The sequence below is a fragment of the Balearica regulorum genome, chromosome 1 (genome assembly GCF_011004875.1).
Source record: "Balearica regulorum gibbericeps isolate bBalReg1 chromosome 1, bBalReg1.pri, whole genome shotgun sequence".
Taxonomy (NCBI): domain Eukaryota; kingdom Metazoa; phylum Chordata; class Aves; order Gruiformes; family Gruidae; genus Balearica; species Balearica regulorum.
In genome coordinates this window covers 192,161,979-192,232,824 of record NC_046184.1, presented here as the reverse complement: position 1 = coordinate 192,232,824, position 70,846 = coordinate 192,161,979, and the positions used below count along the sequence as shown (strand labels likewise).

At 40.3% G+C, this 70,846-nt stretch overlaps 1 protein-coding gene across 1 annotated transcript; it reads right to left on the bottom strand.

The window, feature by feature from the left end:
* Window positions 1–35,112: 35,112 nt before the first annotated feature.
* CCDC169 (coiled-coil domain containing 169) lies at window positions 35,113–69,883 on the bottom strand. The gene is made up of 9 exons (XM_075741996.1): window positions 69,530–69,883; window positions 63,812–63,894; window positions 63,268–63,378; window positions 63,135–63,175; window positions 47,385–47,483; window positions 47,102–47,155; window positions 42,691–42,767; window positions 36,783–39,219; window positions 35,113–35,689 (listed from the first exon to the last, which is right to left on the bottom strand). The coding sequence occupies exons 1-8, from the start codon at window positions 69,604–69,606 to the stop codon at window positions 39,117–39,119; spliced, it is 645 nt and encodes a 214-aa protein (XP_075598111.1). The 5' UTR covers window positions 69,607–69,883; the 3' UTR covers window positions 35,113–35,689; window positions 36,783–39,116.
* Window positions 69,884–70,846: the final 963 nt, after the last annotated feature.

The window sequence follows — 70,846 nt, the reverse complement described above, 5'->3', positions numbered from 1 at the left end:
TTCAGATCTAACAGTATTCCAACAGTGCTTTTCTGAACATGGCTAATTTTTAAGCACCTTTGTCAAAAGTGAACAGTAGAATTGGATACAGTTATGTCACCACCCAACCCTCCTTTATCTGAACGCTGTACCAATGCCTTGGAACATTGTTCAGGGAGCTTCTCTTTAGCTGGCTAATCACTGTGACCCCTAAATCCTTTTCAGAGTCACTGCTTTCCAGGACACAGTCTCCAGTCTTCTAAACGTGACCTACATTCTTTGTTCCTGCTGAATGACCTTGCGTTCAGCTGTCTCAAAAAGCACGTTCAAATGATCCTGGCTTACTAAAGGATGTCAGTTTCCCCACAGAAAAACTGTTTTTTCTTTGCATTATTTAATGCTTTATGCATTGTATGTCATCTGCAAATTTTACCATTAATGCTGTTAAATATTCCTTCAGATCACTCATAAATTTATGTAGTAGCAGAGGACAGCATTTTCTAAAATGTGGGGCTCAATCCCCCAAGGCAGCGATGTCAAGGGCGTGTTTAGAGCTCATTCCACTTCATGTCAGAGAAGCACTCAGCTCTCAGGATGCCAAACCAGGCCAAGGGAACTGGTGCTAGCACGGTTGCATGCGCCCGTTTCGGCAAAGAGCCTGTGCCCGCTCCCAGCTGGGATCTGAGCAACTGGGGTTGCACCAGCCAGCTGGGCGCTGCAGAGGCCTGGGGTGGGGCAGCCGAGTCCTGGCACTGGCCACCAGAAACACGATGGGGAAAAACTCGCTCATGAAACAGAACTCGAGGGGTAATGATTAGCTGTGTGTAGTTACTTTTGGAGATCTGTCATTTAGCCAGTTTTTAATTAATTATTCTGTGTTAGAGTGATTTTGTATACACTAATCACTTAATTAGATTGATGTACTGCTGTATGTCTCTTGCTTTACAGAAGCATATGTCGATGCAGTCACCTTTATCAATCATATTTGGCAACCTCACCCAGAAATCCACCTAATTTGATGTGCTCATTGGCACTAATTACACAATCATTTTCTGTATTGATTACATCATGTGTCAGGCCTTCAGTTATTTTACCTGCTACTGATTCCAGCATAGCTAGAATTATATGATCAAGGTCATACTTTTTTTTTGTGTTGTCCAAATCCTGGTGTAACCCTGGCTTTATCCAGGTTTTTAATACTTCTTCAATATTCTTTAATTTCTTAAACAGCAACATTAATTGCTCAGGCAGCGAAGTAATACATTCTTTTTAGAGGTAAGCTCCCCATGTATTAAAAATTATTTGCATATTATTTTAGGCAAAAACATATGGCATTCATGACTGAGATGGGACTGCATTATGGAGAAATATTCGTTGAGTACTTCTGTCTGATCTGCACTGTTGTTGGCAATTTCAACTGTTTGCTTCTAATAAGAGACCTTTGATTTTGCTAGGATTAATTTTGTTTGCAATATTATTTTTTTTTTAATTCATCTTTGTCCATAGTATTTCTCACTGTAAAATTTCTCACAGATGATTTTTCATATGTCTGTTTTTGGTATTTCACTTGTCCAGACTTACAATAACGAGTAAATAAAGAGGGTTTGCTATATTATCTGTCCTTCTGTACTTCTCTCCAGTGAGGGTATTTTTAACAAAAGACAATATCCTCTCTAACTGCACAACTGGATTTTTGAATCTGGTAAAATCATTCACAGTTAAAGACCCTTCTTTTGTCTTGTTTATTTGCTTGTACCTGACTTCAAGAAATTTATACTTTTAAAAACGGACTGTAGACCAAGATTTAACTGTTTTAGCATAAAGCAGATATAATTACATGCTGGTTATTGGATAAAACATTGTTAAAGTTACTTCTACATGTAAGTAGAAGTAACTGGAAAGAGGTTCCATTGCAAAATGAATACATTTTGTATTGGAAAATTATGGTATTTCACTTTTTGATACTCCATGGATATTTTAACTATGTCAACAAAAAATCTCCAGCATGGTTTGTCAAATTGTCTCTTAATTTTTTTTTGTTTCAGAAATTGTTGAGATATTTCAGATACTATTAATACAGATATTATTAAGAGCATGTTTAAAGAGCAGTTTGCAGATTTCCTTGCCCGTATTGGTTAACAAATTCAACCTAAAACCATGTCATTTGGGATTATGAATTACAAATGAACTATATAGGTGGCAGGCCAAATCCTACCTGTGAAACAGCTCTAACCATCTCCAAAATATTCTCCATCAACATGTAGTATCACAAGATACATATCTGAGTAAACTGTTACTATAATCTTTCTGCTTTCCAGGTTGCCAAGAAGCTGAATTAGAATAATTCTGAAGTGCAGGATCTGAATTTTTGCTGGTCCTTGGTTCAAACTAATTACAGTAAATTGATATTCTTTGCTGACTGCTAACCTTTGGCAGAAGCATTTTAAATAATTTAGAATATGTGTGTTCACAATAACCTCAGCTGAATCTCAGTAGTATTCACATTCTCTGAGCTGAGGATTTGGGGGCCGTCTTTTCATTTTGAGAGAAAGCTGGAATGTTTTATGAATATAAATGCACAAACTGTACACAGTTTTTTGAACAACATAAGAACAGCATATGTGGTAGTTTCACTTACCAGTGTTTTAAAAATAAGTTAGAGGGGCTAGGGTTGTGACACAATTTTTACAAAAATTATTTTTAAAAAGGACCTGCTTCCCAAAAGAATTCAGAGGGTGAAACTGTATTTTTTTTCACCTTCTAGATGCCATTTTTTGTGATGCACTGGCCATATGAGGTTGTCAAGCAGTGTCTGCTAGGTTCCACACCTCCTGTTACAACCAGAATCAGGTCCTTTGGACAGCATGTACTTTTTCTAAGTGAGGATTTGGATGCCATCCTCTCCTGCAGTTCCTTTGCAGGTTAGGGCTGTAAGGCACCGGCTGTTAGCACTTCTCTCCTCATGCAGGTTATGCACTCTGGAGGAATCCTAGCCTACTGCTTATGTGGTCTGAAAAGGTTCCTTTACTGATGGTCCTTCCACTCAATCACCCTATGGCTAAGCGCAACAGCAGGTAAAATTGATTCCATGACATTTAATTAAAGATTCATCTACATTATGGTTGAAAGTCCAATTCTTATTAATTTGGAGGAGATTCAACTTCATGGTAATCTTAAAGATTTCAGCCCGACTGTCTAATACTATTAGTGCACAGATAAATAGTAAGTATAATTTTAAGATGCTGAGCAGCAAATAATTTTATCTCCGGATTATTGGAAGTATAAGGTCTAGAGAAATACTCTTTAGTAATGTCTCGATGCTAATTCAGGTATGCTTAATCACCAGAAGGTTGTGCACTGCTGTAAAGTTCATCATCAGGTAAAAAATAAACAAAATGATCACAGATATCAGTCCTAAATACCTTATTGTTAAAGAAAAATGAAGGTGGGTATACAGGCAGTAATAGTTTTATGTCTCATAGAGTGGAGTGTTTTAATTAGCAATGATACTGTAAGAGTGCCTCTTGTGGTAACATGGCTTAAGGTAAAATCACATCAAAGTACAATATTCCCATAGTCATTACAGATTGTGTCTGGGATGCATAGACAACCAAAATAGTATACACAGAGGAAAAAGTATGTAAGTTGGAGAATCTCTTTGAGATAAACTAAACAGCTAGTAAACTGCTACACACACTACTAGCACAACTACAGGCTGGGTGGAGAATGGATTGAGAGGAGCCCTGAGAAGGACTGGGGGTGCTGGTTGATGAAAAGCTCAACATGAGCCTGCAATGTGCACTTACAGCCCAGAAAGCCAACCGTGTCCTGGGCTGCATCAAAAGAGGTGTGACGAGCAGGTCGAGGGAGGTGATTCTGCTCCTCTACTCTGCTCTTGTGAGACCCCACCTGGAGTACTGCATCCAGCTCTGGGGGCACCAGTACAAGAAAGACATGGAGCTGTTGGAGCGAGTCCAGAGGAGGGCCACGAAGCTGATCAGAGGGCTGGAGCACCTCTCCTATGAGGACAGGCTGAGAGAGTTGGGGTTGTTCAGCCTGGAGAAGAGAAGGCTCCGGGGAGACCTTGTAGCAGCCTTCCAGTACCTGAAGGGGGTCTACAAGAAAGCTGGAGAGGGACTGTTGACAAGGCCATGTAGTGATAGGACAAGGGGTAATGGGTTTAAACTGTAGGAGGGTAGATTAAGATTAGATATTAGGAAGAAATTCTTTACTGTGAGAGTGGTGAGACACTGGAACAGGTTGCCCAGAGAGGTTGTGGATGCCCCATGCCTAGAAGTGTTTAAGACCAGGTTGGATGGGGCTTTGTTCAACCTGGTCTAGTGGAAGGTGTCCCTGCCCATGGCAGGGGGGTTGGAACTAGATGATCTGTAAGGTCCCTTCCAACCCAAGTAATTCTATGATTTTATGATTCTATACATGGGGAAGGCAAATCATAACTGATAGTCTTCTCCCCTTCCCCCAAAGAAAGAACTTAAATGCCTAAAACTGTATTCAGACTTTAGAAGCTTAAATAGAAAACTGAAATCTACCCAACACAATACCTTTCTGGATAGTTCCAAGTACCTGCAGTTCCACTGCACCAAGCTAGAATTACCTCAAAGTTCATTAAACACTTGGCCTTGAAAACTTTTCCGCTAGCCTAAATTACAATGATCTGGAATGATTCAAAATTAAACATATTTAAGAGCTGCTATTTAGCATTACTCATTAGAAAAGATAAGGTAAAAGCTCTAGGCTGGGGTGGATGTTTTCTGTAACTGTAAAACTCTGTGGATTGTCAGCTCAGTCCTTCCATAAGAATAAAGCCATTGGTATCTATATAGTAACTATGTTTATGTGGGGAAACTAATGAGGCCTAGAAAAGAATAAGGTAGCTGGCAGTTTTGCATCACCAGATAGCTCTTTTTCTGCTTGACCATGTTGTTACATTTTGAAAGTTTAGATTCAGTCAACATGAAATATATTCAAATATAGCCTGAAACATGAATTTTGATAAAAAGAAGCTGTTACCGTTAATAGCCAGAAAGAACTCAAATACAAATCTTAAGATTACATTCAAACCATTGTTGATAGGAAGGAAAGTAATATTAAGCAAGTTAATCCACATGCTCTTAGATGCTAACAAAGTGAAAACTAATTTGCCGTGAAAGTGCAATTCAGAGTCTTCTGTTTTGAAGAACTAATTAATTTTGCTTTAGTATAGGAAAGTTTAGTGTAACAAATCCCTTGAAAATCTATGAAGGGCTATTTTACATAAACAGAATTACACCTGTTTATAGCGTTAAAATAAAGGACCTTAAATTGTGTATGGTTTAAGTTTGTGAAGCTTCAGTAAAGCAAATCCATGTGGAAAACCAGCATTTTTTAAGGTTAATGATTAATTGATGATATTACACTAGATAGTGACATTAAAATTTTTCTTTCTTCCCTTTTGGATGATGTAGGCCTAGGGGAGACTGCCTCTGAACAATTATTCTTGTTTTTTGTTTCCTCAGTTTAATTTTATAAGGATTATTAAATTTAGAATTATCTGAAGAACAGAAAACCCACTTGTCAGTTTAAAAAAATTGCTGGGTCATTTGATGCTCTGGAATGCCATTGTGGAAGGAATCAGACATTAACTAGACATGTGGAGCTACCATGGACCCAGAAGCTCACATAGAAGCTAGTTTTAACCATTTTTCAATATCTTGTTAATTACACAGTTATCAGAGAAGAGGAAGGTCTTTTCTGTGTTTTCATTTGTCAGGTTTCAAGTATTTCTAATTTCTTGATTAGACTTCCTTTGTCAGAGACCTCTCACAGTGATGTCAGTATTTTCATGGTAAATCAAGGCTCCCCTGTAAAGCGAGGTGCCAAACTTAAACACTCATTTCTCACTCCATAACACTGCTGCCTAGTGTGATGATAACATCTCACTTTTTCAAGTGGTAAGTTATTTTGAGGGTTGAAGAGTGACCGATGTCACGGTTGCAGGGAAAGCTTCGGCTAAGGTTTGTTTTTTTTTTTGGGTCACTCTGAGTCTGCCTTTATTTATCCTCTGCAAAATCATGCTGTTCTCCTATCCCTCAATCAGCCTCGGAGCTGAAGTACTTTATTTATCATCCATGACTTAGCCAAAAGGTTGGATGAGTTTGAGTACTTTGGGGATTCTGTATCCAGCAGACGTGTCAAGTGCCACACAGTGAAACAGACCCTGCCTCTCCTCTTCAGCTCTGTCTGTACTCCATACATTCATGCAGCACAGCACTTTGCTTTCCTGCTCTATCATGTTCCTCAGATGATATCCTAGCTCTGCAGTTCCTTTCCTCCCTCCCTCCCTCCTCTCAGTCACATGCTATAAGGTGCCAGACACATCCCACACCATACACCAATCTGTAGTGCTCTCATAAAATCATAGAATCACAGAATCGTTTTGGTTGGAAAAGACCTTTAAGACCATCACGTCCAACCATTAACCTAGCACTCCCAAGTCCACCACTAAACCATGTCCCTAAGCACCACATCTATGCATCTTTTAAATACCTCCAGGGATGGTGACTCAACCACTTCCCTGGGCAGCCTGTTCCAGTGACTGATAACCCTTTTGGTGAAGAAATTTTTCCTAATATCCAATCTAAACCCCCCTGACACAACTTGAGGCCATTTCCTCTTGTCCTATCACTCATTACTTGGGAGAAGAGACCAACACCCACCTGGCTACAACCTCCTTTCAGGGAGTTGTAGGGAGCGGTAAGGTCTCACCTAAGCCATGCACAGAAGATAGTTAAGGAATGTGTAAAGATTTGAATCCTTGTTGAAAACAAAGCATGGTTTACTTTGCAGAAGAAATAACTCTTTTAGAGAGAATTGGTTTAAAACAATTAAAACAATCTAAAGATGTGTTTATATGAAGACCTACAACATTGTGATGGTCATCTACGACGCTTCAGTTCTATCCAAAGATCCCAAAAACAATTACTATGTCTCAGTTCTTGCAAACTTGCTCTTGCCACTGTCTTACAGGGTCCTTTTTTACCCTGCTATCATTCCTTTAGCCCGTGTTCTCAAGCTTTGGCTCTTCTGGTCTTGTCTGCTTCAGCAAGAGTCTTCAGGACTTACGGCTCTGGTCGTTGACCCTTAACAGCTTATATGCTTGTTAAGGTAGCTGTATTGAGAAAATGTCTTCTTTTCTGCCTGTTTCCTCTGGCAGAGTGCTGCCAGATCAGTCCTAATATAGTAAGCATCCCATTAACCAAGCAATACACATAATCTCTCTCAGAACAGCACTAAATTTAACATGGTCATTAAAAAATGCTGCTAGGGATTCATCTCATAGACCTGTTACTATTCTGCTGCCTACAAAATAAAAGACTAGCACACCATCTTAATTATGCCAAATAATTACGAGTTACAATCAGAGACTCTTAAGATACATTTACTTCAGAAACTGAGGGAAGCATATGAAAAGGGGAGGGAATTAAAATGAAGTTGCTAATAAAGCTGAGATTTTCCTTACTATGCACGTTACCATGTCAACCAGAGTTATGCAGCATCACATTTGAGATCTATTCAAGACCCCTTCAAAAGCTTAGCAACTAACCAGGATGTTATAGATGGGTTTTCAGCTGATTTTGGCATCTTTTGCATGATAAATGCTACTTAACCACATTCTTTTTCTGGTTTAATATCAAATACAACTGAGCAAATGTTTAATTATATCCATGCAGATGGTTTATTATGTAAGAGATAATTACTTGTCCCACTTTGAAAGTACTAAACCATGCAGAAAACATGAGGCTCAATCATTTTAAGATGGCAAGGAACTTCATATAAATTATTATTTCTTGCACATAGCAGAGAAAAACATGCAACCTCAGTATCCTGTGTATGGATTAGTTTCAGATGGTTTAACTATGATTCTCTTGAGTTAGTATGTGAATATTTCCTCTGTTCGAGCTTCCATCTTAAAGTCAGCATGGCTTTCCACTGCTGTCTGGCAACAGTCTAAAGCCTTTTATTGAAAACTGAAGCAATGTAAAATTTGTCAGTTGATCTTTCAGAAAAGACACTTTTCTTTATTCTTAAGTACTTAAATATATATAAGGGCCTTCAGCATTATTAGTTTGCTAGGTAAAATATCTTACATATGTTGTGAGGAGTATTCGTTCCAGTTTCAATATTTTAGATTTGAGAATTACATGAGCTGGTACACAAAAGAAGTTGGTAGGTAGCAGCCACTGAGGAATTACAACATTTTTACCTGTTTCCCATGTTAGTTGAGCTTTTAAAATATGCTTTGAGGAACAAAAGGTGCAAAAAAATATGCCTCAAAAGCAAAATAAAAGTATCAGCCAGGAATTATTTATATTTGCATTTGTAGTAAAGAACCTAGGGTTTGGTTCAGTAAAACATTGTATCAAACCTGCAAAAGGCAATACAGAAGAATTGATAAATCCATTGCACAATACCATGATAGTCACTTAGCTAGGTGAAAGTCAGTGATAATATAAAAGTGATTAAACACAATTTTTCATCAGATGCAGAAGGTTCCCTCACACTTAAGACAGATCCTGAAGAAATTGTTCCCAGAGCAGCAAAATGAATGGAGTTCAGTCAGTAGCACATCTTGCCTATATTGATTCTTTGATGTCCGATGGTGAATGAGCTTCTTAACCTTTTCCTCAGCACAGACACAAATACCCTTTCTCTCTACCCCGTTGTCTAATTTCATAACATTTTAAGGAATTCAGCATACTAGAGCTCTCTTGTCTTGATTACAGCTGCCAGTGACTGCAAACGATCAGGAGGCAGCTGATGGATATGGCGTGCTCACCAAGGGCAGTGATCCTCCAGAGAGTCTGAAGAGCCTCTTGGGGAGAAGGGATGGTCCCCATCTCAGCACTGCTAAAACCATGTTGAAAGTTCAGACAACAAAATGTAGGTGCTCAGGTTGCTAGTACTTGCTCCATACTTTAGAGGAGCTAATTTTGAATTGAGCTTCACTGAATTTTCTGAGTTCCGTATCCTTAGAAAACAAAGCTAAGCCAGTGCAGAAAACCTCTGTCTTGACAAATATCTACCAGGAACATCCATTTATGCAATGTCTGCATGTTCCTTGGCCACCTCAGCATATTCCCCAAACACCCATAATCTTAGCAGGAAAATTGTCTTCTTATGCTGTTTCATATTCCAGAACGAAGCAGGACTACAGAATTACCAACACTCTCCTCTGGCTTGCTGAAGTTACGTTACATTTATAGCCAGATAGCATGCAGGAGCATAACCCTACTGCCTACTAGTTCCTCAAACATGTAATTCCTAGACTGTGGTTTCCAGGGATCCCATATTTTATCTGATCCCTGGTGATGCTGGATACAGAAATAGTCTCAACCCAGGAGATAGATACCCACAAGTTTTGTTGCTTTCTGTTTTCTCCCCTTTCCATTGGCAAAAGGAAATAGGGAGCAAGAAGGAGATGGAGGGAAAGAGGAAAGGTGGATTAGAAAGAAAGGAAAAATCAGAATAATAATTACACTTCAGTTGTGTGACTAGTTTTGAAAAATATACCTACAGCAAAATATGTGCTTTAGGCAGGCTTATGAGATGAAATAATGCTATTAGAAGTCAATAGCTGTATTTTGCAAGGGAGCTGAAGTGTCCCTAAACAAACTAAGGCTGAACTCCATAGTAAGATGAATACTTGAGCATTGGGATAAAAAAATGCTTTTTCCTTCTTTCTCATTAAAGAGGGATTGCTTCATCGTTGCTGGACGTACATAGTGAGTCCTTCGGCTTCCCCACTGCCACATACTGTATAGTGCAAAGCTGGAAGAATTGCCCTAGATTCAGCATCTTTTCTGTGGTTCTGTCTGTGTAAGAAGCCATGAAAACTGCAGGAAACAACGCTGTAATAGCCGTTTTCCTGAACTCCCTGCAGAGTTTGTGGTGTTCATACTTTTTCATTCTCAAACTAGAGAGGAGACACAAAGCTTCTGGATGAGAAAGGATGAAACAAGCACAAAGCTGGGTGAAGAAGAAGAGGAAACAAGATAAAGATAGACCTTTAAAATGTAAGCTGCATGTTATAGTATTATGATTGTTTCTGATGATAACATGCATGTAAAAATTCACTGGTCTTACCAGTGGGAATATATGCTCTCGTATATATCTGCTATCATATGCTCTCACAGCTATGCACAAGATAAAATGAAAATTTTGACTACAGGTTTTAAAGAGCACTAATTACTGCCCACGTTCGGTCAGTCCCACTTACATTTCACAGTGTGCCAACTTAAAACAATAAGGTGAGGTATGTCTTCCAAATCATAAGTTAAGTGAGTTTATGTGATGATACCCTAAACAAATAATGTATCTGATTTTTTTTTTTTTTTTAGTAAGAAGACAATATAGCTTAAAATACTTGCTACTCTCCCTTAGGTACATAAGGAGTCCCAGCACATTTTCCCACAAGTAGAACTCCACAGAGCAAAAGCAGAACAGGTATATTCCCGAGTTTAAGAAAAGTTAGATAAATGTGCTGTGAATTGAGAGACAGCATATCTATGTAGCAATGGGGGGTGATTGCCATGTGGGAGCCGAGAGGAAGAACAGGCTGCTGTGTCGAAAACTGAGGGGGAGAATGGTTATATAAAGACGAAAGACAAGGTACTGCCTACAAGCCAGATACAAGAAGATATACTTTGAGGAGAGTCAGTGATAATAAGAGACAAACAGGAAAAGAAAAGGATATATACGTAAACCCATGTACACACATCAGACACACAGCAAAATAAGACAAGGGAGGTTAACTGTTTAGTGTTTGTACAGATCCTCTTATGTTGTATATCTCAGCCTCTCCATCCTCATTTTCTTGTGAGTTTCTTATGTATCATCTCTTCTTATTTTTCCTGATACAAGAATGAGTTAAATGTAGGAAATTAAATTCCCTTGTTTTTTTAAAAAAGCAGAAATACGTGGCAGCATGCTTAAAGGGAATTTAGGCTATCCCAAGCAATCACAAATCTGCCTCTCAGAGAGCCAAGGTTAAACCTATAGCATATATAACATACCTGCTCTTTGAGAGGTACAGCCCATCGATTTCTCAGGCTTTCATTTGAAAATGTTTGCCATGGTGTGATTTGTGCGATACTTGCGAGCATGTGCTTCCTATCTTAACATTGTTAAAGAAAGGGCTGCCATTTATTGTATGATTCAGTATGGTGCAGTGGAGAGAAGGTACAGTGGTGGCCCTTTACCTGTGACTGCAATACAAATGGCATATAAATAATCCTTAAAAGCTGAGGAGGAATGTAATGGGCCACTGGGTATAGGATATCCTTTTTCTTCTCAGTCTCAGTTTAGATTGTAATCAGGGAGTTCTTAATCTTACAATTATTAGGTTATGTGTAGAGTATGAAGGCATTTACAAAATTAACATTCTATTATACTAACAATAGGAAACTGGCATTAGCTGTTAATCAGACCAGTAGTAGCCTGTGGAAATTAGTACTGTGTGATAACAGAAAAAGAGGGTATGTCTGCACATTTGTCTCTGCCTCTCCCTACTAAGTGCTCTGGAAACCCTGTAGAGACAAAATGCCCAGGCTTTAGCAGGGGGAACACAGTTGTGTCTTACCACGACCAGCAGAAGGCAAACCCTTTACCCTTCCGGTGGCACAGTTCTGAGTTAAAGGACTCAATACAGAATCACGATAAAAGGTCCGTCTCAAGTTATGGCAGACGGCACCATCTCAGCTTAGTTTCTACCCTGGATCCTCATAAAGCTTTAATCCTTCAGCTTGTCCATCACCCTGCTGTGCCTCTGTGGTCCTCAGGTATTGTCTAATTGTCTCTCTTGCTTCTATCAATCATCCATGTAGAGTAAGTCAGTGCAGGATTCCTATGTATCCTTGATGGCAAGCTCAAAGGGTCTCTGCTGCCTTCTGTGCAGACACAGGTCATCATCAAATAAAATAAAGAGCAGTGATGACAGGCTCTGAATATTGCCTCATTTTACCCAAAAGGGCCAAACGAAAACTAAGTAGTAAACGAAAGTCCCCCCTCCGCCCCTAAGGATTGTTGTTACGGTCCCTGGTTATGAAATTGCAAGGACTGGAGGGGTTTATTTGCAGATTGATTACAGATTGCTATGAAGTATCTTCTAAAGAACTTTTCCGAATGTTTTCTTTCTAAGATTGGTTTTGGAAGAGAGGTAAGGAGATATGTTTTATGTTTGTGTTTAGTGTTTCATGTTTTATCTTGACCACAGCAGCAAAAAGGTATCATCAGACTGAAGATGTCTGCAAATTAATATTGCTGCTGATCACATTAATTATAAAAAATTTCAAGTCAATTCTCTTTAGTCTTGAAGCATCTTCATCAGTAAATACAGATGTTAATGTTTCATCTTTAGCTAGTGATGGAAAGACTGCTTAGATGGGGAATCTGTATCATGAGAAGAGTTGTTTTCTAAAAGTAAACAAAGAAGCAGTTTCTAAGTCACTAAAAGACAACTAGAGAACAAATATTAGAGGGGTGAGATGAAGAAGACATCCAAAAGGAGAGCTGAGTGTGGGTGACCTAGACTGACTAATACAGGACAGATAATGCAATTCTTAGCAAACAAACTAGGATTATGATTTAGCAGCATATTTACCTATATGCTAATTGAAGTGCATACTTAAGCCCCCTAGAAATCAATAAACTTAAGTACTCACTGAAATCTCTTCCTTTAATTAAACTGTAAGAATCATGGAATTCTACTTTAGAAATAACACAGAATACTGTGCATGCCTAGTAGTTTTAAGAAAATGTTAGGGGATGAAGAAAAAGAGTGTGATTACCCAAGGAAAGATTATATGTGCTGCTCAGAACTATGAGAACAGCTCTTATGAATGAACTCAACTTCACTAAAGCATAGCCAAGTTTACAGAGCTGTAAAGCTGTGTTTAGCTGCTCACCTTAGGTTAGCACATTTGTATTAAAGAAAATCTCATCCTGATTCAGTGCATTGCTAACAGTGGCAAAATTCTTAATCTTTTCAAGGGCTGCAGGGGCAGTAGACCTTTGGCAAATGAATGAACGCTGAGGATAGATATAACAAAATGTAGTTCATGACTGGACACTGTTTCCTCAGAACAAAAAGGCAGCCATTTTATTGTAGGTAAGTACAATGTACCCAAGGGGCTGACTAATGGTCTTTGAAGTTACTGGACTGCAGATATTTTTATTTAGAGGTCGTGGTGAAGAAGGCTTATACAAAGTTGTCTTGCTCACTTAAAGTCTGAACACAGTTTAGGACCCAGTGCAAAAAACACCTAAGTACATGATTAATCACTGAGCCCCAGTGAAGCTAATTCTTTGCAGTAGTAATGTATATACAGAAGTGTATGCCAAAGACTGGTAATCAGACTTGTCTAAACATTTTTGTGGAATGACACACACTAAGGTGTTTGTTTGGATACCTCAGCAAGGTACAAAACACTTGCATGAAATATGGGTGGCACCCAAGCATGCATATTTTGTGCTGGAGTGTGGGGGGGAGTTCTGCTGTTTGTAGTTTGTTGCCACTAACACAGTTATGAGTTTGCCATCAGCTGTTTGAATAATTGGTAATGCTTAGTTTCTTTGGCTGTACACACATTGCTAAATGCATTCACCACAGGGAGATCCCTGGCCCCATGTTACATGGTGCAGAAGGACTCATGTCCACACAGGGGGTTCCTCCGCTCAAATGAGCTGGCTGCATCCACACTAGCCCTGGGCTTCCTCCTCAAGGACCTACATGGTGTCCCAGTTGCTTAGAGATGTAATTGGTTTTTAATATCTTGTATTTTCTAGTTGAAATAATTGTCTGAAAAAATGAGGATCTTGTTTCAGCCTATCAAGAGCAATATTTTTATATCATGAAACAGAAGGCATGTATTACCTGGCTGGGTGAGACATGTAAGGTTTCTTGAGGCTGCAAGCCTATTGAGAGTGGGTTGGAAGAATGTAATGCAGGAGTTAGAGCTCATGCAGGCTCATATATACATCTTTGGAGAATGGTTTTGGGGCTGAATTACCACCAGAACTGCACCTAGATTTTCTTTTGTGGGGAACTAAATGTTTCAGTCTGAAAGAGCACTTACTGCTGAACTAGTGTATACAGTATTGATGATCAGGGAGCCGAGACCCAGAAGACAATTGGGTGACTAAGATATTTGATAGTTATGAAGTACCCCTTAAGAATAGATTATGAAGACAATATTCCCCATTAACCATTCAGACAGTCTAATAGCTCTCTGAAAAATATAAACAAGTCACCTGTGAAAAATGACGATATGAATCTTGTTGCTTTTCCTCAGACATTCAACTGCTGCCATATAAAATTCTTTTTGTATGACAGTCTCTCTTTGACAGTCTCTAGTATTAAAAATGATTTTGCCATCTCCTATTACCACAGGCTAAGGCTGACTTTTAACAAGAAATACAATTTCAAAGAAATCAAGCTCAATGGCTTGCTCTAAATTAGTTCTAATTGTTCACATCTTTCCTTTAATATCAGTCACGTTGTTTGGAATCAACCACTTAAATAGCACATGGGTTCTATGTTTCAGCTTCACTAATTGTGTAATTATAAGAGGCAATATTTTATCTCTTGTTCTGCAAAGTAAAAAAATTAATTTATTCATACAAGTAGGTGTGAGAAGCACAAAAAGGTGTGAGCTTGGTGTTGGGAGATCCTCCCTTGACTTCATTCAAAGCTGTAGGAACACATCCTCCAGAGACCTAAGAAGAGTAGTCATAAAGAAGGTGGAAGCTTAAAAAGTTGTTTGTGCCTTAGCATCAGAACCCTTTCACATGCGCCTGTGTTTCCCATAAAGCGCATATGGGGAACTAGTCGCATCAAAACAGGCTACAAAATTAGGTTAAATGAATTTCATTCTAGAAGTTCCTAGACCTCTGTAGGCTTTAGGTATGACCTGTGCTGGGGTACTTTGCCTTGTGAAGGCTGATACTTACAGACATGCAACAACACAGGCTATGATGGATACGCAGTGACATCATTGCACGCCAGAGGAAGTCAGCTTTAGGTGCCTCAGCGTTTAAAAGGCAGCTGAGCAGGGGGTTGCTGGGATTAGAATTTCTTGCTGTCCTCCACATACTCAATGAGAGGAGAAAATTGACTAAAGAGAAATCATTGTGACCTAGGAGAAAACATGAAACATAGAGACGAGGTAGATTACAGAAAAGAAGTACCAAGATGCTTTTAACTGCATACCATAAGTGTAGAAACACAACTGATGGTGTTCTTTGATACTGTATTTCATGTTTATATATAAAAAAAGAAATTTAAAAAATAAAAAAAAAAATCCTTCAGTCTCAGAAGCATTTAAATATTAATGTTTCCTGGCATAATGGAACTGTAATCTTATTAAAAGTTGGTCCTAATTGTTCATATTTTACCAATTAGATAAAAGTTTTGTGAATCAAGTCCTTACAGAGTGAATTTAATTCACATGTTTCAAAGTTACTGAGAATTTATTTCCTAATAGAAGCTTTTGTTATCAAATTGACTATTTTAGCAGAACAAGGCCCCACTGGAGAGTAAAAATCATTTGTTTTATAAAGGGAAGTTCTGCTATAGTTACTCCAGAAGTTTTAAGGCAAAAATGATTACACATTACATAGCACCTTGTGAACTTCCATGCTATTATGAACTGTTTGAAAATCATGGTTTCCATAGATTAAATCTCAGATAAATGAAGGTGTGCTTGAGTTACTTAAAAAATAATTTAAAGAGTTGCTTGTTCATGCTAGACCTTCATGACAGGAAAAAAAAAAAAAAGAAAAAACAAAAAGAAAAAAAATTCTTTCCTGGGTTTTCCAACAGTTTCAGGGGCTATTTCACTCCAAACAATCAAGAATGGTTCAGGAATAAAATAGGGTAATGAGGATTTAAGTTGTATATGATAGTATTTAACCTCCAACCTTGTGACCAGATTCTATTTCAGAATAATCCAGCATTGCAAAAAAGAGGAGTAAATTAAGTGGTTCAAGAAACAACTTCTCATGTAACTGATACCAGGTTTGGATAACAGATAGGCTGTAATTTAGATTAGCAGAACCTCTGTATTTCTTAATCATTAACACGTATTGCTCCATTGTATTTATCCCAATAACTATGCTTACCTGGTCCCCACAGAGAAATTTTTTTCACATTTGTAAAAAAAATTAATAGAGTACCATTGTCAAATGATATATTTTAAGTATTAGACAGTAAAAGCTTACTGAGCCATACACAACAACTTTGCTGAGCATCATCTGTCTGAATTTGGCCTGTTGCTTTTGTCTAATACCCTAAACATTTTTGGGTCTGTAACATATACTTTCAAGCTTACAGTCTAACAGGGACAGAAAAAATAAATTGATAACTAATTAATATTTGGAAAGCATTTGTGAATTCTAAATGTTTTGGTTGTATAAAACAATTTAAAATTACTATGTAGTGTAACAGGTTAGTTGTCTGAATTGGCCATAAATCACAAAAATCTTACTTTTTTAGTAAAACTTTCAGCACAACAGCGATTGTGTATAGCATATTAACACAAATGTTTAAAAAAGGATGAGAAGTGTGTAAAAAGCTTTGCAAAACAGGAAGAAGACAGAAAGAAAGATAATACAGAATAAACTGGATATCAAACTTTTCATTTGAATATAACAGCTCAAAATAATACATAAGATAATACAGAGTATGTCCTTTCTGCTGTCTCAGACTGGCAGCCCATTCAGGAGCAGCTCTTTCAGAACATCCTCCTAATGCTGTTTTCTGCTAGAGACTAGGAGCCATCAAAATAAATCTTGATATCTCTGACTGCGGTCTACAATACTGCAGCGAAAAAAAGATCCAAAAAACCCCTCATGAAAATATCACAACGAATAGATTTACTCAATGGTATTGGATCCACATTCCCTGGAACATGATGGATTCATAAGTCTGCTGTATATATGAGATTCCCACATTACTGTTCAGACTGGTGTTGCCATACTGCCTTATTTATATACTAAAATACCCAACAGAAAAGTGTGTCCATTCAACTGTGTTCATGAATTTAATTATACGACTTTTAAAATGCAGGTGCTGTTCAGATTAGCCTGCCATCCTGCATTCCAACTGGAATCTAGATTTTCTTCTGTACTCTTCCAATTTACATGATGATTTCCACAGGATTCAGTAGTGACAATGCTGTACGTATCTGTAGACTATTTTCAGATTCCATTTCAGTGACTTCTAGAAGAATCCATATCTACCAGTGTGTGAAACTGCCAATTCCTCACATCAGCACTGACAGTCCACAGCCAATCTAGTGAGTTAAACCAATTAAGATTTTTTTTTTTTTTTCCAAAAATTCTTTGTTTGGATACTAAGTCATTTTAGATACCTTATTGCTCTTAGGCATTTCACAATATTCTCAGACGGAACAGACAAGGCTTTCATCACAGTAAGATGAAATCTGACCAAATATTTATCAATCATTTAAAACTTCTGTGTGATTATTTACTTCACTCTACACACTTTTGTAAATTCATTGTGTTAGCTTCTTTATTACATCCACTTCCCAGTTTGACAATGCCCAGGAACTACATGAAATTGTTTCAAATCAATATTGGACTTAGTGTGTCAAACCGATTCAGGTCTGTTACTACAATTTTACATTCCAGCACTCTGAGCTCAATTGTTTTCTAGTACGTTGTATGCATTATTTTACAGTAAATCTTCAGAGACTTTGCTGCTGCTGGAAGCCTCTTGCAAATTCATTCTGTTTTGACTGGACGACAGGATATCAGCAGGGGATGACTAAAAACCAGCAATAACAAAAAAACCCTTTCCCTCTAGGAGACTCAAACTCAGCTGGAATGCAGACTTCTTGTTGGATGGGAAGGAATTTTTAATTATGTAGAAAGAATAGCTGAATAAAGGAGAAAATGTAAATAATTAACAACTGACTTCACCCTACAACAGCAAGAATTCCTCTTGAATACTTTCAAGCAGAAAATAATTATAACATTTCAGAGTATGAGAAATAAACTACTTTTTCAGGTACTCTTTTCTATTTCCTAGAATAAAACACCCCGATGTGACTATGTATGTCACTTAAACATTTGTAAAAGGAAGAATTTCCTCTGAATCTCCTTATGCATATTCTGATTAGCTCATGGAAATGTCAGTCTTTGCACATGTAACTGGTGGGTGAAAGTATTCAGCAGTGAAAGGAAGAGGGAGAAAAAAAGCCCAGATAGTCCGCCTTCACTGTAATCACACAGCTTTTGTCATCTACTGGTACTATCCCTATTTAGAGAAGTTGAAGAGCTAAGTCCAGAATAGAAGTAACTTGAAGAAACAGGACAACAGCTGTTAGAACTGAGGGAGGACTCTGTGGCAGTAAATAGATTGCCAGTGTGCAATGAATCGGCCAAAGCAAAGGACACAAAACAGTAATGAAGGCAAGAAATTCTGAACTTCGGCACGAGCTGGCACATTGGCAGTGAATGTCATTTCTAGTATGATTAGTTCTTCAAGATAAATTGAACTGGGTAGAGCACTGTGTTTCCTTCAAAAAAGCCCAAGCCCTAACAGCTAGAAAACTTTTTAGAGAACTAGGTAAGCTTCGTATGAAATATGGTGGGCACCTGAATTCCACACTGACTTTCAGGATAGGAAAAGTGAGATGGATTCTGTCCTACAGTATTCCTCTTTTCTCCGAGTCCAGCATGTCTATGTCCTTCTTCTACTGGGGAGCCCAAAACTGGATGCAATGCTCTAGATACGGTTTCACAAGTGCCAGACTAATGGGAAGAATTGCTTCCCTGAACACGCGTGCTGATGTAGCCCGGGAGGCTGCTGGCCTGCTTTGACGCAGGGGTGCAGCACTGGCTCTTAGTCAACTTGTTGTCCACCAGAGCCCCTGCATCCTTCTCTGCAAAGCTGCTTTCCCACTGTTGGTTCCCAGCCTCTGTTGGTGCCTGGGGTTTTTCTGTTCCAGAGGCTGGAGATTGCATTTGCTTTTGTTCAACTTCATGAGGTTCCTGAGGTTCTTTTAAATCCCTAAGTCAAATTATATTCAACCCGAAATGAACTGAATTTTTCATAGACTAAAAAAAATAAAATAAAAGCAACAGAAAGAGATTTTCATTCAGATGGTTCTTGGGAGCATTGCAAACCTGTGAGGTCACATTCTACTTACTACTGAGTAATGTCTGAATGAAAGTGGGGAGTGTAATAAATAACCTTTGGTGCTCCCTGTGCAATAAGTATTTTCAACTAGTAGAAGGTCAGTAACTCAGATACATTTCTTTAGTTTAGCTTCAAACACATCATTTTGTTTTGGCAAGGCAGCTGTGTAAAGTTATTTCATTTTAGGAGGAAATGTAAACAAATCTAAATTACAGGGGTTTTTTAATTTCAAGCTTCTTAGATCAGGCATTTTCATACTGAAAGCAGACATTCTTATTTGTGATCCTGATGTCAGTTCTCCTTTGTGATATTTGGCTTTATTTACTGCCTGTAGGCATGGATAGCTACAACCATTTCAGGAAAATAAGATGTTACTAGTATTTTTATCCCAGTTATGCAGGTATCACCAGTAGAATATATTGCTTTCAGGTTCTCCATGGACCACAAATTATGGTAGTCTAAACAGCCTTTAATCCTCTTATTGGCATGAATTTTACTCCTCTGCAAATTGACAGTCCTGTGTCTGAAATGAAAAAAAAAAAAGAAAAAAAAAAAGAAATGGTCTTATTATTGCTATTATTACTTGCAGCACAGTTTTTCCTGCTGATGGCAAGGGTAATCAAGGTGATGGAAACCCACGCACTTGATTCTCACTCAGTATATTAAAAGATGCCAAGAGACAAGTCCTGAGCTCCTTAACTTAGATAAACCTTAACTGAAAAAAAAAGGTTACCTGAATAGCAATTTACACTTAAGATTAACTTAAGCACATAGTTGCCATTACTGTAATGAAAATTGAATACAATTTTAAATCTGGCTCTCAGGTTATATTTAGGTTGCTAATGTCATATATAAACTGAGTAAAAAAAAAAAAGGGTAATATTTTACCCTGCCCAGGGTGAATTTAACATAACACATTTATATGGTAATGTTTAAGAATTTAATTTAGTGAATTGCAAAGTTTGCTTTACCCTGATAAACTCTCTATATACATACACGTATTTCAAACAGCGTTCTACAGTGCTTCAAAACAATGACTGGGGAAAGATGTAAGACCCTTTAAAGTTTAGTGAGAAGAGGTATTCCCTGAGTAGACCAGAAGGAGAAGGAAAGTCCTTGAGAGACACTGGTGAGGCATTTTCAAATTACAAGAACTGCTGGCAGCACTGGAAGAAGCAGAATTAAGGGATCTTGTACTAATGCTTACATTTTTGTGCTTAGCTCAAGCCTCAGGACAGAGACTGTATATTTTCATTACCTTTTGTGTATTATTTCACTTCACTCCTAACTGATTTACCATTGTTAAATAATTCAGAGCAAACTATACACTACACTGGAGAGCACGGCTGTAGTCCTTTCTATGCGTACCCTAGCACGGCATGAACTCTGATGGAGACAGTCTAACCTGTGCAGAACATTATCCCGCCTTCTCCTGAGAACCCCTGCATTGCATGAGTCCGTTCCTGTGGCTTTCCTGCCTGTAAACATCTGGGCTGTGGTTTCTGGATGGAAGCTGAATCAAGTGGGCTTCAGGACGGAGGAGTGCCCTCATCCCAGTCCCTGTCCCGTAGAGCCGGGCTGCTGACACAGCTCACCCCTGTTCTTACTTGCCAGCTGACTACACTCAGGCTCAAAGTTTGCCAGCAGACTCACAGAAACACAAACCTGGACCTGTGGTCTCTCCAGTAGCCAGCTTTCAGAGCCCTGGGCTCCCAGATCCTGGTCCCCAGACCTATGGTCTTTCCATTAGCTGGCTCCCAAACCTCTCACCCGGTTTTGGCTTGTAGTTCCTTGGTGTCTTTCTTACACACATAGAAAAACAGAACAGAGAACACCTTCAGCCAGAAAAATAGTTACGAAGAGTGTTTAAGAAGAAGACAAGACAGATTGCAGTGATCAGCTGCAGGGTTTTGCCAGACAAGGATACAACTAACAACTTATTTATACATAGCTGGCCCCTATTATCCAAATGTCCTCTCCATTTTCACATACTTGGTCCTTCCACATCCATCTTGGTTCCTCCTTTCCTCACCTTTGTCCTCTCCCCTAAACATCTCCTAATAAGTTTCACACTTTTCCCCAATTCTCTTCAAGTATCCCATAAAAAGTTTTATATAATCCCTCAAGCCCCCTCAGATATCCCAAAATAAGTTTGCTCTTACCCATGAGACCGATGGTAAACCTGTTCCCCACCCTTCCTTATCAGTTACAAAGTCCTGGTTGAACCTCCTCAAGGCCTGGAGTTGCTCCTTCAGTTGCCTGTTCATCAGTGATCTGAGTGGTCTCATCTGCAGGATTGACTCTGTTATCTCCTATTCTTCACAGTTTGTGTATCTGCGTGTGGTTTATTACTTCTCACATGTCTCCCTCTTTTATTCTGAATAACCATTAGCCTGATATCTCCACAAAACAGACACCCTTCCATGCCAGGTAGCTACACAGCCTTTACTTTCCCTGTGTCTTTTACCCTCCATATATCCTTTCATCCCATACATCCTTAACCAGATCTATGTCCATTAACTTTAGGCACTCAACAGTTTTCTCTATAGTTGAAGATGAGAAGGAAATTTCAGTGAAAAGTGCACTTGCTTCAAAATTGAATCAGTTTCGAGGAGCAACTCTTTCTTGTCTTAAGAGGGAATCTTAAGAATATTCTCCCAAATTAAGAAGGGATCATGTCTCTTGTAGGCTGATAAATTGGGTAATTTTCTAAACATGGGAAAACTAAAAAAAAAAAACCTCACAAAAAACAAACCCAGATTTTCTAACTCTTTCTAAGATCTTTGGAGTTCACCAAAGTAATATTTGAAACATGATTTCATGTAACAGGATTTAGTCAAGAAAAGTCTATAGTATAACAAAATAGTTACCTGCCTTATTCAGTGTTCATAGTACAGGTCACTATGGCCTGGCAGCTGGAAATTGGACAGCATATTAATGCAGTTGATCCAGAACCCCTCCACTATTCTTGTACATGCACAAACACATTTTTTCATCCTTTTTTTCTTCACTTTTCCCAGATGTATGTCCCAAGCAGTCCTTCTCCTTCCTGACTCACATTGCTGCAGAAACCTAGCTAGAGTTGGGAACCACTAAATTCAGACCAACATGATGTTTGTCTTTGAGTGATGAGCAGACCTTGCATCAGTGTGTATTCCATATTCTGAACCATACATTGATCCCCCAGTCCTAATGATGAATTATCTGCTTACAATCTCAAAAAAGTGAAGATAGGCACCTGTGTAAATTAAAAAAGACCTGCCAAGATCTCCAGCAAGATCCTCAGGACAACTGACAGCCCATGTCAGTGCTCAAAGCATCTTTAAATTTGATTATTCCTGCTTATTCGTGAATGAAAAACAAAAGGTCACTTAAGTCAAATCTGGTTTGAGTCTCATGAAATAGCATTTAAACTATCAACATTCTTTTGACTAAGGTATTGCTAGTGACCTGCTGCAGTCTCTCACTGCCTCTTTTGTTGGCACGTAGCAACTTTGGCAGCTGTGATGAGTGAAAAATCTCCCTCGGTGGCTTTTGCATGGTCATTTCTACTAAATTGCCAAGGTGACAGATAATCCTGAGACAGAAGTCTGGCCCCGGTTTCTGGAGAGCGAAGCACTGCGCACACATAAATCTACAACTGCCAGAGCTGCTCGTGGGAGTACCTCCAGGTAACTCACAGCAGGGTGCCAAGGCACTTGGTCTCAGAGAGCATAACATATACTTGGTGCCTATATAATGGCATGTATAGCCACACAAACAGCACTCAGAAGACCAATGACTGAGGCTATTATAAGACTAAGAAAAATTACTCCTGACAAGGGACAGGTTCTGTACTTGCCAAGATCCTCTTCTTGTGCATGTTACATACACCTGGTGTGTTGACACTCAGCAGGGAAGACGAACAATGGCGATAGAGGTCCTGAAGGACCCACATCTGTCAGAAATACCTCTGTGCCGTGACGCAGGCTGGTGGTGATGGATGTCCAGGCATTAGATGCCTTTTACGAGTCCTTTCATTGCTTTGAAGTGTTTTTGCAGTGTAAACATGAGGAAAAATCAGTTAAGCACAGGGAAGTATTTTTAGGCAGGGTGTACAATACTGTAAAGCACCTTAGAAGTGGTTCAGAGTGCCTGAGAAATCCTATCATCTTGGGTATACCTTGTATAACATGATAGTGCCTGAAGAATTAATATAACATCATTTTTTCTCCTTTACTGCAGGAGATCAAACAGCTGTTTGTGGTAATAACTTAATTTGTTCTCTAGTTAAAATAATTAGAAGAATGTATATTCCCCTTGAAAACAAGCTGTGCTGCAGTAGGTGCTTCATGCATTAGCAACAACAACATGCACCGTCTTGGCTTCTTCTGGTAGGAGGAAAGCAGCATGAGCTCTTCCCAAGGAACCCAGTCCCATTTCACTTCACGTGCCCTGGCTTTGTAGCACAGTGGAGGAGCTCATCATAGATAAAACCAGTATGTTCCTTGAATACTAATGTTCATAGAAGTTATACATTGCAACATTTGGATTAACTAGTTATTGGTAATATTTTCATAAATTCATACAGGTATAAGTCTTAAAATTGAGGAGGGGAATCGGAAAGCAAAATGAGTCCACTGTTAAAAAAAAAAAGGGTAAACATTTACCCTCGAGAAGAATTGCTTGTTGCTCCTCTTTTACTTTGCTTCCATTTATTTTACTGCTTTTTCTCCTACTCAGCATGATCCAAATTTTTCAAGTTAAATCAGCTTAAATACATTGCTTCCACTTCTGGGTCTTTTACAAAGCAGACACTAACATTGAAACATTCATCTGTAGTGTTTGCTCTTTACTCTTTTCAGTACTAAATAATGGAATTGTAAAACCAGCATTTAGAAGCTTCATAAAAATAACAACCATATCAATTATGAGTTTGAAAATACTTTATCCTTCATTTTAGGTGCTCCATAATGCAGTGACAAGCCATAATCTATCAGTGGGAGACCTTGTACTATGAATTGTATTTTTTTTCCTAGAAGTCTTGCATATTGGAAGTTATTTAAGGTGTATTGCTTCTTTTCCCTGCCAACACGTGGTAAAGTTTCAAACCAACCCTGCTGATTTACATGGCAGTTCTGTAAGGAACTCCGCAGTGGCAGTCATGGCATTTTGTTCGTGGGGATTCATTTCCTGCTAACTCATTACTGGAAGTTTGAAAATGCCTTGGAAGAAGACAGGCCTCTCCTTTTGTCCTTCCAAAAGCGGGGGAGAAAGAGTGTATATTATCATTACAGTCATGCAGTTTTTCTTCCCATCTAGCTAAATGTCAGCCTTTTAAAAATCCGATTTAAAGATTAATTTTAACAACACGTGCCAAAGGCAGATTCTCAGGTGAGCTGGATGGCGTGGAAAAGTAGATGTCAAATAGTGACTTACAGACTTAAAAACGTGGAGAGCGTGAAGCTGAAAACACACTTCTGTGTTAATTGCAAATGGGCTTCAAGAAAAGTTTAATCTCCTCTTTGTAGTTTTGGTCTATTTTTGTTCTGGAATGAGGGAAAAGTTGGTTTCACCTTTCGGTTCTTATGCAACAGAACAAATTTAGAAAAATGTTTACATTTCTTCCTGAAGGTTTTTGCTCTGACTATGGCTATTATAAAAGAGCTGTAACAACAAGAGCTTTAAAAAAAATAATGTTTCATTTCCCTTATGTCGTGCAAATGACAGCACTGTGTGCATATCCAGTCCCCACTGCCAGCACGCTAAATCAGTGAGTTTTAAGCTGAATAAGAGGCCCTTTACAACTCAGTTGGTTCTCCTTGCTTAATAACCACATTCTCCTAAAACTACCAGGTTTCTGTCTGATGAAAAAAAAAATCAAAGAAAAAAAAGAGAAGTGAAGAGATGGAGGAAAGCAGGGACCATAGGTAAGGTTAGTGCCCTTGCCAGCTCTTTGAAGAAGGAAGCAGAAGGCAGCAAAAGCAGAGCTGTGTCATATAATTTTTTTGTTGTTTCCTCTGCTTTTCAAAGTGCCTGGGCTGTTTGATCTCTAGCAGATAGGTCCTGTAGCCATTTCTTTTCAGTAAAAGGCTTATCTTTATATGCCACTTTTAGAACTATATTTCATTGCGAATAGCAAGACAAACTTTCCCTACTGATCTTCAAAACAACTTACAAGCAAAATGGCAAGCTATCACACTATCATTCTCTTAATTTCTCTTTCTGAGGCTCACTTTTACATATCTTTTTTTTTGATCATGCTCTCTCAGTGAATGTTGGTGCTACTTGACCTTTAAATGTCAAAATCCATTTGAATTGCATTTACTGTGAACTCTGCAGCCATGTATCATTTGTGAATGGCTAATATACATAAGAATCGAGATATATTTCATGATGCACAGCTTGGCTTATGAATTAATTTTATTATTCCTATCACCTCCCTACCCCCATTAAAATAAATTTTCCACTAGCTACTGCTATTTTAAGAAGAGAGTAGGGAGAGTATATACAGGCAAGCTGATTGACATAAGTCAGCTAACTCTTCCAGCTAAAGGTCTGAGTCTGCAAGCTGTTTCCTGTGGGTGGATCTCTGTGCTTAGACTGAGAAGCCTGCAGAATTTAAACTGAAATCAGTTATAGCGAAACTATAATGCATAAACTCTTACTTCAAAAGTTCTTCAAGTGAAGAACCACTTACAAAGCGAAGTCACTTTATATATTATTATTATTATCACTTTCTGTTTGCTCACGATCAGTTTTAACATACAAATGTTTTCTGTATTTTAATTTTTTGTGTTTGTCTCACACTGGGCAATAAGAAGAGGTTTCCATCACTGCATTTGCCTGGATGAAATCTGAAATCTGAACCAAATATCCCAACTTTTTCCTTGCAAAGTTATGGAGAAAGGCAGAGCAGGGGAGCCAGTCATGAGGAGGGAACTGAAAATATTCCCAGTGCAGTCAACACTTTTATTCGGGCTCATCTCTCTAACCCAAAGCTGTTTGGCAATGATTCAGTCGTAATAGATGTTCCGTACCAATCTCATCTAGGACAAAATAGCAGATTTTGTCCAGTTCTCATGCCAGTAAAAAAAGGAAGATAAAAGGTCCCTTTCCTCCATCAATTTCTGAAGCAGAACATAACAGATTTTGACACCACTAATTCAAAATTATGCCTGTGCCATGCTGCGGAAGAGAGTATGGATTTCCACTTGTGGCTGTCCTTTTGCTTTCAAAGGTGGACTGATCTGTTTTACCCATTGGAGAGTCTTTCTGCCTTCAGAGAAGAGGTTTAGCCTTCAGGAAAGGAGAATGAAAAATACCGATTAACTTGCCACTATTTCTCTCACTCACTTGGTCTAGACTGGTAGAAATTTCTGTCACAAAGAAACAGGATCAGGGCTCTGCTCTGCTGCAGAAGCAGTCCATGGCCTGAACAGCCTGCAGGAAATTAGTCATTGTAGAAATTTGGGTATAACATCTTGCTGGGTGGCCAGCCAATAAATTCAAATAATCCCATTTTTTGGTTTACAAAAATGCAAGTACGCACAATTTCCACCGTTCATTCAATTTTTGTGTTTCATCTTTCTGAGTTAGAAGGCACAGACTCATTTGCAGGTTTTAACTGGTGATGCCTGTCACATTGAGATGGAGACACCTCTAGAACATGACAGAATTATAGTGCTTACAACACCCACAGGAAACAGTTGTTATCCCACAGGCAAGTGAGAAATTGAGTCACCGTATCATCATCATCTCCTACAGCCCAGCCGAGTGTCCTAATTATAACATCATTCCCTATTCAGAATCATCTAAGCAAAATGAAACTTTGAAGGTAAGTACCTCCATAGCACTGTGGAGCCTTGCCGGCACCGCAAGCTATTTCACATTTGAATTATGGACATCTAGACTAGATCACAACCTGCAGGATGACCTCAGGAGGTATTATAGGCCAAAGCAAGGACTGGTCAATATTCACCTGATGAAGTCCCTTATCCTGAAGTAAAAGGGGCACAGCCATCACTGGGAACTTTCCACCCAGGAATGTGGAGCTCCCTCCCCTGTGTTCACTAGTACACATATGACCCAGTGCTACTTAGGTTTACTGAGCCTTCCTCCCAATCAAAGGAGTTAATTTGATTACTTAATGGCCTTTAGAAAGCAAATTTAAAAGTAATCATCTATTCTCAGCTGAACCACTTCTCCTTTCAAAAATGTTTTCCCAGGAGCTCAGCTCAGATGAATGGGAAGTTGTCTGCAGAGCTCTAGGGCTTGCCTGCAATTTCCACCCACTGTCCTGAAGAAGGTACCTGATAATTAAAGGTACAATACAGCAAAAAGAAATAAAATCCTCATATTACAAAAGCAAGAATCTATCTATCTTTCGGTTAGATAACTGTCACCTGAGAACAAAACCACAGGTATTGCAGATTTTTGTGATGTGTTAGCCTCAAGTCTCTTCATACAGTGCAAACCTCCTCCAAGTGGGCAGGCATACTGAACGTGCTCCCTGCCGAGCGCTCCTGCAGTGGGAACACTGGTAACCGTGATGGCGATAGGTACTCACCGAAAGCAATACCTGTATTCCTCCCTGCTGAAAACACTGCTTTCAGCAGCTGAAATGGTGCCCTCTACCTGAAAATTCAAAGACAAAACCAAGACTCATAAATAGAATGCGAGTCATTAAAAATCATTAAAAATTTTTGGGTTGAAGTATTTCCCACAGATTTGTTTTCATGGTTTTTTTTGTTGAAAGTAAAATACATATATTGGAACAATAAGCATCAGCATCTGGTAGTGTGTTTCCGTGTTTTTTTCCATAGCAAATAGTGTCCTTATTCCAGGGAAGCTATAATGCAAGATATGGCACATCCTCTAGGCTGACTTTGATTTCCTACCTATTCTACCAGAAAACTCAAGGAGTTTTTCTGAAAAAAACATCTGCACTTCTCAGGTTTGTGATGCCACTACCCAGTTAAGAGCCAGGTGCCTCAATGTAACTTTAGCATTCAACTATGATATTGGCGCCTTTAACGCTTTCACGGCAGTCTTGGTTTAAAATGGCAGGATAAGGTGTGTACAAAAAGAAAAGTCTTATTTGATAACAGGGTCATACTTGGAGAGAAAATCTACGGGTATTTCTGCACACACTGAAGAAGCCTAAACTTAACCTTCTCGAGAGTCACCAGCTTGACTAATCAGCTCACAGGCAAAATGCTTTTGATATCACTTCTTTGTGAAAATTGTCAAAATTACAACTTCAGGCTCTTTAGTATCAGTTGTGTTTAAAGTCAGTGAAAAAGCAGAAGAGGGAGACTGGCCTGTTATATTTAAAGTAATGCTTCATAGGCAAACACAAAGAGAAAGAACTGGCTGGGTAAAAGTGCATCACTCCCAGAGACGTACGTACTAGAACTGTTGATTTGCCAGGGAGAGGATGAAAAGGTTACACAAAACCTCTTCAGCATTCCTTATTAAGGAAACCTTTTCACTTGATTATGATTACTCTCAGTCTTCTTGTACACACATACCTTTCAGAACATAAAGTGGCATTTAAAAAAACCCCACACACTTATTTTATTTAACCATTCCAGCGGAGTATTTTCTGTTTGTCAAACACCAATGAATTCTGGATGACTGTATGTTGCAATGTACATGCAATGACATCAGTGATGCATTGATTTCTGCACTGTAGAAAACTCTATGAACAAGAAACCATCAAAAGGCCAAACTGTTCCAAAGACATTTGAAGGATCTGAAATGGCGTACAGCACAGAATTTTCTGGTTAAGTTTCATTTCGTCACAAAGTGGTCGATAACTGAAAGGGAAGCTCTCCCCAGAAATAGTTTCCCTACTTGGTTTGGATAAGGTAAAGCTCTCCGCCATTCCTGGTCAGCATCTTGATAACTGGACTACCGGCTGTCTGGATCAGGCTTCCCCCCATTCAGCATCTGAGTGCTGCAAATCTCATCCTCTGATTTCTAACTTTCTCCATTTAATGTACAGAGAGCATCAGCGGCAGATTCCCTTTCTGGAACCTAACTTTCAAGCCCTATTTAATTTGGGCCCTCTTTGAATCTACTCTGTAAAGTCCTTTGAAAATCTGGCTTTTAATGTAAACCTTAACAACACATTTTGTATTATTTTCTGTTTCACCCTCTTTTTAAGGCTCCAGGAATCCACTGGATACCGTTAGACAGTGTTTGCACAGATATGTTTGGCAAGTACCTCAACTACGCTTACACTCCACAGCTCAAAAGGAAAGCCAAAAGCATGCAAGTTTACTGTAGAATATTTTCTTTTTTTGTCTTTGTATGAGAATTCAACCAGTCCCTTAAACTTGTGAAGCTTTATCTCTGCAAATAAATAAATTATGCCTTCAGCAAGCCTTTTCTTCTGTAGCAGATGTATCTTCCTTGCCTCTGAGCACATTTTTAGATTTGAAATAGTTCCTCAAAGGTATTTCTTAAGTAAACCTTTCAAAGACCTTTATAGAGTCTCCTCTCCCCCTGCTTTGTACCAATGCTTGTTTTGAATTGAAGTTTATATGAAGTTTGATACTACAGTGTTTTTATAGAAATGCTGAACTTTTCCTCAAAATAACACAAGTCAAAGCTTGTATGGACCAGTTTTGTCTTTCATTGCATAAATCTATTATTTAGACTTTTGGGGGGAGGTTTGTTGTTTGGGGTTTTTTTGATAGTGGTAGTGGTGTGGGTTTTTTGCACTTCATCAGAGCAGCTTTGCCTGGGAAAGCAGCAGGGAGCTGTTAGTCCTCTGTAGCATTAGCATGTTCTTTTTTTCCATTTTCTGGATCTTTCACCACAGACCGTTTCTTCTTTCCTCCTCGGTAATTGGCACAGGCACTGCTTCTAAACGGTATTTCCCTGAGACCAGACGAGTAGTCCATAGAGCTGGACTAAACAGTACAATTCAAGTAATTTCCAGTTAAAGTTTTGATGGTGAGAAGAGGGAGCGCAGATAGTTCAAAAAGGGCATAGCAGGCACCGCTGCAGCCAGCTCCGGTATTAGGAAATACAATGCTGGGAAATTACCAGTCTGGAAAACAACAATTTCACTCTTCTAAGGCTCAGGTTTGCAGGTGACCAACTTTAATAAAATGAGATGAAGGAATAAGTTTGCAGTACTGTGAAATGCTACGGTGAGAAAGTATGTGCTGCAGATACCAGAGGACAGAAGAACAAGCAATTAAAGCAATTAAGTAGACAGAGGAAACTACTAGGAGGAGCAAGACAAGTATTTTTGCCAAGGTTTTTGGAACATCTGCCATGAAAACTGCTACGAATCCCTCCACAGAACACCAGCCCAGAGGGACAGTGTGAAGTGCCAGACCTCTGCAGAGGCTTTAGCACAGCTTCACATCTCGCTTTAGCACAGGTTGACATCTCTTCCACCTCTCTTCTTCTTAGCCTTTCCAAGAAATGCTAAATGCAATGGTGTCCACATAGTGATGAAACAAGCCAACAATGGAGAATGCTCTGCTGTTCTGAATCACGAGGTACCGTCAAACGCTGGTATCTAACATTAAAAGCATGCGTGTTGCTATAACTGTTGAATTTTCTCCTAATCGCCCCACCTGCAAAATGTGTGGCCTCAAGTTACACGTGAGATCTTAACAGAAAGGCCGGGGGGCCAGGGGGAGGACAGAGCAAGTGCAGGAACCCACCCCTGTAAGGTAACTCATACACACGTGCCATGTGCTAAAACTGTAAACCCCGGACTGCCAGTAACAATCTGGGGCATGATAATCCCTTAATGAGCAACAGCAGGTGCTAAAGTGCTTAAAGTAAATCACTCCTGCATTTTAGTGAGTTGTTATTTATGTCATCGCTATCAACAAGTGCAAATCTGACAGGACTGGCAGCAGCCAGTGACCTCTGCTGCAGAGGGCTGGGAGCGGCAGGGGATCCCCGGGCAGGTAGGGCAGGCAGGGCAGGCAGGGCAGGCAGGGCAGGCAGGGCAGGGCCAGTCCCACCACCCCAGCCAGGAGCAGGGCAGCCGGGGGCAGCCCCAGCCCCGGGGTGTCGGGCACCTCCCTGGGGATGGGGACAGCTGAGGCCAGGCCAGGACATCTGCCAGCAGCTAGGGTTGGGGATCAGCCCCGGTGAGAGGAACCAGGTCAGACACAGCCCGGGATGGCCGAGGCACCAATGCGGCCAAGGAATTTGAGTGTGGTTTTGTAACACCAAGTTTTTGGTCTTTTAATTTTGATTAGGTTGGAAAGAGGTGTTTCTTTTGTCTCCAGCAAGAATTTTGTTGATTCGGACTGTTAGGAATTCCCATTACTTGTGCAGTTTAACACGTCTGTGGGTACGCCCAGAAAGACCAGCCACTGGAGAGGTATTCATACAAATTAAGAAACACGAACCAAGGCATTAATGAGCCCAGCACAACTCAGTACATTTTCAGACTTGGTGCTTCACTGCAGATGTCCAGAGTGGAAAACACAGCAGGGAGGTAGGGTCCTCCATTGCTCTCCTCACCAGCCACGTGAAGGATGCACAGCTCTTACACCCCTCTGAGCCAGGACGGCCGCGGCTGTTCAGGTGCCGATGAGGGACCAAAGGCTTGGCCTGAGAGGTGATTTCTGATGGCAGTCTAAAGCAAGGCAGATGATTTCATCCACAAATTTTAAGTGTATTTGGACAAATTATCCTTGCCCTAGAAATATATTACACTAATGAAGTTACGCTGTCAGCCACTGCAGGCCTGGCAGGACTTGCCAACTATTTTAATCCTCCAAGAACACATTTCCCCAGCCAATAATTTGACTTGTCATTAGTAAATTCCTAGCTCAGCTTTATAAGAGACAGGAACACACAAAAAAAAGTATTGATCTCTAGGGTATTGATTCCTATTACGATTGCATCAGATTTCTTCTAAGGTCTGTACCAAATTGATCTATAGGCTCTATTTTCCCACCTGTATATTGGAGGTCCATAGGCTTTAGGGAGGGCTTTTTAGAATAATGCAGCAGCTTGTTGCTTTGATTTCAAAAGAGCATGGAGCTTGCCAAATCTCTTCAAAGGGAAGGGAAAAAGAAAAGGTAATTTGCCCTTGTAAGTCCTGATGCAACATGAGAATAGATCGGTGGGCTTTGTAAACACGGTACTTAAAGAACAGGTCCTCTGTTGTGTGCTGGGCTGCTACAAGAGGAAAAGATCAACCCGAAGGAGAGTCAAATTGCAGCTCAGTATTTCTTCTTGGCTCAGACTCTCTACTGAGCTTGGGTGTCACTCTCCCTAACCAGAGCAAGAAAAATAAAGACCTTTTCAAGAATACAACCTACCTAGCTATGTGTTAGACAGGTTATTCTGAATTTGTCATCCTATATTCTCTTCCTAGTCAGTGGAGAGAAAACCAGTAGATGTGTCATCTGATCCATTTTAAGCATCTCAGAATGAGAGGAACTGCTCTCTGAAGGCGTCCGTTTCTTTCCATTGACTACATATGGCCTATACAGTGATTAGCTCAGACTTAGATGTACGGCTTTTAAGCCCCAAGCTGGGACCGCTTGTATTTCCTTCTTTTCCTCTTCTGCTCTTTTTCTAAGATGTCTCAGTATCCTATTCCTAACCAGCACAGGATGAATCAAGTGGGCACACCCTTGTTTCTTCATCCTTCCCCCAAAATAGCCCTTCAGCTGTGCACGATTCCTCTGCCCCCCAGCCTGCGTCGCTCATTACAACACGTCATTCCTTAGCAGATTCCCCACAAGACACTTGTTAGCTGTGAGGAGGGATCAGACAGCTGCAGGAGGAAGCGCCTGTCGTACAGAGTGGTGGGGGAGCAAGGCATGTCCTCGGCCACACCTCAAAAGGGGTCCTTCTCTTTTCATGGCTGACATTTTTTCCTTTGACAACGTTTGCACAGCAACTGGTGACAATGCTGGGCTGTGTTCATTGGGAAATACCCCAGCATGAATCTTTACCGGCAATTCTTGTCAGTAAGATGCAGCAGCCACAGCTGTTAAGTTTCTGCACCAACATAGCACCAAAGTAAGTTACCCATTTTCACTGCAAGACAAAAGAAAACCCATCTGATTTAGGTCAGGCGTACTTAGGCTCATTGTGTTTTTACCAGTTGGCTTCCTTCCAGCACTGGTGTATTTATCTTCATACCACTTTTCAGCACCAGAAACGTACTATTCTCCCTACTTTACAGATGGGTTCCTGAAGCAGAGTTCATCTTCTCCCAGGCAACAGAGAGGTGAGGAAGTTACATGGGAACCAGAGTGTAGGAACTTTACCAGCCTGGAAATGAAGCTCTGCTGCTTACATCAGGGAAGATGGCACCAAGGAAGTCTTTCATATGGAATCCTGATGGAGTAGTGGCAATCCTCAAACATGGGCCAGGCTGTGGTAACAACCCTAGCTGCAAAATTTGAAGAAATGGCATTGCCTACACCTCGAAGCCCAGATCTGACTTAGGAACTGGCCAAGTACCTCCAGGCATGAGCTCCAGCAGCTGGTTAGCCTCTCCTGGGTAGGTGTGCTGAAGCATCTGCAACAAGTTCTCAGCCCTGTTTTGTCCCTGGTAAAGGAACTTCAGCTGGGGGTAGTCCCCCTCAAATAATCTGCCTTTCTAGAGAACTGGAGATGCTCCAAACGGTCCTGTGCTAAAGGGAGCAGACTACTGTCCTTCTCAGTCCACAGTTCTGTACAGTGGGCGGACAAAGGGCAACTTCTGTTACTACCATCAGGCATACATGTCTCTTCCCATTGCTATCGGGTGATATGCCAGCATGTCTGGTCACGGAAAGGACGTCTGAGAGTTTGGTAAAGAGAGTCACAAGCACCATGCGAAATTTCTACAGAATAATGGCAAGGGCAGAGCTAAGCCAGCTAGCTGTGACCTGTTCGGTGGCATGCTCTGTGTAAGTGGCAGCATCCTCTTAAAAAGACTATCAAGACTCCGCAAGTTTTCTCATGAAGGAGAATCACGGTATGTTTTGGAGGACAGCGATTGTGGTGGAAGCCACCTCTGTGACAGGCAGCACCCAGGATGGATTCAGGGGTTAAACCCACCCACTAGCTCAGCTGTTGGTGGTTCTTACTGACGGGACAGCACAGCCTTCCGCGGAGCGGTGCATCGGTTTGCAGGCAGAACCACAGGGAAAGCCTGGTCCCATCTGCACGCTGCTCCTGTAGATCTGAGACAGATACTCACTTAGGGTCTACGTGGTAGAGTAGTCGGTAGTTTACAGGACAGAGTAGTTTACAGGACAGTGCAGGAGAACTGGATTCCAAGCTGTAACCTACAAGGAATGACATACAATGTTTGTATCTGTGGAAGAGAGGGTTAAACTGGTCTGCCAAGTTAAATGACATACTGCCACCTTTGAAAATCCTCATTATCCGGTCTAGAAATGTCTGCCATTAGTGTGACACTTGTATGTAAAGAGATAAATCTGTTGCAATTAGCTGTGATTTTTATCCACGCACTTTACTGTTTATGCTTGACACCAGTCTGGCAGCAACAGCAGAAGCCTAATAACACAGAGGTTCGTTCATTTATTTATTTATTGTCTTCCTTGCTACTGTGTCTGCATCACATTTCTAAAAATGCCTGCACAGCATCTTCCACTACTGGAAAAGTATTAAGAATAAATTATGCATCTTGTCTTTATCAGTGGAGATGGAATACCGTAGGAATCAGGGAAGCTGTGAACTGTACCATCTGGTCAGTTATTTATATGGAGAACCCATTAAACAAAGTATTTAAGCAATGAAGTATCTTGCTTATTGTTAATAATATCTTGAATATGAGGAAGCTCATCACCCAAGTTCTCTGGAGTCTGTGGTTATGCTGCATAATTACATAATAATCAACCACAGTCAATGCCTATCCAGTAAACATTTTAATTTTATTCTGTCATAGAGGAATACAGTGGTGCTATACTGATCTATTAAAAAGAAAAATCATGACTCAATACCCTCTTAAATCATGAGGGGAAAAAAAAAAGGTATCTATCTCAGGAAATAAGAAATGTTTGCTTACCAGCATTTGAGTGTTTTCACTCATATTTTCCAGCAACAATACAGGTAAATAATTAAAATGCCATAGCTACCTCAAAATCATGACTCATCTGAAGTCAGTGGAGTTACATGAGTAACCCTATAAGGGAAGCATACTCTCAAGTCCCAAGAGTTAGGATATCACATTTCTTGGTCCATCAATTAAAGGCACTTATACACTACAACCAGTACATCTGGAATCCCAATTACATTCTGTGCTGCAGGAAGAAGTTTGGCCAGATTCAAACCTTCAGCTCTAATGCTATCTTCCCCTGACGTTTAGCTCGATTCCCTCACCGACCACAACTGTCAGCAATTCAATTCCCCATTTTTGTCTTCAGATTTGTCCACTGTTTAGAATGTGATGCACAGAGACTTTAGAGGAGACAGACTTTACCTTCTAACAGCGACATTAAAAAAGATCGCCCCGTCATGTAATCAGGGAAAAATCAGACATCACTACACTCCCACCTCTATGTTTGTGTTGGTTTTGCGTGGCAAGGTTTTGGTAGCGGGGGGGGCTACAGGGGTGGCTTCTGTGAGAAGCTGCTAGAAGCTTCCCCTGTGTCTGACAGAGCCAATGCCAGCCGGCTCCAAGACGGACCCGCCGCTGGCCAAGGCCAAGCCAATCAGCGCCTCTGTGATAACATATTTAAGAAAAAAGAAAAACAGTTAGAGAGCGCTTTTGCAGCCAGAGAGAGGAGTGAGAAGATGTAAGAACATCTGCAGACACCAAGGTCAGTGCAGAAGGAGGGGGAGGAGGTGCTCCAGGCGCCGGAGCAAGATTCCCCTGCAGCCCGTGGTGAAGACCATGGTGAAGCAGGCTGTCCCCCTGCAGCCCATGGAGGGAGGATGAGGGGGTGTAGCGATTCCACCTGCAGCCCGTGGAGGACCCCACGCCGGAGCAGGTGGAGACACCTGAAGGAGGCTGTGGCCCCGTGGGAAGCCCGCGCTGGAGCAAGCTCCTGGCAGGACCTGTGGATCTGTGGAGAGAGGAGCCCACGCCAGAGCAGGTTTGCTGACAGGACTTGTGACCCCGTGGGGGACCCACGCTGGAGCAGTTTGCTCCCGAAGGTCTGCACCCCGTGGAGGAGACTCACGTTGGAGAAGGCCGTGAAGGACTGTCTCCCGTGAGAGGGACCCCACGCTGGAGCGGGGGAACAATGAGTCGTCCCCCTGAGGATGAAGAAGCGGCAGAAACACCGCGTGAGGAACTGACCGTAACCCCCACTCCCCGTCCCCCTGTGCCGCTGGGGGGGGCGGAGGTTGAAGCCGGGAGTGAAGTTGAGCCCGGGAAGATGGGAGGGGTGGGGGGAGGTGTTTTTTAAGATTTGGTTTTATTTCTCATTCCTCTACTCTGTTTTGCTTAGTAATAAATAAGATGAATTCCCTCTCTAAGTTCGGTCTGTTTTGCTCATGATGATAATTAGAGAATGATCTCTCCCTGTCCTTATCTCGACCCGTAAGTTTTCTTTTATTGTAGCTTTTCTCCCCTGTCTAATGAAAGAGGGGAGTGATAGAGCGGCTCTGGTGGGCACCTGGCCCTCAGCCAGGGTCAACCCACCACAATGTTAAATAAACCTAGCTCTGTGATTCAGTCTTCTATGCCTAAAATGAGAATACTAGTACAAGCTGCGCTTTGAAGGATTAATTACTCCTAAATGCACAGAAATATTCATATAGAAGATATTGTGTAAAGACCTGTAACTGTTCACTGCTGCAAATGTAAACAAATCCCATTTCACAGTACAACATAATACCAGTGAGAAAAGTCCACTCAAGATAAATCCAGGAAATTCAAAATGCTCATCCATCCAAAACCACCAAACCAAACAAACTCCAACATGGTTTGGGAAAACTAGCAGTGTAAAAGTTTTATTCAGGTCCAAAGAATAACACACCACTTTTGAAACTGTACCAATAAATGTATCTTCTTAGGCTTAAAACCCCCCCAAACATCTTTTTAAGTCCTCAGTGAGGACTACCCAAGAGGAAAGTGTCCAAGTCTCCTGCTGTGAATAAACGTCGTTCTGCCACATTTGTGCAATGTTTCAAGTTATTTTGAGGTGCTACAGGGGCTGGACTTGAGTGCATTGACTGCCGTTTGATTCAGGGACAGCAGTAGTAAATGTCTGCTGCATGAATCCAAGCACTGGGTATTCTTCACTGCTGCAGATGTCCTTTGTCTTTTATGCCAACAGAGCCATTATGGTGATTTTTTTCCCCTCTCCTCCTTCACAATGACAAATGCCAGCACAATCAAAATTTGGAAATTTTCCATGTGAAAAACAGGAACAGAAAGAAGAGTGTTAGCCTAATCAGCTGCGCTATGCTTTCAACTGTGACTGTGAGGAAAAAACCGGCCAGGCAGACCACCCTGCTTATGAAAGGATGATTCCAGGTGCATCATGGTAATGTTAGAAACATCTGTAATAAATCTCATACTATGTAAGAGAAAAAAAAATGGGGTTTCCATACTGAATGTGCTGTACAATACTGCAGGTCTGTCTTTCTTTGCATTTTAGAATGACATCATTGATCTTTTTGTGTAAGTGTAATTGCAGCCTCACTTTAATGCTGCTAAGGTACTGCTCTTAAAGAGGCAAAAAGCTTTATTAGATATTGCAAAGAGCTAGCGATGCTCTTAAAAATAATAAAGGGCAGTCAATCAATCACATTTGCTCTACCAAGAGCTTTTAAGATGTCATGCAGAGGCTTGAAGCTTCATTACCAAAACATGTTTCCTGTTGCCACTTAAAAAAATTCTGCTGAAGTTTAATGACCAAAATGTAGGTAATGAAACTGAAACAGTAATTGCATGCTTAAGAATGAAAATACAAAGTAGATCTACTTTTATTGAAGAAATTACTTTAAAGACTGGCACGATTTCGGACCCTAAAAACACATGGATCAGTGCCACTGAAGAACGCATAGAGATTTTTACAGAACCCACAGTGTGGATACAAAGGTTCATCTGAGAGTTCAGATTTCGAATAGCAACACGCCAATACCAGGAAACACAATGTGGATATAGTGACTGAAAGAAACAACCCCTCCACAAGACAGGCTCTGAAGAATCCTTAATAAAAAGTGCTCAGGTTTTCTTTTATTTGTCCCCTTTACTAGTGCTTAAAGCAGCTGGAAATGGTGGTGTGCTTTTAAACCACGCAGACAGAAAGTGGCGGTCAACACAGGATCTGTGGTAAGCCAGCCTTTAAAAAAGTCACATTTGGGGTGTTTTGTCTCCTCTGCTAGAGTAAGAAAGCTCATGGAATATAAAACAACTTTATACTTTAAAGGGTCTCTACTGTGTGGTACCACATAAGAAATAAGACTGACTAGTAAACTATGCTGTCTTTTTAAAGCCAAATTAAAGGCACATTCAGCTGTACCAACATCAGACTACTTCAGCAGCTTTCTTTGCTGCGTATACTGAATGGGGATGCCCTTGGATGGAATTTTTATCTGAGATTTACTGGTTTGGGTGGTGAGAGAATACTTCAGGTTACATCAGTCTGCCTTTTTCTTCTTCTTGGTTGAGAGGTCAAAAATGTTAGAGGCTTCTTTGTTTTCAACAGTTGCTGTGCAATCAAAGAGTTCAAGGATCTACACAGTGTATGAAGAAATTAAATGTTCTCCAAGGCTTCCAACTCCCTGACACCCAGAATCACTGATGTGAACTAGAAGGGAAAGGGTCAGAGATCACCAGAACAAAGATGGCAACTAGAAGAACAATTCCATTAGGCAGAGGAACACTTACATTAAGGCTGCCAAGAAGACATGCCAATCTGGGTTTGGTATTATAACAAGGCAAAAATACATTCATTTTCGATTTAGAAGCTTTCAGTTAAATTAATTTTTTAAAAAGCGATTGGAAGTTCTTGGCATTATTATTAAATCAGCGCTTTAGTTTTGGAAGCTTCTTCACTCCTACAGTCTTTTTAATTGATCCTTTTTGGGGATTAACCATCGTCGGGTTTCCTGGAACACAGTATCTCCCTCTGAAATAAAATGGGTGAAGTTAGTCATCAAGTGTCACATTCCCTGTAAGCTTTAACTGCTAGAAATTTGCATGCTTTTTATATTTACATAATTGATTACTATTGTGAATTAATAAACCTGAGAGAGGAAAAAACAAGTGTATTTCTGGGTTTGCAGGCTAGCAGAGCATCTAATTATTCTGCATACAAACTCAATCCTCATCTCATGATTCCTGACTATTTTCTGTAACTTAAATGATGGCATTTGAAGAACATGAACAGAATCCTAAACATTTGCACAAATAACTGGCTAAAGAGACATTTTCATCAGTTACATAATCCCCATTAGGAAATGGAAAAACCCTTCATGTGGATATAGTTACAGTTCTCTGCAGGTATTCCAACCACGCTCGTCATACACAGGAAATGCTGCCAGCAGACTTCTGAAGTGGAGCATCATGGATACATACACCACCTACATAAAACCTATCATCAGAGCTGTTTTCATCTTGATCTTCTAAGAGAAATCACTGGGAATGTAAGCCAATCTCCAGGGGGAAAATGGTGATTCCGCAAACTGCAAGGGTCATTCTCACGATCAAGCAGCACGCGTCACATTGGTCCATTTGTTCTTCTCTCCGTTCATTACTACAGTGTATAGTTAGCACTTTACATACTCTAACGACAATATACTGGGTTTCAATGTCCTTCTCAAGTAATAGGCATTCTGAAGGAAAATATATCACAACATCACATTGTTATATTCAGGATGGTAGCCAGAAAAATATTTTGTTATGCGGTAGAAGTTGTGATGACATGATCTCTGCAAGTTTCAAATTTCTGGGCAAACAGCCAATGCAGTTGTGCCTAGGGCTCGCTAGTCTTCTTGAGATTCACGCAGCCTTTGTTCCAGCTCTTAGAAGCAGTCATGGTCTTGAAGGGACAGCTGCCCCCAAAGAGATATGGAGCTGTTTCTACTCAAAGCTTGGAAGATCAGAACCAGAGGCCCCAGTTTGATCAATAATCAATTGATTATTCAAATTCAATTGATTACTCAAATTGAATTAATCTGTTGATCACTGTAGAGCTGGACCAAGCAGACAGCGTATGTCTGCGTGGAATTCTGCAGGCAGCAAAACCTCTTCCCACTCAAAACCAGCTGGACTCATGGACTTAGAAGCCAGGTAGTTGCAGCCAGTGCATGTCGAAAGGGAGCTAGTAAGCCCGCTATATGCCTTAGTATAACAGTAAGGGCTCAGAACGACATTAAATTGGGTGCTTATATTGCATCAGAGACATGTCATCATGACATCATGACATCCATGTTTTTTCCCAATTGCCAGCTAGCCTGTCTTCTTGTCCTGTGAAATACCATGAAAAGGACCTCTACTGAATTTGGCCTCTATGTTTGGATAGCCAGGAAACTTAACACATCAAGAATTAGTGTTCATGATTACTACTCAGAAATGTTTCAGTGTTGTTTTAATATATAGGTTGGGTTTTCCATACCTGTACCTATTGTTAAAACAAACATTAACCACAGTTTCTTAGTACGGTTTGAAATCCAGTGAAGGCAGGTGTTTTCTGAAAGGCCAGCAGAAGTGAGATAAAAACTCTGGACAGAAAATTTTCAAATTATTCTCAAGAACACATTTATTTTCAATCATGTGGGTCTTTTGTTATTTGAATGACATTAATTCTCATTAATGTCAGCGTGAACAAACAACCTTCAGGCTGTAAATCAAAACATAATTTAAAAAGAGTAATATAATAATGGTTGTGTTAACCTTGTGATGATCAAGAGATGCTTACTTACATTCTAGTATTTCCTTAAAATGCAAACTATGCCAAATCCCCATTCTTATTTCCACGTTGCCAACTAAGACCAAAGTTTGACCTGAAAGTTCATTGTCTCTGGTTATAAAAGCCAATGATTTGCAAACTTGCTACTAAGGACAATTTAAAAGATGAACAATTCCCTTCATGTGTGTAAAGTACTTTGAAAAGTTGAAAAAAAATCCTCTGAGGGAAAATGGGTTGAAAGGGGATATCTTCTGAGACCAGCAATTACAGGACACATTGTCTTCTTTTACACTTTATTTTCTTTTGTTTGATATAAAGAAAATTACAGAAATACACTGTCATATAATTTCAGGGTAAGTAATGGTCTACTAAAAGAAATCATAAAGAAACCCCAGCAAATCACAGATCAGTGCTAACCCTCAGCAAATCTCAGTATCTGGCTGATGATATTTAATCTCCCAGCAGAGAGAGTGAATTCTCCTACTTCTAGCTTCCTGACCTTCTCCACATGAGCTATGTTAAACATCACTGGGGCCACAAGCAACACACTGGCTATATGTGGGATACCTCAGACCCATATGGTGCTTTCTCTGCATTGAGAAACTTCAGTTATAGACATTAATTCATACTCTACTACATTAATTCATATTCTACTAATATCCTCTCCTGGAGCATGAAGATCCACTGTTCTGATTTATGAAATCCTGTGACTCTGTGTTTACACAGGATGAAAGAATAAAGCTGGTAAGCAAATATGTCTACACAATTTCATGCTTATAATTTACTCATTACATTTTCAGATATTCTCAGTATGTATTGTCTATGTTCATTTTAATAATCTAGGTAAGTGGGTTCATGGAAGAGTACTTACTGTGACATACAAACTACACAGAAACCATACTAGCTTCAGGAAGTCTCAAAATATAAAGTATTTGAGAGAGTTCCAAAAGCAAGTATTATATCTGCCTGCTTACAGAGTTTTGTAGGCATCTACTTACGTCCACTGCAGGCAGGATACTGGGTCCAACACACTTTTGTTATGATTTCCTATATTCTTTATATTCTTAACATTTTCAGATCTGTAAAAAAATAAATCTCGTCCAATTTCAAGCTTTCTCACAAGCACTACAATCAGAAATTCATTTTATTTCTATATAGCTCAGAGCAAGTGGACTCTTTTCAAATTTAAATGTTTAACCCATATAACTAAACAGAAATCTGTTAAACAATGAAGCCTTTATATTTTTTCATCTAAAAGCACTCACATTATCATCCACAAAAAGCTTTACAATCTCTATTGGCTAAAAAGCACCAAGCAAGGCATTTATTTAAGAGAATTACTCTTAATGGACCAAAGGGTATACTTGTTGCTCCCAACTCTGCAGTAATATAGAAAAAAAAAAATCCATTTTAAACACAGGTTGAAAGGGAACAACATCAGAGGTATTGCAAGATTTCAAAATATAAATCTAAATTCACTTAAATATATGTATTTTCAATATTGCAACATAGTTAGTATTAAACAAAATGATTGAAAAGCAGTACCAAAAATTATGTTAAGATTAGCACTTTGTCAGTAGGATTATGGTCAGCAATATTTACCATGAACAGAGAGTTGCAATATTCAAAACATAGTACTTAGCAAAAAATAATAAACCATAGAATACAGGGAATGTAAAAAAAACTTACCTCAGTATCTGGTTTTCTCCCTTGCCTGTCAGAGCATCTGGTTTTTGCCTTTCAACAATTTTAAGTGCAGCTGAGGTCTGCAGTAGCCAATTTTTTACAAAACAAGTTAAATTCTAACCACAATCACAGTTAAAGTAGTAAAATTTTTCCAAACTAATTTTGACCCAATATGGTCTTACTGCCATAAAGTGCTTTAAGCACATATTATACCAATACCTTGTTGATTTGGGGAATTGAACACATGGCAAAATCCCATGTTGTACGATAATACCATTATTTGTTAAGCTGGACGATCAGAGAATATGTAATTTCAATCAGCATATTTTTGGTCATACTGCCTATAACTCCACATTTTCAGTGAAGAAGCATTATATTTCTAACATACTTCTCAGAATGGGAAACAAAACAAATTATAGTGACTTAGTTGTACTTTTGAATGATTAAGCCATTAATTAACAACAGGAACTACTTTAAAAAAATTAACAGCATGGAAATCTTTGCATACTTTGGAAGTCTACATTACTGGACATACTGAAAAAAACCCCAGTCATTACCTCTGATATTGCATCTAACAAAAACTGAACAAGGTTAAATCAATTGGTTCTTCTCTTCCTTAGCTGACAGGGTCCCCTCCTCACCCAGCACTTGCTGGCTCATCCAGCTGCCTTTACTAAAACTGCCTCTCGGAGGGACAGCTATACCATGGACAGAAAACCAGAAAACGCAGAAGGTTTAGGGCTTGTCTAGCTGCTGTGCACACTTGGGTGTCTAGTGTAATGGAATTTTCTCAGCCCCTTTGAACAGATCCATCAGAAACACGTAATATATGATAATCATGATATACAATGCATCGGCTACACCAGGCCAGTGAAGATTTTTTGAAAGCCTCGAGCTAGATTTTGGGACTACCTAAACAAGGCTCAAGGTTTGGATTATTGCATTATATATTACATTACAGCATTACATTTTATAGCATGTGTGAAAACATCTTGCACTAGTGAGAAAAAAATTCTGTCACTGAAAAGAAGCATGCTTAGAAGCTAATGGTTTCTACTGTGCTTCCATGTATAAAATGCACCAGGCAAGTATTCCTGACCCAGTCATAGCAAATCAGCTGTAACTAAAGCAGAGTGCAAACATAAAAATGGAATAGCATCTGCACAGATTTTCTTCCTTGAAAACAAGACATTTTTTGCCCTCAAGGAACTCTAGTACTAAAGATGATGGCTAGTATAATTTATCATCTCCTGAGCAGATGTGATTCGGTGACACACGAGGCAAGACCTACGCTACAATTGCCTTCACTGGTTTTGGTTTTTTTTAATTTATATGAATATGGAGTGCCAGTATATACTATTATTAAGCACTGGTTTTGCTGGTACAGTTCACTCCAGGCCTATCCCAACTAAAATGAGCTGTTGTAGCACAAGCAGCTTTCCAGCTGTACCTATGCATAATTGTGGGCTTTTTCTGCAAAGAAATCCCAATCACAACTCAGACTCTACTATGCCAGTGAAAGTTTGTGGTAAAAATCCGGCCTGAAAGAATGGCCCTTTTAAAGATCTGCTATCATTCATCTTTGCCTGCTTCTCAAACCGATTTCTGAATACCACCAGAAAGTGCTTTGGGGTTTGTGGAGTCCAAATCCCAAAGCAACATTTTTTCAGACTGAAAACAAAATGAAAAAGCAAACAAGAATACACCATAAACCATCAGTGCCTCTAGCATGAGTTCTCAAGTTTGTGAAATCTTTAATTTATTTTAAAAGTATCATTTAAAATTGACTATATCTTTATGCATCTAGGCAAGACAAACTACAAAAGCACCCAGAAGATAGATATATTTTGTAAAAAAGCAGAAAAGCACTTAATAATAAAAAGGTAAATAAAATAAATGGCTGCTTAGAAGCATACCTCTCTTCTGCATCTGTCACAGGCTTCAGGAGGAATCCAAAACACAGTAGAAGAAAACCCCAAAACATCTGGGATTTTTTTTAAACATCTACCAGTAAAAACTTTTTTTTTTTATTTTAAACTGTGATCTATAGAAAAGCACAAACATAATGAGGAAAAAAAGGCCTAAGAAGACATTATATCCATTCTCTGTAATTAAGAGAGTGTCACTGAAATATATTGTGGACACAGGATAACAATATCCTGTAGTATATTTACTTTAAAATGTATGGAAAATGCTACCCTATGGGTAAATCCTTCTAACTCAACTGCTGCCAACATTACTGTGTGGACTCTAGAGCAGTGAAATTTTAATACATCTGAAAGAGTCTGGACTGAATGCAAGTTTACTTCTGCCTCTGTTATTAAAATAAACTCTTAAAAGAGAAGGCATACATATATAGATTTTAAAAGAATATAAAAGCAACAAGCAAATCAAAGTCATAGCAGAACAGAACCTGAAGAGACTAGATAAGCCACTGATTCTTTTGCAACCAACAGTCAACCATGATTAGGTTGACTACCCCATTCAGCTAATGACAAAAAAAGTAAGAATCTAATGTAAACTACTCACCTAAGCTCTGCTTATAGCTTAGGAAGAGACAGATTAAGTCCCTGGGAAATTAATTTCATCTTCATCTAAAACAGGTGTGACAATTTGTGCCTTAAGCATGCTTCTCTCTCCATTGATTACAGAGAATCCCTCTACAATTGCTTTAGATTGGCTGTTGTCCTGGTTTTGGCAGGGATAGAGTTAATTTTCTTCCTAGCAGCTGGCATAGTGCTGTGTTTTGGATTTAGGATGACAATAATGTTGATAACACACTGATGTTTCAGTTGTTGCCAAGCAGTCAAGGACTTTTCAGCTTCTCATACTTCCCTGCCAGTGAGAAGGCAGGGGGTGCCCAAGAAGCTGGGAGGGGACACAGCCAGGACAGCTGACCCAAACTGGCCAAAGGGGTATTCCACACCATACGATGTTATGCTCCGCATATAAATGGGGGTTGGCCAGGAGGCAGTTTGGCTTGAGAACTAGGTGAGTATTGGCTTTGGGTGGTGAGCAATTGTGCTGTTCATCACTTGTTTTGCATATTATTATTATTTTCTGTCCTATTAAACTCTTTATCGCAACCCACAAGTTTTACTTTTTTCTCCCCTTTTCAATTCTCTCTCCCATCCCACTGCAGGTGGTGGGAAGTGAGTGAACAGCTGTGTGGTTGTTTTAGCTGCCTGCCAGGTTAAACCATGACAGCTGTTTAACATTCCGAGAACTAAATACAGGGAGATTAGTCTGAAGATGATTATTTTGCTCTCATATGATTCTGAAATCATAGGGGCAAACAATTGATTGCTGAAAATATAACGCACTAACTACCTTAAGTGTTGGTGGCAAAATCCTAGTCCCTAATACCCCATTTAAGCAATATGCCACTGCATATACCTCACTTCAAATAATGTTTTATGCATGCTTAAGTGCTTTTCTAGGCAGTTGAACATTGGCACTCCTCTTGCTAGCATGTTCAGTAATAAAATAATCTTTTATTTCCTATCTTCTTTCTCCAGCAGTTCCCAGTTTCACCGTTAATGCAAAGATATTAATAGTTATCATGGGCATTTCCTGGGCTCTTTCTTGGTTTCATGCTGGAAAGTTAGTTTAAGCAATTCTTTCAGATTTCCCAAAGCAGCAGTGAGAATCAGTTGCCCACTGTGCAAACACATGGAAACACTGCTAATTACAGCCTTTCACCCCAGTGTGCTATGACAGGGATTCAGTGGCAGTCATTCTTGAGTATCACACTAAGCTACTACTTTTACATTATTCAGGAACTAAGGGTTCTTTCAGAATAAGAAGTACTAGAAATCTTTACAGGTTCCTTTACAGGTTCCTCCAGTTTTTAATATCAACTCTTTTATATTACATAATTTGCAGCAATAAAATTTAACCTCTGATTTCACAAAAACAAGGTATCTTATCCCCTATCTTATAAATTTAATTGAAATATGCTGTATTGTCATTCTGAGCTGGCTGGCTAGTTGGTTTTTGAAAGAAAAAAGGAGAAATAGGAAAAAGAGGAATTGCTACAGAAGGTGGGTGTCACTACTGGTAACTTGGTTCTGTTCTTTTCAACTGAAACATTAAACTAGCATAGTGGTCTTGTGACTAATGGATGGGCAAGCAAGCATCAGAAAATTGCTTCAGCTTTCTCAATTAAGGGCATTTTGATTATGTTTGGGAACAATGAAACTCCAATTGATACAAAAGCAAAAAAGTATTTTAAAGTAAATAAACTGATATCTTTCAATATCTATCTCTTAAAATTTTTAAAAAGCAGCTTTTGTAATGGATTTGGTAGATGAAGTGATAAAAGACTTTGACCTAATGGCATTAACAGATGCTGTTGTTATATTAAGAAAGCATAATGATTTTTAGAAGTTATCAAGTCTCACGCTTCTCTTACCTGCAAGATCTCTGAGAGGTACGAACGCCGCTCATCATTAGCTTTGTGATAAGCCTGCAGTTAAAATAAGGGATACCCTACAGTTAAAATAAGGGATATAGGCTACAGGATATAGCAAAATGTTTTAAAAGTTGAATCACACAGGAAGAAACAAATATACAGCAGAGCTTTTTTCCAGTGACACACGTTGTAGAACTATTCTATTGTGAGTTCCACACACATTGTCTGTCTGCCAGACAACATAATGGCTTTTATAGATTAGAGGCATACAGTGATTACAAACCTTTGCTTCTTGTTCCAGTCTAAGTTCATAGTTTTTTAGCTGATTCTGGAGACGTTTCTTCTCTTCTTCTAGTTGTTTAAGAACCTCCTTTAAGGAACCCTGTGGTTATAGTAAATAAAATGATGTTTTACAAATATTTCCATTCTGTGTAAAGATATTATCACTATAGTCCTTATTCTTCAATCATTATGACGTTTGCCATTCTGTTTGCTTCTTGTGGACTTTTTGTTTACATGGTTCTGGCTGGCACACTGCAGAGACAAAAACAATTAACCATACACTACAATTATCAGTTATGCGCTACACGTTTCCACTGTGTTAAAACGATACAGATACGGTCTTCCACACTGCTCCTACTTGACAGGTTAGCAAAGTCACCTTGTGATGACCAGCCAGAATTGCTCCTTACTTCTAACCAAAGTTCACTCTGATGGCTTCTCTTCAGTAGGAGGAAGATTTCAGATCTCATCTGCACATCCATTTTCAAACCACTTGCCAAGAGAGATGCTGCACTGGCTGAAGAGGCACGTGGGATGTCAAAGGTAACCCATAACAACTTAGCTAGAAAGCAGTATTTTGTGGGGAGACTCTCTTTCTTACGTCTGTAGCCATCTACCTTGTCTACAATTGGGATGAGCTAGAATAACAGTGGTAGAGTCCATTTTTGGTTCTTATGTGTATAGAGAAATTTTCACAGCTGCACAGTGATGGCTCACAGTCAACAAGGGATCAGCTAGAATAATCCGATTCTCCTCTGCACCTGTGTCCAGGTGATCAGCTCTCAGTTCATAACAGAATTTGTTCACTATTTCCCTTTGGTCTACACTATTATAATTTTAATCCCATTTTTAATAATCTAGTCTTCAGTGTCATTCTTTTCCTAAACAACATCCAGATCCCTATTGTATTACATAATTAGTATGAGAAGAAAGATATCATAATCTATTTCTACTTTGTGTATCGAGGTCAGACATCATTAAATGTTAAGATTAGTCCTAAACCTGGCCCTGGAACAACTCTGTTTCTACTCTCCCAGCAGTCTCCTTCACTAGTCACTGCTATCATGTTCTATTTGCCAGCTCTTTACTCCTTCAACAAATCTACTCATTTCCATTTTCTCCAAATTAATCAGTTGCTTCCCATGTGACATGGTATCTTTATCAGAGGTCACAGTGAACAAGATTATTATATTTATTGTGACAGCAAATCTATTGTCTCATCACAGAATGTCAACAGGCTTGCCCGCCATCAGCCACTTATAATAAATCTGTAGTTCAGTCTGGTGTTGCAACAATTATTCCTTTATCTTAAAACTGAAAAAAAAAAAAAAAAAAATTTGCTTTTCTCCCATGCACACAATGCCATCATCCACAGATTTATTAAAGTCACTTGCTTTCGGATCAGTGATGTAGTAAGCCAGTTCTTTCAGAATCCTAAGGTATGGATTACTCATTTCCCTCAATTTAAGCACACCCAGCTCCTTGAGTTTTCCTTAGGATTTGGCTACAATCATTTTCTCTTCCAAGCACTTGCTGATATCAGCTGTTTCTTCCTTTGTCCTCCATTTGTTTCTGCCTTTGCTGAAAACATAGAGTATATATATCTGTTTAATATAAAATGAATGAATTAATGATCACTTGAACTGATAGGTCTTATGGCTGGCTTTTCTGCAATGCTCTTCTAGATTTTGAAAATCTAAACCAGAATTTGCTCCTTTTACTCCAGTATTTTCTGATAAAATGTGTTAACTATCACATCCACTGAGACCTGTGCCTCATCATTATTACTAGCACTTGGTTTTCAGTCTTTATTTACCAGTATCATATATGATACAATTTCTGGAGGTAATCTAATAATATTATATCCAAATTAATCCATCCAAATTTTATATTTGTATCTGTATTTGACTGTATGGATGGGATTCAGTCTGAGGTGTGGATATCTACATTTGAGTGTCTGTCCTGGTTTCAGCAGGGATAGAGTTAATGTTCCTCCTCGCAGCTGGTCTAATGCTGTTTTGGATTTAGGATGAGAACAATGTTGATAACACACTGATGTTTAGTTGTTGCCAAGCAGTGTTTACTATTTAGTCAAGGACTTTTCAGCTTCCCAGGCTCTGCCAGCTGGGAGGGGACACAGCCAGGACAGCTGACCCAAACTGGCCAAAGGGATATTCCATACCATATGATGTCATGGTCACTATATAAGTTGGGGGGAGCTGGCTGGGGGGCGGTGCCATGGCTTAGGAACTAGCTGGGCATTGGTCAGCAGGTGGTGAGAAATGTGCTCGGCATTACTTTTTTTGTATATTATTATTATTACTATTATTACTACTATTTTCTGTCCTATTAATCTATTTTTATCTCAACCCACGAGTTTTACTCTCCTTGATTCTCTCCCCCATCCCACTGGGGGTTGCAGTGAGTGAACAGCTGTGTGGTTGGTTTAGCTACCTGCCAGGTTGAACCACAACACTGTCCATATGTCAACTAAGCTCCCACTAAGAGTCACAGTCAATACAATCAATGATGCACAGAGATTCATTCAGCTGAGCAGCTCAAGACTTCAACTCAGTTGCTACCTGAGATGCCCTAGAGGGTCCAAGACATTCATGTGTGGCACATATGACACATGGGTTACAGGAGACACATGTCCTTCTAGAGCAGCAATGGGCTACTCTGCACTGAAACATCTGCAAGTCTCTTTGTTTACACAACTATGCCACTGAAGATGCCTACTTAGATAAACCTAGATACAACTCTCTATACTCAGCTGACTGTGTTAACGAGACCTGCACTGCCTGTAGTAGAAATTAAGATCTAGCCAAAAGGGAGAAATCTGCATATAGAAAAGAAAATACCGGTGTCCTAGTATTTAAGTGACTCATACTGTTTCAATATATATTTCAATATTATTTCCCAATATTATTGTGATTAAAATTTCTTATCCATCTGCAAGATGAATTAATCCAACAGATGATAAAGAAAGAACAGACATTAATGTAAAAGTCTCTCACATCTGCTACATACCACATCTATCTATCTATCTATCTATCTATCTATCTATCTATCTACCTATGTTTTGATCTTTCCTGCCCAGTGCATACCTTTAATACTTGTTATCCCTTCATGTTTTCATTATCAATGTTGTTACATTTCAGACTAGTCAGGTTCTTCCATTTGTCTGCTTAGGCCCCCTGTGTAAAACAAGCATCTGATTCAGATTTTTCATTTATTTCTAACTCAAGCATCTCCCCAGTCAAAATAGCTGAATCATTTCACTTGCCGTACTACCTGACCATTGCCTTAATAATCAGTTATTTCTTCTTATGAACTTAATGCTGTGCTATGCCTTTATTTACAGGGTTTTCCTGGTAAACACGGAAAGGAAGATAATATGACTCTCTCCAAATATTGTCCCCTTCTTTTTTTGTGGAAATTTTTCCCTATTTATCATGCAAACCTCAGATCTAGAAGGCCAGTCTCCATGTATGGTCTGTTTCTCAGAGTGTTTAAGAATGCTTGCTAATGGTAAAAAAAATCCCAAACCTAATTCAAGCCCTAAGGGATCAATACTGGGTCCAGCTCTGTTTAACATCTTCATTAATGATCTGGGTGATGGGGCAGAGTGTCCCCTCAGAAGGTTACAGACGACACCAAACTGGGAGGAGTGGCTGATACGCCAGAGGGTCATGCTGCCATCCAGAGGGACCTCAACAGGCCGGAGACACGGGCTGACAGGAACGTCATGAAGTTAAACAAGGCAAATTCCAAAGTCCTGCACCTGGGGAGGAACAACCCTATGAACTGATATATGCTAGAGGCTGCCCAACTGGAAAGCAAGCATGGTAGAAAAGCACCTGGCGGTCCTGGTAGACACCAAGTTGAACATGAACCAGCAAGTGCCCTTGTTGCAAGGAAGGCTAATGTTATCTTAGGCTGCGTTAGGCAAAGTATTGCCAGCAGGTTGAGGGAGGTGATGCTTCCTCAGCACTGGTGAGGCCACACCTGGAGTGCTGTGTCCAGTTCTGGGCTCCCAAGTACAAGAGAGACAGAGACATACTGGAGGGACTCCAACAAAGGGCCACAAAGCTGAGGAAGGGTCTGGAGCATCTCTCCTATGAGGAAAGGCTGAGAGAGCTGGGACTGTTCAGCCTAGAGAAGGAAAGGCTGAGGGGGCATCTTTTTAATATATCTAATTAGCTGGAAGGGGGGTGCAAAGAAGACAGAGCCAGGCTCCTTTCAGTGGTGCCCAGTGACAGAACATGAGGCAATGGACACAAACTGAAAAACAGAAGGTTCCCTCTGAACAGCAGGAAACACTTTTTTTACTTCGAGAGTGACCAAGCACTGGAATAGTTTGCCCAGGGAGGTTGTGGAGTTGTGGGATGCCAGACTTGTCCAGGCTTGCTGGTGCCGAATACAGGGCCATTATGAGCCAGCAGAAGGGGCCCTGGGCAAGTCCAGCTTGGGCGAGAGCAGGGATTGAGCAACTTGCTTATCTTGCACTGATAAGCACTGGACCTGAACAGGGGCAGGAGATGAGCAATTTGTTCATCTTAAGAAGATGCAATGCCTGACAGGTCTACTCCTCAATCAACTAAGTGACGCCTGGGGTGAGGGGGAGCCTTCACAGCTCGATGTTACTTTGGTAAAACTAAACAGACCACCACTCCTCTGTACTGAATGCCTTTGTTCTCCGCCACTTCCGCCCCCCCCAGCCCCAATCAACTGCACAACAAGCCTTGTTAAGGGCCAATCGGCACACAATACCTGACTTAGTCCCACCTCGCCAAAAGTATAAATCTGGCATTTAGAATCCTCTTTTCTGAGGACAAGAACTCCAACTATCCGGACAGGTCAACGGGCCTGGACCTCTCTCCTCCCCAAGCAGGGACGCCTCTTTGGTAAGACTTGCGCCTCCGATTATGTCGGATGTTACCCCGGGAAAACTATCATTAACAAAAGCGCTGAACTATTAACTTGAGCTCAAAACTGTTGCAGTAAGTGCATTTATCAACGGCAATTCCGAACTTTTTATATTCGTCGCCTCAATCAATTACCTATTTTTCTTTTCAACTTTGCGAAACTGTTTCAGTGAAAGTCCTTAGTGGGGCTCTGACAGGCAAACATTGACTCTGATAAGTGGCTACACACATAATCCTTTAGACATAAACCGTTGACCAAGTCTGGGACTAAGACTGGACCTAGCCGCACCTAGGCTCCTCTCTCAGAAGGAGTTTAGAAAGCAAGGGGGTCCTTTCTGAACCTCGTGACTCAACAGGAGGGCCTCTGTCAGCCACACATCAGACTTGTACCCTTTTATGCGACAGGAGTCTCCCTCCTTAGAGACATTAAAAAAAGTCTAGTCATGATCCTAGGCAACTTGCTGTAGGTGTTCCTGCTTGAGAGGGGGGTTGGATAAGACAACCTTCAGAGGTCCCTTCCAACCTCAACAATTCTGCGATTCTGTGACCTTTGTTTTATTGTTACAACTGTGCCTTCCATCTCTTGGTCAGTACCTTGGTCAGACCAGTTCAGCTTCCGCTTTTTTTGGCATCTATCCAGCCTAGCACAGTCTTCTTTGGTCTGTTCCAGAGTGAACTTTTGAAAATCCCATTTGTCATTACACAAAAGATTATGTCATTCTTATAAGATCATTTTCATCTTAGGTCCATAACTTATATCCTTGACTTCGGACACCATCAAGTCGTTCTATTTTCTGAATGCGTAAAGTGATAGTCCTACCAATGGTTTCTAAGAGATAGCCACCAAACATATAAATCTGCCTCTTTCTTCTCCCTGTTCAAAATCTCTGGTCTTTTCCTTTCTAGCATCTGCAGATCACTGCATCTTTTATTCTTTTTCATAATTTTCTCTATAGCATGCTAGTTATTTGGCTCCAAATTTTAGTTTTCACACAGACATTTCTGCCTGTTACTGAGATTTCCCTAGGAATGATTTCCATTAAAGTAAAAATTTTGCAGGAGCATGGCAAAAGGCACAGTGCTTTTAAAACATGTAGCCAATAGAGAATAATCCCTCCTACTGTTCAAAAAAAAAGATACAGAAGAGATGTATCTTTCAGGAATGTTTCACACATGACTGAACTGTTACTAACTTTAATTGGTTATAACAAACACACTGGAGACATGAAAAGAGTTGAGGGGTTTTTTTTGTTTCCTAATTAAAGCATAAGCACCTTGGATGCAGATGAAATCTTTGTCCTAATACAGAAGGTTCCTACAGTCAATACAGTCAACATTGGCCAATTCAAGAAAGAAAAGTAAGCTGCAGATTAAAGAGAAGATTTGGCTAAATTCCACTAGGGTCATGTGCTAGTTCATTAGAATATCAGTGCCTGCACAGAATTAAACAAGACATATAGAGAAGGCCTCAGCACTGTCAAGTTAGGAAACTCATTTTTTGCCTCCTTGACCCAACTGCACATCAAAGATTATAACCATGTGACAGCATATTTTGTACCACCACAGTAAACTTAAATACAGTAAATACAGAAGTTCATGCTGCTCTCCAGATTTGTTCTATGTAAATCCACAGCCCACTCTTTGTTTCCTCACTAGACTGTCCATTGGTGTTACGTAAGACAGCAAGACTTGGTGTTGCAGCTCTTAGTCACAACAGAGTGATTTGGTATCTCCTCAGTGATGGTACTCATATAATTTCTTTGGATTCTTTCACCTACAAAGTAAACTACTTTTAGATCTTTTTTCATTTAATCTTTTCAGAAGCACTGTCTATTTTTGGCTGCCAATGCAGCTGGTTCAGTGCAGATGCCTGGGCATTCATTCAGCTCTGGAGCAAGGATGATATCCAACCGCAAGCAAACAAATGGTACAATACACTGCTTCTGATGAGCAAGCAGACAGAAATAGGTTATGTGACTAAAGTATACAGTTACCATTCCTATAGTATCTGGGTGCCTCATAATTTGTAATGTACCTATGCTTACAATTCTCCTGTGAAATAAGAAAGTTATAAATTACTCGCAATTTACAGATTGGGAAGTGAAGCCCACAATCAAAATGAGACTAGAGTCTAAATTGCACTTCAGGCAGAATTTAACATCCTAATGCTAATAAAGCAATCTATGCAATGTCTTACATTCTTCACATCTAGTTTTGTCATATAACTTAGGTAGGCATCTGAGCTGTTGCTACTGTGGTTGCCCATAAGCACAAGCTTAATCGAGCTGCTTAGGTTGCTGCTGAAAGCCTTTATGGAGTCTCAAAGCAAAGCTTCCTGGTGGTCATCCTCCTAATGGGGCACAACCTGAGAATGCTCCACCCACATTACATGAGGAAGGAATCCCCTTCTGTCTAACAGCCTAAAAATTAACCCACAAAGAAATTAGATGAGTTGTTACATTTTAGTCCTCTGCCACCTTAAGAGCTTGAATTCTTATATCTCATATCTTGAGAGTGCCCTTGCCATCATATTTAACTAGTGCTGAGATGATAATTTTTGAACCAGGCCATTAATCAGTCAGAAATGCAAAATTTACATGGAGAAGGAACCAGTGAGAAAGGCTGCAAGGTCATGCCTACTTCTGGAAAGCAGGCAGGATTTGGAGAGAGTCCAGAGGAGGGCCATGAAGCTGATCATTGGGATGGAGCACCTCTCCTATGAGGACAGGCTGAGAGAATTGGGATTGTTCAGCCTGGAGAAGAGAAGGCTCCGGGAAGACCTAATTGCGGTTTACCAGTACCTGAAGGGGCCTACAGGAAAGATGGGGAGGGACTGTTTATCAGGGAGTGTAGTGACAGAACAAGGGGTAATGGGTTTAACCTGAAAGAGGGCAGGTTTAGATTAGATGTTAGAAAGAAATTCTTTACTGTGAGGGTGGTGAGGCACTGGAACAGGTTGCCCAGAGAGGTTGTGGATGCCCCATCCCTGGAAGTGTTTAAGACCAGGCTGGATGGGGCTTTGGGCAACACGGTCTAGTGGAGGGTGTCCCAGCCCGCAGCAGGGGGGTTGGAACTAGATGATCTTTAAGGTCCCTTCCAACCGAAACCATTCTATGATTCTATGATTCTATCATTTCAGACACAATTTTTGGGCATTTCTTACCAACTTCCCTTTGGTCTTCCAGCTCTACTACGTACTCTGTTGTGAATCCCAATCTAGCTGCCTTTCTTCCGGTTAATACCTAAAAAACTTAGGCAGACAACTCAGCTTTCTGACTTCTATTCCTAGGTCCACGCATCTAATTGATGATGCAGAGCTCAGTATGGCAATACTGAAGTTCTTATGGGAATCTAGTGACACAGATGTTCCTACTCAACTAAAAGACCTTTCCAAGTCCATAAACACTATAAAATGCAATTTCAAAAACCGACACAGAAACTTCAAAGAGGTTCTAGAGACCCACTTTAGCCAGGACTGGTTGTAACCTACCTCCCATCCCTACTTTCAAGGCAGTAATTGAAGATACATATACAGATATATATATATATATGAGACCTTATATGTCTGAAGTCTTTAGCTGCTGCACAACAGTATAAATCAAGAAGTGAGATACACCAGCATATGAACTCAGCCAGACCGTTAAGGGCTGGATTTGCCTTTCCTGAATTCTGTGAGAAGTAAGCTGAAAGAAACCTCAGTGAAAAAGATTCAGTTCTCAATGCTTATGGTTGTATGATCAGCTTAGTGCTTAATACAGTGAAACAACACAAAAGCAAAAGCTCACAGAAAACAGAGTATGAAGCATACAGTACCACAGACTTGTAGCAGAGTTCTTGGAGCACAGAAAAGCCTCAATACAAGGCAAGGACCAGTGAGAGCTCAAGAAAACCAGAAGGAGCCTCCCAGGTATGCAGCACTCCCCCAGAAGGAGAAATTGTCAACGAAACGCCAGGATGAACCAGAAAGATAAAGTCTGAAAAAGCTTTTTAGAAGTGGTTTACTTGAATATTGAAATGTGTTTTTTAAGTTAGATTTATTACAGGTTCTTCTACTAAGCCTTGAATAGCTGGACAATGTATTCCTGAAAAGGAGACATAAGCTGACTAAGGGATTTAACCTGAATTTAAGATCCTTAGTTTTCAATAAGTCGTCCATGTCAAGCCACTCTGAGCAAGCTGGTAAGCTAAAAGACACACTGAGATTTTAAATGAATACTTTCTTTATGCAACGGAATTTTGCAGGGCTTAGCAAGATTCACTCTCAGAGCAATGATACATTAAGTCTTGTGTCCAGCAGTGACCAAAGTCCAGCTTCACAAAGGGAACACCAATTCCCCAGTTCTTCTTTTTTTTCACACAATTTCTTTTTCATTTGACTGAAGTTACATATTTGGCGTTAACACTTGCCAGAAAATGAAATTATACAGAATGATACTGCAGCTGAATTTTAAAGCCACCCACATAAGTTGCTCTCATTCTGGATTTTTCCTTGCCCTGCTACCAGTGGCAACAGAGGTGGCAATTTCTATCAGTCATTTCACAACAGACAAGTTGACAAATCCATGACATCATCAAGAGGCTCAAACTTGCTTTCAGCAGAGTCCAGCTCATGCAGACTATTGATCCTTATGGCAATTTGCTTCAGCTCTAATCCTCTTTAACTTTTCTCCATGAGTTAGAACAGAAGCACTACATCTGTCAGTCGTGTTGGAAAAAAAAAACAAACAAAAAACACAAGAAGCCTTTGCAATCCATCCTACTTGACATTTTAAATCAAATGAAGTTTTGTTTAGAAAATAAACTCCCTTCCCTGCAACACTAGGAGCTGACATTCATCAGCTGATCTAGCTGATTCTTTTAACAGATCATTTTAAACTCATCAAGACTAAAAAACTAATACAACATCTTTAGTTTTACTCTAACAGAATTTCATTTTAAGTTGGTATCAGTAACTTCAGTAGTCATATATTACTGAAGAAATGATACATAAAAATTACTTAGCATAGCATATTTCTGCATAGAATGTGGACTCGATCTATATACCCTAGGTCCTGTAAGGGCTCAGAAGAGGTGAAGGCAGGCTCCCTGTACTTGTCTAAATGCCAAGTGCCCCCTTGTGGTTAGCATCATCTTCATATTCGAAACCAACCGAGGGTTAAACTACATGAATGCAGTGCGTCTTGTTGGCACCAGACATGGGCAATGGCCAGGGGAAGAAATCAGCCTAGAGACTTGTTGGAAAGTTCAGGCTCCTTCAGTGTAACAGGGGTGGGACGCTGCTACCCTAAATCCTGATGACAATGGTCTCCACAGCATTGCTCGTAGAGGTTATCTGCTGACCTGGGGAGGAGGAAGTCAAAACCGAGACTCCATTGCTGTGGTTCAGATTAACAGAACAAGTTGTTGCTGACTCTAAAACGTTTCACTTAGTATCACTCCTGGTAGGCCTGAAAAAGTCTTGAGATTGCTTCCTTATACATTTTCTCTGGAAGATATCCCAGGGTCCCAGACAATTGCTACGGAATTCTTGAGAGGAGCCAGCTAACAATGCCACTTGACTGCAAGATTTTTCCTTGATTGTTTTCGTTGAAATACAAAGTGTATTCTGCCTCTGGGCATACCACAAAGTGATCTGAGTAAAATAATCTGCTCGTTTGTGCAAGGCCATCAGGAGGAACAACTAATGCCAACATGACAAGGAAAGGAAAAAATGCAAATCAAAAAGGTCTATTGGAGGCATCCAAAATACTTGTCTGAGGTCAGATGAAAGGAGTAGGAAGGGATAGTCTATGAGGAGGCAGGATACAGCTTATGGCAGTCAGACCAGACTACAGAATTCTCTCCAAAATACTTCTAACTTTCACAAAAAGATAGGATAACAGATTTCTTCTTCCCATAGAGCTAATGGTGACTTAATCCAATAAGAGCAACAAGGTTCATTGACCAGTGACTCGCTAGGAGAATTGTCAACATTTCCTATGCCTTTATAAAGTGCTGATGTTCCCTATAGGCAGTTATCAACACCTACTGAAATACCAAGTCTTCGTTGCGTGTTTTCACAAACCCAAGATTCCTCTCCTGTCATGTTGCCAGCACCTTCTCCTGGGTGACACTGCCACACGTTCTGCTTAAAGTTTAAAACTGACAGCAAAAACCCTGAAGTGGTTGTGTGGGGGGTCTCAGTTCTGGGGTCTCTGTGCTCTCAGAAAGGCAGCTTCGCAAAGCAAGTATCTGGCCCTTAATGTCAGAATTTTGTCAGCTATGGTGCTGGACATTCCTGAAAATGGTGATTTATCACAGAAACCTTGGTTCCTTGGCTGATCTTAACTAGAGCGTTGCTAAGGCAATGCTATCAGGAGTGTGCTCTTCTGAACTGATTTTGCAGTATGCTTTTCAGTATTTGCATACTAAAGCCGCTATCTAGGGATTCTTTCTTGCAGAAATAGTGAGAGAGAAAGGAATAATTTTCTTTCTGCTTATATGGGAAATTATGTTTAGCAGAGAGCATGTATTTCACCAAAAATCATTTAATGAAAAAATGCTAACAAATGAATGCAGCATGTTTAAGAGAGGCAAGTAAAATTCACATCATGTTATACATTAGAGAGAAGGCATTCCTTCTGTAATTATTTCTGAAGTACTGCATGACATTTGTATTATTCATTGGGACCTAAAGAAAATTACTGACTAAACAGTTTTCACTGTTAGAACTCCCTTATGCTTGTCACTGTTTAGGTTATTTTTAATCTGCTCTCAGTACACAAAAATTATTTTCTAAACCCTGGCTGTAAAAATTTGTGTGTTCGAGGTATTGGTTCTGCATTTACTGTCATGTGACACCTACATGATTTCTTTTGAAACAAAAAAAAGGATTATCTCAAGTCAGTATAAGGACTTCAGAATGATAATTGTGTATTTAAATGGTTTAGCGATGATTTTAATAGCAAGGAATCATTCATCAGTACGTTTATAATTCTAAAGCAAAAATAGTGCAAGCCATCTGCAACCATTATTGCAGTTTATCAACACAGAAAATCCTCTCTGCTTCCTTGTTCATCATTCCAGAATTTGCATTTGTATTCTTCTTTTCATTCAGGTTTTTATAGCTTGCTGACTACCAGGGTCCCTGATGACTAACCTTTTTTTTATTTTCCCTGTAGTGCTTGATATTGAGAAAATATTTTATGCTACCTATCTCTAAATGGGATGGATTACTCTACGGACATGTTTTTCTCCTTCTGTTGATTATGGTAGGACCTTAAAGGACGAGCTGAGTGGGATAAATGTCTTTAGTATCTTTGAGATATCTCCTCTGTTAAATACAGCTGGAATTGCTTAGGAAGTTAAGAATTATTAGAGGTCCTTCTAATAATTCTAACTGCATACTTCTAACTTCCTTGGGAACATAGGTTAAAAAGACTTGCAAATGCTATTTAATTTTCTAAATATGTTGTTCAAAACAAAATCTACTGTCTACTGTTGCCATATTCTAGAAATCTGTATCATCTTGCCAGAAGAATCACTTTGCTGTCTTTCTACAGAGCCTCATATGCAACTGCAAGTCGAAAGCTGAATATCAGAGTGTACTTTTGATTTAACACACACACACACACATGATTTTATATATACCCGCTCTCAGCATTTTTACTTCGAGCAAATGTAGATTGATGACTGGCTGCAAAGCTCTTTGGTTTTGTACTCCCACTCACCACATCTGCTCTTTATTCTCATCTGTAGAGAAGCTAAATATTCCCCCCCTAGTCCCCTGAACAATTCTTAAAAACATAAAAAGGATTTGGATAAACCTGTATGCTTAAACACCACAAAATGATCTGTGTATTTTTTTTACCAGTGTTTTATCTCCTAACATTTAAAAGAAAAAAAAGCAGCTCTGCATTCTCCAATAGTATCTGTAAATATACACTGACTTTTCTCATACATTCAGTGAAAAAAAAACCCAACAGCAAAGCCCACAAAATACTTTTTTTTCCTTCTTTCAATCTCCCGAAAATCAAAACAAGGGAAAATGAAACATCCCCCCTACAGCCCTAAGCACTTTTTTCTCCCCTCTGGCTAGAAAACAGAAGAATGTATTCACTCTAAGCCAGAAGGCTGAAGGACTTAAAACTGCAGAAGAAAGAAGAGCCTATGGCATGGCACATGGGCTCCAGACTTCCCTAGGTGTCAATGAGTAAGTCTAGGACTCTTCAAACTGTCTTCTAGACTCCTTCTGGCAGTATGAACCTTTCAGTTGTGCTGTCATTCCTTCCTTTGTGTAATCAAACCTCTCAGAACCACAGCTCATAGGTGAGGAGGCAAGGCAGTATTTAGTAGGGATTAGAAATGTCCTGGATTGGTGCAGCACAGCTGCTGGTGAAGATTATCTCACTAGTAATGACTCTCCGAGTGCTTGGCAAGGTGTAATTGGATTGGTTAAGAAAGTGCTAGCAATGGGATGGAAATAAACACTTCTGATACTGTAAGCATGCATGCCAGTTTGTGCTTTATAGGCTGACAGGAATAACATTGTCTGAAGCAGATTCTACTGTAGATTTTCCAGATCAATGTTCTGTCTTCAAGACTTCTTCAAATATAATCCCAGTCGTATTTTCAAATCAACTCTGTGAAAAAGGAAAGTGGGATTTGAAAGATTTTGTTCTCTTTTTAATTAACTGTTAAAAAAAAAAATCCTGCCAACCTAGAAAACACCATGGTCTCTGGGATAGTACTAAAAGTGGCAAGAATGTTTACTGTTTGTGAAAGCCAAGGATCCCATCAGAAAGACCAGTTAATTATTCACACCCTGCTCACAACAGATAATCATTCCCACTAATATGGCATGCAGCCTCCTCTAGGCTCAATAAACTCCCATTAATCTTCAGAATCTGAAGCACAGAAAAGTAAGAAAGATGGAAACACTTCTGTAAGCATAAGCAAGTGGAATAAAAATCATCAGAGCCCTGCCTCATAATGTTTGTTATTCCTGCTTATGTTACAAGGCATTATTACATCTTTATCTGCCTTCCTTATTTCTAAAAGAGGGTTAGAAGCAGAAGAGGTCTCAAAAGTAAAAGATTTCAGCAGATGACAGACTAAGGAAAAAGCACTCCTGAATCTAAAATTGTTTTCACTTCATCTACTGCTTGAGAAGACTAAATGGCCAAAATATTTGCTGGTTTTTTCTTGCCATTTTCTCCCCAAGATCACAGAAAAAATGTTTTATGCTTTGTTGAAATATAGGTCATGAAATATGAGTGTATTAAGAAATAAAAATTTGAAAATGAAAACAGATACTTCCTTTGATGTTGCAAAAATAGTGTATTTACTGTACAATGAGGAATTTTCCTGTAACTGTATTATGCGAAATGTTACTGCGATTATTCATCTATGTTATCACAGTTGATGCAAAACTGGGAGTAGTGACTGATACACCAGAGGATTGTGCTGCATTTCAGAGGGGCATCAAAAGGCTAAAGAAATAGGCAGAGAGGCATCACATGAAGTTCAGTTCAACAGGGGGAAATGCAAATTCCTGTTCCCAGGGAAAAAGAACTGCAGCACCAGTATATGCTGGGGGCCGACTGGCTGGGCTCTTCTCAGTGGTGCCCACTGAAAGGATGAGAGGCAATGGGCACAAACTGAAACACATTGTATAGGGTTTGTGTGGCAAGGTTTTGGTTGTGAGGGTGCTACAGGGGTGGCTTCTGTGAGAAGCTGCTAGAAGCTTCCCCCATGTCTGACAGAGCCAATGCCAGCCAATGGACCCGCTGCTGGCCAAGGCCGAGACCATCAGTAACGGTGATAGTGCCTCTGGGATAATGTAGTTAAGAAGGGGGGAAAAAACTGCTGAGCAACTGCAGCCAGACAGAGGAGTGAGAATACATGAGAAGAACAGCTCTGCAGACACCAAGGTCAGTGCAGAAAGAGGGGGAGGCAGTGCTCCAGGCGCCGGAGCAGAGATTCCCCTGCAGCCCATGGAGAAGACCATGGTGAGGCAGGCTGTCCCCCTGCAGCCCATGGAGGATGATGGTGGAGCAGATATCCACCTGCAGCCCATGGAGGACCCCACGCCAGAGCAGGTGGAGGCACCCGAAGGAGGCTGTGACCCCATGGGAAGCTCATGCTGGAGCAAGCTCCTGGCAGGACCTGTGGACCCATGGAGAGAGGGGCCCAGGCTGGAGCAGGTTTGCTGGCAGGACTTGTGAACCTGTGGAAGAGATCCATGCTGGAGCAGTCTGCTCCTGAAGGTCTCCACCCTGTGGAAGGGACCCACGCTGGAGCAGTTGGTGGAGAACTGCAGCCCATGGGAAGGACTCACGTTGGAGAAGTTCGTGAAGGACTGTCTCCCGTGGGAGGGACCCCACGATGGAGCAGGGGCAAATTGTGAGGAGTTCTCCCCCTGAGGAGGAAGGAGCAGCAGAGACAACGTGTGATGAACTGACCACAACCCCCATTCCCCATCCCCTTGTGCTGCTCAGGGGGAGGAGGGAGAGAAATGGGGAGTGAAGTTGAGCCTGGGAAGAAGGGAGGGGTGGGGGGAAGTGCAGGTCGAATCACACAACCTTCACTCAGTCAAAAATTTCACTATATGATTCTTCCCAACACTCAGGTCTTGTGTAACTCCTATTTAATGATTTTATTCTCTACTTTATAAATTTATAAGCAACTGCATATCTGAAACAATAAAAAAAGTAAGCAGGACTGATTATTTTGGTTTCTAGACCAAGCTGCTGATATTTTCTGTCAGGAAAAAATAAAGATTATACAAGTTCTTCAATTACACTGTGATTTTTTGTTAACCAACTTAATGTCATAGTACTCACCACAGGCATTTGATCAAAGGTGCGAACAATGGACAATTTATCTATAAATAAGCAGAAAATTTGACCCATTGATATAATTTCAACATGTAATCACTAATTCTATCAGAAAACAGTTATGAATACCCATTTCTACCTGCTGGATTGCCACGAATAATCTCCATTTTCTTTTGAAGAATATTAATTTGCCTTTCCAGCTGTTTGTTCAATTCTACTTGCGTCTCATATCTGGTTTTCCATTCATTACCTTAAAAATAAATACAGGGTTATTCTGTTTCCCAGATTATTTTGTGCCATTTCAAGAAAAAGCGTTTTTTAAAGCGTTTCCTTTTTTTTTTCTGGAGACTGAGAAAGTCTCCAGTTAGTAATGCACATAATGAGGATTTTTGCATACAAAAGACCTTGAAAATATAAATCAAGGGAACTTTTCACTGGGCTTACTGTGGCCAGAATATTAACCAACTCTATGAATTCATGTTATTCATAGTTTCATTAATAAATAAAGCTAACATGCAGCATGTAGTATTTCTTAATTTCACATTTGCAGCTTCACACCTCTAATAGTCATGTTTGAAAAAGGAAAACTTAAATTTCTAAATAAAAATTTCTATCTCTGTACTCAAAGGAATTAATTTTCTGTGTTTCCTAATCAATTAGCAAGACTGTTGCAATTCACTCACCTTCATCTTCAACACTGCTAAGTCTTTTTTCCAGTTCTGTTACTGTGTTTCTCAGTTCAAATATTGAGATTTCAAGCATTTGCCTGTGGTATTTAGAGAAATCAATAAATTGGCTATTGCATTAATCTTACTAAATTTAAAAAAAAAATTGAATATATTTTCAGATTAAGCATCTATTGGTCCTTCCTATGTAATGACATCATCTTGCCCAAGTTTTTTTTAATATATTTTTCTCTACAGATACTGCAGTGCCTTAAAAACAATAGAATCATTTCTACGTTGTGAATAAAATTACTTCCATAAAAAAAGCAAAACAGACATTTCCTAAAATCTAATAACTGTCTAGCAGATCATCAGAATTAAAGAAATGTAGAGAAGACCCTGCTCTTAATTTTTCATCTAAGGGAAGATGCCCAAGAAATATGTTTTTTGAAACAAGAATATGTTTGAGAGATGTGCTATTTGAAATTCTGAATTAATTCTTCATTTTGACTCATTGCTCAATGATTAATAGTAATTTTCTAAATTGTACCTGTAACAAAAACAATCAAAGCATACCATGTATTATGACTATCAGAAAAGAAAGCCAGTGATTAAAGTAAAATGAGCGTTACAAAAAAATACAGGAGCTAAAGCCACCATTTTCTTTTTCAGTAAAAGTCTGCTTCTGAAAGCTGCAGAAGCAGACCAACGAATCTTAAGAAATAGAACAGGTATGTCTGGAATGGGGAGGACTGAAGAGCTTAAACAGGAGAGAAATGTGAAGAAGAGGAACTTAGGGCAATTCAAATAAGTTTTCAGTGCAAGAAACACACTGGAGCACAGTAAGAATGGCAAGGGAGAGAAAGGTCTTCCAATCCCTCCTTGCTCCATTGCTCTTTTTGTCCCTAGTGACATTAAATTAGAGAGAGGGGACAGGCAAATAAATAATGAAAGTACTGTATAATAATGTAAAGTACAGTATAATAATGAAAGTTCTTGTACTGGTCCCCAGTACCAGAAAGACATGGAGCTGTTGGAGCGAGTCCAGAGGAGGGCCACGAAGATGATCAGAGGGCTGGAACACCTCTCCTGTGAAGACAGGCTGAGAGAGTTGGGGTGTAGTGATAAGACAAGGGGCAATGGTTTTAAACTGAAGGAAGGCAGATTTAGATTAGATGTTAGGAAAACATTCTTTACTATGAGGGCAGTGAGTCACTGGAACTGGTTTCCCAGAGAAGCTGTGGATGCCCCATCCCTGGAAGTGTTCAAGGCCAGGTTGGACAGGGCTTTGGGCAACCTGGTCTAGTGCAGGGTGTCCCTGCCCATGGCAGGGGGGTTGGAACTGGGTGATCTTTGAGGTCCCTTCCAACCCAAACCATTCTATGATTCCATGATTCTACGGTAATTTGCCGTAAAAAAGGGTGTGGTGAAAGCCCAGACTTGAAACACTTGAGTCAAAAAGCGTCAATGCAGGAAACCCAAAGGAAATCCGATTGCTGCTGCCTATTTGCTCCCACTGCAAATGAAAGAGGCAGATGGCTAAGAAAAAGAAAGACAAGACCTTACTACATTGCTGGTATCATTCCAATACAAATAGATAAGGTTTCTGTAAGGCAGATTTCTATCAACATCTCAGTGCTTGGAAAACAGGAAATTATGACGACAGTGAATGCTAAAATGGGATTTTTGAAAGGAAGTAACACTGAAAATTAGACAGTCAAAGCTGTAACTAGAGTTGAGCTGTACCAAAATGAAATTGTTTTCCTTTTCAAACACACCCTAACTAGGTACTTAGATGGATGCAGAGGGATAACACAGTAAGAATGAGTTCTTTAAATCCAATGTTTTCAGGTTTTCATTTCCGTTACCATTCCAAGACTATGTACAACATTTCTTATATTAGATTTTATTATTCTTTCTGCACCATTAGCAAAACTGCCAGCCAACTTCCAATTATATTTTGTCCTGATGAAAATGTGTACAGAAATGATAAATCGTCAGGTGTCAGACTGGAATTGCTACACTGACAGAAAGTCTTATATTCATTTGGCAACTGAAACCAGTTTGGTTTTTTTTTAAAATCTAATTATTATTAAATATTTAATACTCCAATAGCACCCAGAAAGTAGCCAGGGTGGAACCTCTCTATTTTAGTCAGCGTATATGCAGTAAATTACAGTGCCTGCACTGACAGAGAAGGGGTGTAGAAATAAATCACTTTGATGAACTCGGTAAATACTTCAGCTTTTTAATGTATCAAAGTATTTTGCATTTCTGGAGTTATTTCCAATTGTGATAGGAAGTGGCGGTCACACTACGTATCTGTTACTGTGAATTTAATGCAGCTGTGTATAACTGCCTGCCCAAATAAAGACTCGGTCTGTGCTTAGAGGGACTGTGGTGTGACTTTACCTGCGACCTCACATGTGTTAAACATAATTAGACATATTCAAGGCCTATGAATCTTTCCCATGTCAATGGACAATTTATAGTCATCGCAGAAGAAAGCCCATAAATCCTGGAAGCTCACATTTAAGCCATCAAGGGAACTTAACTACATCCTTACATACTAGGCATAACAAGAAAGTTCTTGTGAAGAAAAGGAGAAAAAAGTGCAGTTCAGATAAGAAGGCCGTGATTGAAATGACAAAAGAAAAAAATTGCTGAGTTTCTTTTTAAGACAGTTTACAGGTGTTACTTTACATGAAAGTGACAGCCACTTAGGATGAAAGCCATTTTCCTGCACATTTTGCTATCCAGATCTGGATATCTGGTACATGTATCAGACAAAAGACTGCCTGAAGCATTTTCTATAGTGAAACATTACAGGAGAAGCTCAAGGGAAATCATCGGTTCTAGGGCATCAGCTCTATAACATGGCAGACCTTTACTGATTCCTGTAGAAGATAAAATATATAGATGCCTTCAGAACCTATGAACAAAGCAGAAACAATACGGCGCAGTGCAAAAGGCACCACAGGGAAGAGCATATACAGTACTGAAAGCTACAGACTTCTGACACTTGCAGTCAGCAGTGTGCTGGGAAAATGCTGCAGCTTTCCTTGCCAGGAAAGCCAGAGAAGCTGAAATCTCACAAGCTGATTTAACACACAACTCCATGAACATTAGTAAGTAGCTGACATGCATAAATATATGGCTTTAAGACCTCTTTGTTTAGTAAGAAGTGTGCTGCAGTATTATGTGCCTTCTCTCTCAGAAACATTTGCCATGACATTTCCCAATCAAAACCTGTACTGAATCTTGATTACAGTAATTCAGAGTCAGATTTAAGCTGACTTTCACTAAAGCCTTTGAAAGATTTCACAGTATTACATCCACAATCATTGAGAATCAGCAGGTACTTTAGGTGCAGACCCCTTACGGACATGGATGATTCAATTTACTCTTTGAAGTAAAAATCTCTTCTTCATGAGTGTTAAATGAGAGTGGTAGGTGGGCTGTTAGCAAACTGCCTAAATGGCACAATAATCAAGTAAGCCAGTAAAAAGAAGACAAGGGTGAGATGGCTGTGAAGGAATGCAGACATCTAGCTGTAAGCCAGTCATCCTCAGCTTGCTTTATACCCAATGGAGAGAAACAGGCACCTCGGAGGGTGTGAGTCATCTCATGCTAAAACAGCTAGCCAAAGTAGGTCAGATGAATCACACCTTCAATGAGCCTTGCTGTATTCACTGGCTATACATGTGACTCGTTCAGATGTCCAACAACCCTAGTCATTAACAGGTTGAATAAATAACTTCTGTGAAATAGGCAATAATGGTATTGTCTATTTGCATGCATAAAATATACCACGGGAAACAGCTCTAGAATGCACCTGGAGCAGCAAGTCCTTTGCTGTCATGCCATCACAATAAAGGTTTTTATTAACTCCATATCCTTTCCTTGGCAAATAAGTCACCACTTCACAGCATGTCCTGGGCTTTAGGCCCAGTATTGCAGAAGATTCTCAGGAATATTAGCAAGAACTTAAGGTTTTCATTAATTAAAAAAAATAAAAAATAAGACCAGTAAAACAAAGCCAACACCACTCTGTTTTTTATCTGAACACCTTTAATATCAAGCTCATGTGTCAGGTAAAAGAATTGGTACATGCAAAGGATAACTGATGTATTACACTGACACAACACCATTCAGGAGATTTAGTAAAAGGCCATTTACTTACACATTGGTGCAAATATGTCCAAGCTGCTTTTTGTGCCATTTTGAATGCAGAAGCTGCCTAACCATTTTGACTCTTATTATTGGCTTCCCCATTTCCATTAGTGAATAAATATTTTATAAAGTCCACAACTGCAGGACCAGTTTGAAGAGAATCTGTAGCCCAGGCAGTGAAACAAACATTGTCCAGGGGAAAAATCAGTTTGGTACAGAATGTCTGAAAATGGTACAGAGATGTAAATATTAAGGGTCTGACTTAAAGCAGCACAGGAGCTTCTGACATTTTCTAACTTTTAATTTATTAACATTCAAAAGGCAATCATGTTCTTTAACATAGGGAAAAATGTGTAAATTTCTAAGCAAACTGAGGAAAAAAACAACCTAGAATCCCACCACCGCATGAGCATCAACAATCAGAGCAATGAAACATTTGCTGCTTAAGCAAAGGGACTAACTGGTAGCAATAACAAGTCCTCATCTCTGCAAACTGCACTAGAGATGCCATACCTTCCCTGTAGGTTTCAGGGATACATACTGATAGTAGAGTGAAATCCAGCGTTCTGGTTTTATTCAACATTGTGGGAAGAAAAGTGTATAAAGAACATCTCATTGTCCATTTGATTCTTCTTCCCCCAAACAGGCATAAGGTCTTTTCTGTTCTTATCCCATTGTGGCTTCCAATCCCGGTGTATTGGATATAGTTAATTTTCTTCACAGAAGCTCATACAATGCCATTCTGGATTTGTGATGAAAAGCGTTGGTAACACAGGGATGGTTTCGTTATTGCTGAGCAGTGCTTACACAGAGCCAAGGCCTTTTCTGCTTCTCACACCCCCAGCGAGTAGGCTGGGGGTGCACAAGAAGTTGGGAGGGAACACAGCTGACCCCAAGGGACCAAAGGGACATTCCATACCATGCAATAAGTCTTCTTCAGCAATAAGAACTGGAGGGTGGAGTTTGCCAGGGCTGCTGTTGCTTGGGGACTGGCATTGGCCAGCTGGTGTTGAGCAAATGGGGTTTTTGCATCGCTTGCTTGTCTTGGGTTTCCCTTTCTTTTTTTTACTTATTAAATTGTCTTTATCTCAACCCACAAATTTTCTCACTTCTACCCTTCTGATTGTCTCCCCCATCCCACTGGGAGAGGAGTGAGTGAGCGGCGGCATAGCGTTTAGCTGCCTACTGCTGTTAAACCACGACACCCAGTCCTATTTTCCTTGCTTGTCCAGCACCAGCCTCATTTGTGGCTGAAATTATTTATCCTAATTCATCGGGCTCCTTGTGCCAGCCCCAGAGCTTTGGCCAGCCGTTCCCGTTGCCCACCATGCCCCGTACCCCACGCTGTCTCACCACTCCACTCCCTACTCCGTTCCCAGCACAGCCGACCCGAGCTGTGGGAGCTCCCGGGCCGCTCCCCACCCACCGCACCAACCGGAACGCCCTCCCAAGCCAACAGCCCCCATTTTGCCGCCGGGAGGCGGCAGGCGGCCCGCGATAGCCAGTCTTTCGGCGCGGCTCCGCATTGCCCGGCCTCAGCCCCGGCCCCCACCGGGCACTCACTTCTTCCGCCTCTCCCGCCCCAGCTCCAGCTCCAGACGGTCGGGGTCTGCCGCCCGGCGGCCTCCGCCTTCCCCCATGGCGCCGTCCGTCTCGGCGTTGGCTGCTGTTGCGCGGGGTAACGGCCGCCGCGCCCGGAGGAAGCCCGAGGCAGCTGCGCGGCCCGTCCCGCCCTGCCGAGGCTGCTGGGTGGCCAGACGCGGGCGGGCGGCGGTCCTGGCCCTCGGCCCGCTCACCCCTTGGCGTGGGCAACCCCACTCTCCGCAGCCGCCGTGGCTTTTCCCTGCCCAGGAGAAGCGGGGAGGGGGGGACGGGGGACGGGCGCGAACGCCCGCCTGGGAGCTGGCGTCGCCTGGGGCCGAGACGTGCGCTGTGTGGGCCAGTCTGTATACATTGGTAGCAGCTCTCGCCAGTCACTGCTGTATCGGCCCCTGGTTCGATGGGGTTTTTCTTCCCTCTGTCCAGGGAAATCCCAATCATGTGGCTCAGGCAGCACCAGAATTAATGGGAAAAACATGGTGCAGTTTTGGCTGCAGTTTAAAGACTTCCAGAATCATAGAATCATTCAGGTTGGAAAAGACCTTTAAGATCATCAAGTCAGTGTGCTAAGCTTATCATGACCTGGGAAACACAAACATGTGCAGATTTTTTTTTTTTTTTTTAAGACTTTTGGATGGAAAGTAGCACGGTTTTAAATAAATGCTTTGACCCACATGTGAAGGCAGGCACAGCACGGCGGGGCCTGGGCTGAAAAGAGTGCCTAGCCTGTATTTTAGTCCCCTTGGTAATTGTGATCTGTACTGGGCATAAACTAGTTTGCAAGTACCTAACCTGAGAAAGGGCAAAAGACCTTAGAATAATCAGTCTTAATATCACTAATCAAGTCAATGGAGTCAATTAGTCAATAAATACTGGCTGATACTTTAATTATCTTACAGTGTTCCAGATTCATGCTTAAAAATGTTTGATGTTGCATTTTTCACACAAGGGAATTTCAGATCAGTTCATGGCTTTCTCAAGGTAAAGCTTTGTGGGGTGGACTGAATCTAACAGCTTAATGCTGCCAAGAGTGGCACCACCTCTGTCAGGCTCTCCCTGAGGCTGCTTCAGTGCCAGCTCTGACATTCGTGTAACTCTCCAATGAGCCAATACAGCTCATGGAACCTACGAGATTTACATCAGGGAAAATGCTTCCAGTTTCTGCTGGTTAGGGAGCTGAAATGCCTCACCAGCTGCTCAGAAAAGCACCAGAGTTGATGCAAGGGACAGGGTGAAATTGGGAGTGGTTAGCGTGCTCGTAGATCAACTCACCATTTCATG

Coding starts and splice junctions, on each gene's coding strand:
- CCDC169 (XM_075741996.1), bottom strand. CDS start 69,606: ATGGGGGAAGGCGGAGGCCGCCGGGCGGCAGACCCCGACCGTCTGGAG. Junction 63,379..63,811: donor TAGCAGTGTTGAAGATGAAG/GTGAGTGAATTG, acceptor TTTATTTTTAAG/GTAATGAATGGAAAACCAGA. Junction 47,156..47,384: donor GACTGGAACAAGAAGCAAAG/GTTTGTAATCAC, acceptor TTTTAACTGCAG/GCTTATCACAAAGCTAATGA.